The following is a 70398-nucleotide window of genomic DNA, read 5'->3' on the forward strand; positions in this document are numbered from 1 at the left end:
CAGGAGGAAGCAACAGCACAAAGCAGGGAAGTGACTTGGCAAAGGTCACCTGGAGCTGGGATGGAGCCCAGGAATAGCACCGGCTCTCCTGCCACCCCCCTGAACTGTCCCTTCCTCCCGGAGTGCTGAGTGGTGGCACAAACCCGGCCGGGCTGGTGGCACTGGGGGGGGTTTGGTTTTGCTGCTCGTTGGGGTGTTAAAATTTACCATAATAAAGAAAAATGATGAAAGCAGGGATGCAGGTGATGGGGAACCTCAGCTGGGAAAATCAGAGCAGTGAGGGGAGCTGGGAGGGATGGGAACAGGATGGTGATACGGGGGGTGCCTATTAAGGCTGGAAAAGCAGAAGGAGAGGGCAAGGTGGGCACAGGGCACCAATGGCAGACACAGGGTTGCTGGGGGCTGCCTGGAAGATGTGGGGGCCACAAAGATGATGTGGCTGTTGGGACTCCAATCACAGCATGAGGATGCTCTGCAGTCTATAACAGCCAAGGGAAATTCCACATGACCTTCCCTGTCCCAAATGCCCTCAACCACCTTGAGGCCAAAGTAAACCCAGCTTGGGGTACTGAGGCTCTGTAGCCCCTGATTAGCAGGAATACATGGAACAAGTTTAGGTTGTGCACAGCTGGCCAGATGTGGTGGTATGGGTGGAACAGCTGTGCAGCCTCGCACTGGCTGCTCCAAGCGGGGCTGGGGGTAAGGGGCTGAAATAAGGCCAAGAAGGGATTTGGTGGTATAGGATCAGTGCTGGGTGAGGAGTGACACTGGGGAAATCAGTGCTGAGCCAGGCTGGGATGGAGCATGTGCCAAGACAGGACTGGCCAGGACAGATGGCTCAGGGGGTGGGAGAGGCCTGACAGGACACAACTCGTGACCGCCAGTGCCTCCCTCCTTCCCTTGTGCCCTCCTGCCTGTGTTTGTTGTGGCCACGCTCCCAGTGATTCATCAGCTCGTTTTGGTGTGTCCAGCTGAAACTGCAGCTGTGACAGCACCAAAAGCTGTGTGCTGGGAAAGGTGATGTGGGCCTTCAAAGGGCAGAGCAAGGAGCAGGGATTGCACTCTGGATTCGGACAAAATGAGACCAAATCTGAGTCAGAGATGTAACAGTGTGGGGACCAAGGCTTTGGGGCAATGCAGGAGCTTTCTCCATCACAGCTGGTCCTTGCAGACCTCTTCCCAAAGCATGAGAGGTTTGTGGGAGGTCAGGGACTGTCTGCAGGAATCACCTCCAGTGACGTGCATGCTGCAGGTGGCAGCAGGCAGGTGATGGTCCCCGTGGGTTGGAAGTGGAGGGCACCTCCACACCCCTCTCCCAGCTGGGCCATGTGCTACCCCACGAGCCCCCAGCCCGCCCCACCATTTACCAGCCCGGTCCTCCCTTTTCCTGTAGGTGTGGTTTCCATAGGAAGGACGGCTGGTCCAGCTCCCGGCTCTCAGCCAGCCGGACGCTGTGCTGGTGGCAGTTCCTCTGCTCCGGGCTGAGCGTTCCAGCCTGGGGAGCACCTTGTTCCCCCTCTGCCCGCCGGTGATGGCAGGGAGGGGGAAAACCACCAGACTGGCTTGTGATTTCTCCTCCTTTCCAACCACTGAGCGGTGCCTGTGGGACCTGGGGATGGGAGAGGATGCCGAGGACTCGCGGTCGCCGTGAGGACTCTGTGGCCATGCGGCGGCGGGCGGGCAGGCCCCTGGCAGTGTCCCGGGGCAGGGGGACACTGGGCTTTGCCAGTAGTATCCTCCTGCTGGGCCGCTCCGCCCTGCAGCTGCCGGCGCTCTGGTGGTACCTGTTCCTGTGCGCCGACGCCCAGGAGGTCGCCACGTTCACGGTGCAGTACCGGGTGCTGGAGGAGGTGCCACCAGGGACGGTCATTGGGACACTGGCTGAGCACTTCGAGGGGGGCGAGAGCGGCGACACAGCAGAGACCTTCCAGCTGATGGAGACTCCCGGGAGGTTCCCGCTGCGCGTGGGGAGCAGGGATGGGGCGCTCAGCACGGCTGGGCGGGTCGACAGGGAGCAGCTGTGCCGGCACAGTGATCCCTGCTGGGTCTCGTTCGACGTGCTGGCTGCCCAGAACCTGGCGCTGATCCACGTGGAGGTTGAAGTGCTGGATGTCAATGACAACGCGCCGCGGTTCCCCATGCCCGAGCTGGAGCTGGAGATGTCAGAGAGCGCGTCCCTGCGGACGCGGATCCCGCTGGATCGAGCCCTGGATGCTGATGCTGGCCCCAATGCCCGCTGCTCCTATGCCCTCTCCCCCAACGAGCACTTTGTTCTGGAGGTCATCTTCAGCTCCGATGGGACGAGCCATGCGGAGCTCGTCGTGGTTAAAGAAGTGGACCGGGAGCTGCACTCCTCCTTCGACCTCGTGCTGACGGCCACTGACCACGGGGAGCCACCAAAATCAGGTACTGCTTTAATTAAAGTCATTGTCCTTGACTCCAACGACAACAGCCCTGTCTTTGCAGAGAGCTCCTTGACAGTGGAGGTTCGGGAGGATGCCCTGCCTGGGACCCTCCTTGTGACGGTCACGGCCACTGACCCCGACCAGGGCCCCAACGGGGAGATCGAGTACAGCCTGAGCAAACACGCGCCCCCCGAGGTGCTGAGCACCTTCAGCATCGACGCCCGCACGGGCAGCATCATCCTGAAGCACCCTCTGGACTACGAGGAAACCCACACCTACGAGCTGGATGTGCAGGCCCGGGACCTGGGTGCCAACCCCATCCCAGCACACTGCAAGGTCCTGGTCAAAGTCCTGGACGTCAACGACAACGCTCCCGATGTCCACGTCACCTGGGCCACGCGGGTGCCCGTGCTCTCCGAAGCCCTTCCCAAGGACAGCTTCGTGGCTCTGGTGACAGCCAGCGACCCTGACTCAGGAAACAATGGGCAGGTGCTTTGCTCCCTCAGCCAAGGGGACGAGCACTTCAGGCTGAAGAGGACCAACAGCCACAGCTACGCTCTGATGACCAACGCCGCGCTGGACAGGGAGCTGCGCGCCGAGTACAACCTGACGCTGGTGGTGTGGGACCTGGGGGACCTGTCCCTGGCTGTGCTCAAACACCTCACCATCTGCATCAGCGACATCAATGACAATGCCCCCGCCTTCGAGAGGGCCACCTACGAGGCTGCCGTTGCTGAGAACAGTGAAGCACCTGCTTTCCTGCTCACCGTCCGTGCCACTGACCCCGACTTGGGCTTCAACGGGAAAGTCACCTACAGCATCCTGGACTCCTCTGCTTTGGGTTTGTTCTCAGTTGACTCCACCACTGGGGATGTTTTTGCCCTCCAGGCTTTTGATTACGAGCAGGTGAGGAGCCTGGAGTTCCTGGTGACTGCGGAGGATGGAGGTCACCCCAAGCTGGCATCCAACATCTCCGTCAGGCTGACTGTGCTCGACCGCAACGACAACGCGCCCATCATCACCATGCCAGCGCTGGTGGGAGGTGCAGCCACGCTGTCTGTCCTGGTCAGTGTGGAGACAGGGTGCTTCTGGGTGGTCCCTGGGAACAGGAGCACCCCAGGAGCTGCAGCACTGACCAACGCAACACTCGCGTCGTGTGCTGGCACTCCCTTCCTCTTCTCCATCGTGGCCAGGGATGTGGACTCTGGCAGCAACGGGGCTCTCCGGTATGATCTGGTGGGGGGGGACGATGCTGGGTTCTTCATCCTGGACCCTCTCTCAGGGCAGGTCTTCCTCAATGCCAGCAATGCCAGCAGCCTGGCTGGCAGCGAGCGGGAGCTGCTGGTCCGGGTGAGCGACGAGGGGGACACCCCCCTGCACACCCTGGCCCGGCTCCGCTTGGTTTTCCGGCATCACGGGGCCTTCTCCAAAATCTCAGCCCAGGACCCCGGGTGGCTGAGCCTGTCCTGGGTGGTGGTTATCTGCCTGGCTGCTCTCCTGGGCGGGTGCCTTCTCCTCCTGGCTCTGACCCTGTCTCTGCGGAAGAAGGAGAAGAAGGATGGCATGGCCTACAACTGCAGGGAGGCAGAGGATGCCCACAGGCAGCAGCAGCTCAAGAAGCCGCACAGGCAGATCCAGAAGACTGACATCCACCTCATCCCGCTGCTCCGGGGCCGCCCCCGGGAGGTTGAGCCCCCCCAGCCCTGCCAGGAGGATCCACCTGGCACAGCCCCCCCTGCGTCAGGGAGCTGCCCACAGCCTCCCATCCACCTCACCCCCACTCTCTATAGGACCCTGAGAAATCAGAGGACCCAAAAAGACTCCGAGGAGCAGCAGGGGACCTTCGAGCTGCCCATCCTGCAGCGCCGTCCCTGCCAGCCCCACAGACCCAAACATTTGGGGAAGGAGGCCGCAAGCCCCCCGGATGCACCAACGCACAGCAGGAGCCTGGTGAAGCCACCCATGGGACAGCCCCAACTGCCACCTGAGCAGCCCGTGGGTGCTGGAGGGCCTGGGCAGCCCCAGCCCCACCAGCAGATCCTCAGGAGCCTGGTCCGGCTGTCGCTGGTGGCTCTGGCAGAGCAGAGTCCCACGGGGGAGTTTGCAATGGAGTCACCCCCAGTGCAGGTAAGAGCTGCCCTGTGCATTCCCAGAGCTGGGGACCCCTCCAGTCCTTCCTTTCGTGAGTCTTGCCCACCCTGGGGTGGTGGGAATGTGCAACCTGATGGTCGTTGGTTGGTCTCCTTCCCCAGCCCTGGGCAGAGGTGCTGGGTGGGATGAACATCCCCCCCACCACGGGCAGGGTCTCCCCACGGTCACCAGAACACCGTGGGAGCTGGGAGGGAGGGTGGCTGTCACAGGGAGAAGGGAACAGTGCTGTGCTCCCTTTCCCAGGGGAGCGTGTGGGCAGGGAAAGGCAGGCAGATGGCGCAGGGGGGCCAGGTGGGCTCCCGGCCGCTTGTTTTTCCCCCTGCCCGGGACTGCCGAAACATCTGCAGGAGGAGGAAACGCTATAAAAAGGCCGGGGGGTCCGAGGGGACGTCCTGGCAGGAAGCAGCTTGAGCGGCGACCGCCGGGGCTCAACAGGCTTTTCCTGCCTTACAGCAAATCTCGCAGCTGCTCTCCCTGCTGCACCAGGGCCAGTTCCAGCCCAAAACAAACTACAGGGGAAACAAGTACACGGCCAAGAACGGCAGCAGGTAAGGCTGGATGCCGGCCCTGCCCTGTCCCACACCCCTTCCCTCGTGTGTCTGCTGCCTCTGCTTCAGCCTCACCAGCCCCAGCAGCCTCTGAGGGCAGCACCGGGGCAGCAAAGCCTCACGCCCTGAGATTGGGCTGGCAGCTCCTCCCTTCGGGGGATGGTTCTGCTCCTGTTGGTGTTCCACTGCTCTTTGCCTCCTTCCTGGGCCACCTTTGGCAGTTCCTTCCCTTCTCACCCGAGCTCCTCCACGGCCATGAACCATCATCCCATCCTTGCCAGGGGAATACCAGTGGGTGCCTGGCACTCAGGAGCACAGAGGGTCCCAACTCTGGAGGCAGCAGCACAAGGATGAGTTTTCCCACAGCTCTGGGCACATTCTTAGAGATGCTGTTGACTGTTGACATGAATTTGGGGCACCTCTCCCTGTGCCAGGAGGCAAGAGAGGGAGACAATGCCAGAGGGTTTAGAAGGACTGAGATATCCCAGCTGTGTGCCAAGGATGTTCCCAGAGCCAAACTTCATGGTGTTCCCATTAAGTTATGCTGTTGCTATCCCTGGGTGAACACTCCTGAAGATGCCAGATGTCCTCCCATCCACACCTGCCCAAGCCGTGGGCAGACACAACTTTCTCCACCTTTCTCATCTGCATCTTCTGAGGATGGAGAGAGAGGGACAGTGGTTCTGGGCTTGCTGGGCTGTGATGTTCCTCACCTGGTCCTGCAGGTGGGAAGCTCCTCTGAATTTACAGGGAGGAGCCAGCTCCCCGTTTGCTAAGGATATGCCCTGGAAGTGTCCATGGCCAGGTTAGACAGGGCTTGGAGCAACGTGGTGTAGTGGAAAGTGTCCCTGCCCACCACAGAAGGTGGAGCACGATGAGCTATAAGGTCGCTTCCAACCCAAACCATTCTGTGATTCTATGATGTACTTGAAGAAGGACAAAACCCCTCTGGGGCAAGAAATGTATAGCAGCCCCTTGTGTAACCCAAACAACCCCCAAACAACCCCAAATGAATGTGTTAGTGGGGACTGAAATCACTGTGCCTTCGGTTCTGAGAGCGATGCACTGGGAAGGTGCCCACACCCCCTCCGTGGGTCATTTCATGGGGGATGGACACAAACACCTTCAAAGGGCTGTGGTGGGAACTGAAGTGACCTGGGTGCTGTGTCCCCTGGCAGGGCTGCAGGGCTGGACACCGACTGCCAGAGCACGAAGGACAGCGGGCACGGCGAGAGCGAGGCCGAGGACCGTGACTCCGACAGCAGCTTTGAGCTCTCGGTGCCGCAGCTGGTGGGAGAGGAGCTGGAGACCCTCCTGGAGCCGCAGGCAGGTGAGGTGGCCTCACCCCTGGGAGCATGCTGGGGCTGGGGGGGATACAGCAGTGGGGTCTCCTCAAATAACCCCATTCAGGAGGTAAAAATGGCTGGCCTGGGGACATCTCATCTCCTGGAGTGGCTCTGACAGTGGCAGATGCTTGGGACAGCATGGCTGGGCCATCCCAGGCTTTCAGGACCAGGCAGTGCACAGCAAAAAGGCACTTGCTGAGCTTCACACTGGATTTGTTCCTGTGTTTATGGAAGATCTTCTTTCCCATGGATGTATCTGCTGTTGTTTAGCTGATGTGGGAGGTTGAGCTGTTGTTGTGCAGGGCTGAAGTCCAGTTTAACATTGCACCTGGTGATCTCCTTCCCACCACTCTGACCCAAGCCTATCCTTTTCATGGTCTCCTATTCATGCAGAGTGAGAAAGATGGAGAGTTGTCCTTGTCAAGCCCCATCAGACTCCTCTTTCCTATCAGGCTGAACTAATCCAGTCTCATCTCTGGTGACCAACCTGCTGCTAATTTCAGTGTATCTTCACTGAGATGTGGTGACCAGAATTGTGTCCAGTGTTCAGGAGACACTGGGGGCATAAGGAGGTTTTCTGGTTTGTTCTTCATTCTTGTACTGTCCAAGCTCCACACTGAGCTCTGTCACCAGACTGTCTGGGGTGACTCCAAACCCCTCCTCTGCATGGTGGCAGAGTCATCAGTACATGACATGTTGTTCCCTGGGACAATTGTCCAAGAGTTGGTGACACAGAAATCCACCAGCCACATGTTACTCTTGGTTCTCAGCATTCTTAGGTCCTTCACAAGTCTCTGCTTTTGTGTGTTTCAGTAGAGTCAACACCAACACCGTCCCCTTCACCACGTCATTTATCACTGTGATGAGCAGATACTCTGGGACTCTGCTAATGACCTCCCTTGGTGGGGAAGATTAATTATTCTTACCCTCACTTCCCAGCTTTTAACACACATTAGTCCCTGGCTGTTGATGCAGGGACAGCTCAGGTCCCTGAGAGCTTGGCTGGTGCTTTTCCACCAGCTCAGGTGTCCTCTGTCATCATAGAATTGAATCCTGGAATGGTTTGGGTTGGAAAGGACCTTAAAGATCATCTCATTCTACCCCTTGCCATGGGCAGGGACACCTTCCACCAGCCCAGGTTGCTCCAAGCCTGTCCAACCTGGCCTTGGACACTTCCAGGGATCCAGGGACAGCCACAGCTTCTCTGGGCAACCTGTGCCAGGGCCTGCCCACCCTCACAGGGAGCAATTCCTTCCCAATATCCCATCTAACCCTGCCCTCTGGCAGTTTGAAGGCAAGTTTGCAAAACACAATTCCCCACCTTGACGGTATCTCGTTGGTTCCCTTTGGAACACCACCTCCTTGTCCCTGTGCTGAGCCAGGCACAGAAGGATTTCTGTGAATCTGCCTGCACCAGATTCACCTTCACACACTTAAAAACTCCTGTCACTATTTCTCCTTCCCCTCCTCTGATCCCTGTTCATTTGAAGCAGTAGTTAACCAACAGCAGCTAATAAACCAGGCAATTTCATATCTGAGTTCCTCTGGCTCTCTGGAGTGAATACCATCTGGGCCTGACATTTTCTACATGTTCCTTTTATTGATTTGTTCTAAAAATCTCCTCTACTGGCATTTCAATTTGAAAGAGTTGGGCTGACTCATGTCCTGTAGCAGAAATTTCATTGTGGAGCCTCCACAGAAGAGGAACTCATTGAGGTTTGCTGCTGGGGTGGTTTTAATTCCAGAGCTGGGCATTTTTTGGTGCTCTTCCTTAGGGAGAGAACCTGCTGCTTCTCCCCATTTGCCTTCCTGTTCTTTTATTCTGGTAAGGAGCAAATGAAGGAAAGGCTGAGTGAAGTGAGAGCTGAAAGGCTTTTGGATTTAAAGGTCCTGCAGCCAAGGGCAGGGAGTGAACAGGAGCCCAGGTGCATCTCATGGTGCACTGACAGGCACCAATCCCAGTAAAGGGATCTCTGTCTGGATCCAGTCCTGCCCACAGGGAGCATCCTAGAAAACCCATGCTCTGGTGGGGCAGATCCATGAAATGCCATCTCACATCATTCTTGGATCTGGTAGGAAAAAACCCTTTTGCCAAAGTACTGGAACTTCACAGAATCATTAAGGTTGGCAAAGCCCTGTCAGACCACGGAGTCCAACCATCACCCCAGCACTGCCAGGTCCACCTCTAACCCGTGTCCCCAGGTGCCACATCCATGTTTTTTGAACACTTCCAGGGATGACGATTCCACCACTTGCCTGGGCAGTGCCCCACCACCCTCACAGGGAAGAATTTCTTCCCAGTATCCCATCTAACACTGCTCTCTGTCAGTGTGTTCTCCCTTGTTCCATCACTCCATGCCCTTGTCCAAATTTATCCAGGACTCTTCATCCAGCCCTTCCCAAGACCCTGACAAATTCGCAGAGCACGAATCCCCACCTGGACAATGTCAAGTTGGTTCTTTTCGGAAGGAACTGGGTTCCATTTCTCAGTGAATGCCAGCAGGGAATGCTGAGGCTGTGCCCATGTGGCTTCCTGCTGGCCATTCCCAAGGAGGCTGCTCTGTTCCAGCGGTGAGAAACCCTCACTATGAGCCCAGAGCTTCCCGAGAAGGCAACGGGGTGCAGACGCCGGAGCTGCCGGGCTCCTTCCTCCTCTCCCAAACACAAACAGAGAAGTGGACTTGCATCCTGAGAGGGAGGAAGGAAACTTTGCTTGTGCTCAGGAGTATCTTAACAGCTGGCTGAGGCTGTCTGGGCCTTTGTGCTGTTCCCAGCAGGAGGAACTGTGGGATTAATCAGTCCCAGGCAGCTCTGGGGTTGTTTATGCTGTGGGATGAACTCAGCACCCTCTGTTAACACTGACCCCCACCAGCCAAGCACAGCCTCTCCCAGCAGCAGATGAGAGATAGAACTTTATTGATGATAAAAACAACCCCTGCTCTCAAAGCACCATTAAAACAAGGCAGTAAAGAGTTATTGGTCAAATTAAACAAACCTAATCAAAATGTTTCATGGCCACAGGACCATCAGCCCGCTGAGTCGTGGCTCTCCCTGCAGGGAGCAGACTGGTTGTGTCCTGCTCCAGAGCTGAGGCAGCCAAACATTCAAGGAATGCAGTGGCTTCTTGCAGACTGGGAGGAGAAAACTGGGTGTTTTAGAGCCAAACCATGGGGCTGCAGCACTCCTGGGTGATGTGTGAAGGAACAGTCACTGCGACTGAAAGAATACTGAGATTGCACAAAGAAATCCTGGAAGTGAAGCAACGCAAAAGAATTTTGGGGCTTCATCTGAAACAAAAACCTAAGTGATGTACTTGCCCTTCTCTCATTACCAGGCTTAAGTCCCAGCTCTCACCCCATTCCACCCAAGGAAAGCCATTTTTCAGAGAAAAAGGACTAGTTGGCTGAGGAAGGAGCCTTGTCCCAGTCACTGCGTGGGGACCCTGTGTCCCAGGCTGTGAGAGGATGCTGATTATCCTCTGGAAGCAGCAGGATAACTGCATCAGAATGGGGACCCTCCTTCCAGAGGTCACTGTGCAAGTCAGAGCCACACAATTATTAGTGACACCAGCTCTGGCCACCCTGGGAGTGCTGTGTTTTGTTACCAGACACCCGTGAGTTGTTTACTGCTCTCAGAGTGTTTCACAAACCAGGTGGTCGCTTCCAACCCCCCAGGGGTTCTGGGATGTGCTTTGGGAAGGAACAATGTGGGGCTGGAAGCAGCTCTGTGCCCCTCAGCACGGACTCTTGTTTACCAACTCCCTCAAAAAACAAGAATCCCCGTTTCCTCTCCTGCTGTCTGACGGGGAAGCTATTCCAGGCCCTCCCTGCTATGGGGTCCTTCCTTTCTTTTCCAGGAGATGTTTATTCGTGGACAGTTGTAATCACTTCTTCTTTTGCCAGCACTATTTTAAGCCTAAAGGTTTCCTTTGCTGGTGCTTCTGTCCTCAAAATAACGGCAGGTTGCAGCAGGTCCCCGGGGAGCTTGTGCTTCCTTAGGAGCAGTAACCTCCACTCCTGGGGTGTCTGTCATGTCGTCCTGGATCACTCCTGCTTTCATTCCCAGTTTTCCCTGCACTGGTGTCATTTCAGCTCCTTTCCCCTCTGGATGGATGATCAGATTTGTGTGCAATTCTCCTAATCAGGTCTCGCCAGACCCAGTAACAACACCATCAGTACGCCTTCATAGCTTGACCAACACGCTGGATGATTCCATTTTGGGACAAAACCACATTACTGGTGCACTAAGGAGCCTGCCCCAACCCCCAGCCCAGGCTCCCACTGCTCCTCAGCTGTTTCCAATTGAGGAACAACCACTTTATAGCTCAATTGTTTGTTACTAGTGCTCAACCACCCAGCTGTGCATTTTATAATCTAGAATTTCATTCTGCTATTATTGTTTTCACAATAACCCATTTCTTCTCAGTCTCAATCTGCCTGCTTAGCAGCAAATTCTCCCCCTGGAGTGACCCTGAAGGGAAGTCCACTATCTTTGTGTCCAGTACTTCCCCCTTGCAGGCTTTCCATTGTCAGCTCCCCTTTAGCCAGTCCTAAACCCTCCCTCTCTCCAGCTTTGCTAACAATTTAGTGAAGTGCCACTCCAGGCTGCAACAAATGAGAAAGCAAAGTGATTCTAATGGTTATTACAATAAAATAAAACAAAAACCCCCAGTAGTTTTAAACCAGTTGTATTTTGCTTGGCTTTTCTAAGCTGCTGGGTTGTATGATTTGGTAGTTTCTCTCTAGACCTGTTTACAATGACTCCTCTCAGTGATTTCAGGAGACCCTCTCATTAATCAATCATTTTATTTACTTGTTTTTTCCCCTCTCTTCTCTCCTGTGGTCTCCCCTGCTCCCTGTCTCGCTCAGAGCTGGCCCTCAAGAGGCTCACGGCCGCAGACCCCGCGTGGATGGCCCGGCTCTCCTTCCCCCTCACCAGCAGCTACAAGGACAACGTCTTCTCCCCCGACAACCCCCACTCCTCTCAGGAGGAGGAAGCTGCAAGGCAGGAGAAACCAAGGACCTTTGAGACCTTTGGCAAAGGTGCTGGGGCTGCCTCCGACGCTGCTGGGGCGAGGCTAACCAGCACCTTCCTGTCAGAGATGAGCACCCTCTTCGAAATGATTCTGTCCCAGAAGGCCCAAGAGCACAACGAGACGGGCTCGGGGCTGCTGCGGCAGCTGTCGGCACGTGGGAAGGGCCTGGGGCTGGAGGACAGACCTGCTGCTCTGTAGGTTCTGCTGGTGGCTGTGAGGAGTCAGACAGAGCTTTGGGTGCACACGTGGGCTCCAGCAGGGTCACTGCACTGCCCCTGTGTAGACAATCACAGCAGGCACGTTCTTACTTTGCCTCACCCCATCAACTTTCTCCATCACTGATTTCACCTTGTTTAGTTCCCCTCTATCTGCCTGTCCTTGCCTTCCTCCCCTTCCAGCCCCCCATCAGAGTCAGGTCACCCCTTCCTCCCAGGACAGGCCATGAGGGGATGGGGGTTGTTGGAACGACCACAGCAAGAAACATCCACAGGATCAGACTGTGCACCACGGACATTAAAATACCTGTCATGGACTCTGACACGAGCTGCAGAGTTGGGCCCCAGGATTTCAGTTATTTAAATAAACCTCTTGTTTTCTAACATTACCCTCTCTGGAACAAGGTGCAGTGTAGCTGACAAACGTGCAGGAAGCCTGGAACGGCAGCTGGGAAAGCAGAGGACGTGCCTGTTGTCTCCCACTGATCCTTCCAGCTTTTGTGGTTCTACCACCGTGAATCTGCATTTCGTTAAACACCCCAAAATCAGCACTGGCATCTCTCCTATGGCTGCACCAGGTGCCTACAAATTCCTTCTCCGTAACAAATGGATGTGGCACTCACTGCTCTGCTCTGGTTGACAAGGTGGTGACAGAGATTGGACTCAATCTTGGAGGTCTTTTCCAACCTTAATGATTCTGTTCTATTTGATTCTCTTTGGAGGCCACTGGATTTTGGAGCATAGTCCTTACCCAGAAGCAGACAACAGATGGCTGGAGTCTGCCAAAGGTAACCTGGGAAAAGGGAAGCGTGAAAACACTGTTTTGAAATATTCAGTCTCCAGCTTCACCCTTATTACAGGTTTTCACTTTGATCTGTCTGTGTGTGAGCTGTAAGACAGTTTTGGGATAATTGCATGGGTGGGAAAACTAAGATATTGGTAACAAAGGAGGGAGCACACAGGTGTTTGTGCTTCCCCAGGGTGGATCTGCACTCACAGAGAATGGGAAGGCAGCTGCAGTGCATCCACAGGCTCACAGCACTGTGTGGATGGCAGGGAAGGGATTTTGGATCCTGCACACACGGGGGACTCCTCTCTGCACCAGAGTTTGGGCCTTCCAGCTATGGTATAAAACACCAGAAAAGATCTGGGGCATGCTGGAGAAGGGGCTGTGTAGGTGAGGGGGGGGGGTCAAAGATGGGAATGAGGGCGAGCATCACCTCCCTGCCAGCACTGCAGTGAGGTTGTGACTGCCACCCTCCCCTCTGACACAGGGCACTGCTCCCACCACTCTGCCTGCTTCCCTTCATATCTTTATAGCAAAAACAATGACTTCTCCACGGACACCCCAGCTCACAACACATTCAGGGCCAAAGCAAATTTGCTCATTTGCTGTCACATCAGGGGTCTTTGGGTGATATTTTTGGCTTTCATTTTGCTGTTAAGTTGAAAAAGAACAGGCACCACAGTCCTGGCTCATCTCACCAGTGTCCTATCCCTGCTCTTTTCCCTGCACCTGGAGGTGACAGTTCCCAGCTTTAGGTGTGTACCAACACCAGACAATCATACAGATCATTTAAAGCAGAGTAAATGGGAAAGTTATCCCTTTCTCTTGCTCTTGGAACCAAACGACAAGACCAATAGAGTAAGATTTCCCCAGGTGGACTGTTTAATATCCAAAATACCCACTGTTGTGTTTGGAGCCTCCAAAACGCTTGCACAGATGAGCCCATCCCTGGCATCCATACATGGATGGCTTTGTCCTGGGTTTGCTAACAGGAATCTCTTGCTGGTTTGTTTCACAAACAAAACAGGTTCTTGCACCAAAACAATGACAGAGAGCCAAATTCCAACTGAGCTGCAGCTGTGCAAACCACGAGGGAAGCATTCTGCGACTGAGGAGATGCAGCCCTGTGGGAGCATCTCAGGAGCACACGCAGAGGACAAACCTCACACCTTCCTCTGCAAAGTTGCTTTGATGTGCCTGTTAAAGGACAATCTTTACACAAAAATACCTTATAATAAGCATATTAAAAAGGAGACGAATTCCTCTCTTGGTTCAATTTCCTGATCCTGCAAACTGCTTTGGACCCCCAGCCCCTGCCCCGAGCTGAGCAGTGCGTAAGCACGCTGTGGATTATCACAGAAAAGGAAATCCACCCGAGGAATTTCCTGCTAATTGTATCCTGCCTGATAAAGGAAATGGTCTAAGCAAGCTTGGTCTGAGCAGAAAGAGAGACCAGACTAGAAGAACAATCAGATGTGTTGAGGGCTGGCTGTGCCCCTCCCTTGCTGAATGGAGACCACAGCAAGTTCAGGATGGGGCCATTGCCTTTGTTTTCCAGAGCCTCATCTACACAAAGCACTAGAGCACCGTGGCCACAGGAAGCTTGGCAGTTTGTACAGATGCCCTTGAACCAGTTTAAACTGGTGTGGACAAATGCCTTTTTCCGGACCCAGCTGCCCCAGTGGCAGGAATTCTCCCAGCAGCTGCCTGCTGCTGCCTGCCAGCGGTGCCTCCCCGCTGGGAGCATCCCTTATCCACTGACTGGAAATGAGCTGGCGTGCTCAGCAAACATGTCCAATATAAATTTTGAAGCAAACCTTGCTCACTGTGACTCAGAGGGTGGTACCCATGGGAGCAGCTCACTGCCAGGGCTGAAGGAATAACAACTGGGGACTGAAGGACACGGTGCAGGATGGCTGAGGGCAGCTGGCACTCTCACTGGTGCAGGTTATATGCCAAGAAACCTGTGTCCTAATAATGAGAATCCACTCTCTTGCTTGCACAGGTTTGGAAGCAGAGCCACTGTGGGAATTTGCCTTCAGGAGACAGCAAATTGCCTCAGAGAATATGGGCCAGACCCATCACAGGGTTAGTAGCCAACATCACCGTATGGCAGCTTGTAAACCTCACTGGGGGACTGTGCAGGACATGGAGGGCTACTGGAATTATAACCCCAGATCACATCACAGTGAATGGTCACTGGCAGAGAATGGTTTGGGCTGGAGGAGATCTTAAAACTCATCCAGTTCCACCCCCTGCCATGGGCAGGGACACCTTCCACTAGCCCAGGTTGCTCCAAGCCCCGTCCACCTGGCCTTGGACACTTCCAGGGATGGGGCAGCCACAGCTTCTCTGGGCAATCCATGCCATGAACCTTTACACTGCTCTATACAGAAATGTAGGTGCATAAAGTAACATCCTTGTATGGGAAGGCAAGAGGAGCAGATGATGTGGTGGTGTAGTGATATCACAAAGTTTATTCTCAAACCCCTGGGACTTAAAAATGGCTCCTGTTCATGAACAGAAAGCTTTCCCTTTCCACTCCCTGCCAGTCTGTTCCAGCCCCACACAGACCAAGGGTTGCCTTCTCCTGTGCTGGTGTCACTGCCTGCTCTAGGAACAGCAGCTGTGGGGCTCCCAGAACTGCCTTTCCAGCGGCACTGTCCTGTGTCCAAAGGCACGGCTCCACCCTGCACTGCTCAGCAGCATCACATGGAGTCTGTCTGTGCTCCAGGAGTGGGGCAGGCTGAGGGCACACCCTGGCTGGGTGCTGGGGAGACCTGCAGCCACAGGCTCCAGAGCCCAGAAACTGGGGCTTGAGGAAGAGGCTCGTATTCCTGCAGGGAACGGCTGCTTTGTCCGCACATCTGAAAGGACAGAAAGACAAGATATTAATAACAGAATGGGGTGGGTTGGAAGGGTTCTTGGAGGTCATCTCATTCCAACCCCACTACCATGGGCAGGGACACCTTCCACTGCCCCAGGTTGCTCAGGGCCCCATCCAACCTCGCTGACACTGTGAAAAGTTGGACTCAATGATTTTAGAGGCCTTTTCCAGCCTAAATGATTGTGACACATCAGACTATGGGAATGGCTTCTCCACTTCAGCTGGACTGGAAGGAGCTGGTCAGAAGTGGAAATAACTGAAAAGGAAAAGTAGCCCCTTCCCTTCAGTCACAAGAACTCCCTAGTGCCACAGCCCTTTGTGGCCCTTCCTCTGGCAATACAGGCCCCACTATTATGGGGTCAGTCCCCCTGCAGACCCACATCCCCCACCACCCCGTGGTACCTTCCAGCTCCTCTTCCCAGAGCCTCAGTCTCTCCTGGGCATGCCTGTTCCCAGCAGCAGCTGCCTCCCTGTAGTGTCTCAGTGCCTCTGCCAGGTTCTGCTGCACCCCAAGGCCCTGCTCGTAGCAAACACCCACGTGGTACCTGCTTTGGGCATCCTGGCACAGGAAAGGAGAACACAGAGTCTTTAACACCTTTAAAGTTTACTGCTCTATCTTTGGTCACCTTCTTAAGTTTATCCCTCTATCCCTCAGTAATTTAGTATTTTAGTCCTTCCTCTGAGCACACAGCAAAGCAGAATTTCTCCCTAGCTATCTCTGGCTCTGCTCCTTCCTATCCCTTTCCAATTAATTTCACTGATTTCCCTTCAACACCCAGGTCTGTGTCAGGGGAACAAAGGAACAGCTGGGTCTGCAGAGCATCCTGATTGTCTCAGGGGTCAGAGCTGAGAGGATCTGAGCAGCCCTGGCTGCATCCATATCCTGATCCCACCCAAACTCCGAGCACACCCTGGGACTGCCCAGCAACACTTCACACTGAAGTCTTGTAAAAACTAACAGATGTCCCAGAGGTACTTGCTGCCAAGAGCTGAAAGATTCCCCTTGACAGCCCTTATGCACTGTCCGGCTCAGCCTCACCTGATGCTATTGCAGAAGAAATCTCAAGCAGCAGAAATGAAATAAGTACGTAAACACTGAGAGAGAAAGCACCTGAACCACTCAGACGTGTAAGTGCTGAGAATGAACTACAAAGTAAAGGGTGTCACTGCAGATGGGTCAGTGAAGCCAAATCCAAACCTGTGCCATGTTTATGTGTTAACTGTGCACTTTTATCTTTGAGATCTATTGGGAAGAAAAGAGTCTCAGGTGGCAGGAAATCAAGACAAGAGTCCTGATGACATTAAAAAGACTGCATGGGCTAGTGGTCACACAGACCTCTGCAGCTGCACAACCTGAACAGTATGGCTGCCAGAAACATGATATAAAAAACCAGGAAAGACAAGGAAAGAAGAGAAAAAAATCAAGTAGCAAGTTTTCTAATAAAGCCACGAGAAAAGAACATATTGCAAGTGTTGCTGTCTGGGATGTAGCTGGTAGAGGCAAGTGAGGAACTCAGTGAGTGGGTGCTTTGCAAAATGTTGCAAGTCTCAGTTTATGACAGCAATAAACTCCTTTAGAGATGAGATAAACTTGTTGAAGGATTGGCACTTCAGCTGTGACAAGAGACAGGGTTCAATCAGAAGTGCTGCACCAACCACCTCTCCCAGGATGAGCACCTCAGACACAAGGCTGTGAGGAGAGGAGATCCCCAAATTAGCACGGCAAAAGTGACTGAGATATCCTTGGAAATGGGGAGGTCAGGCTGAGTTCTCCCCAGCACTCTTTAACATGGGTTTGATATTCTATGGCTGCTGGTATGAAATAAGGGAGGGTAAAAAGTGGGAACCAAAGCAGAATAGAGCTCTCTGCAGAGGAGTGTTTGGAAGGACACTTGTCAGAGTTCCCTGCTCGGCTCCAGCACCCAGGAACAAGCAGGCAAACACTGAATCCAGGACTTCCTGTGCCTTTTTTTGGAGCTGTACTAAATGGGGCCATCCTTGTTTCACCCATACCCAGCATCCTTTGAACCAACTAAACACCAATTCATACTCCAGGGTAGTGGGAAGGGAACACACCCATGGACCCTTCTCGCAGGAGAACAAGGGGGGTCCATCCCAGGGAACCCCTGCCCTCAAAGCTGAGGCTCTGCTACATCCACAGCCAGCATCCACTGGGAACCAGAGATGGGGAAGGGTGGATGGGCTCTGAGAACTGCTGTGACTAAAACACGCCAAACACCGATCTCCTGGGGGGTATCTGACAGATTTTGTGTTGTTACGGCCTTACCAGTAAATGACAACCATCTGTTTATCAATTCAGTGTGATATTGTGCAGCACACACATCTGACTCCAGGCTGGAACAAACGGGCCAGTGATGCAGCTTCTGAGAGATCTTTAGGAGATTTAGAACTAAATACTGTGCACCAGGATGTCTGGGCTGCTGTGGCTGGTCAGGCCTAGTCCCACCAGAGACCTGACAGTGTCTGCACTCTAAAGGGAGGGTGAAAACCCAACTGGCAAAGTTTGCAAGGTGATGTAATGTTGTTCAGAGTGGTCAAACTTACTACACAGAATTAACTAGAGAAGCTCTCACAAGACTAAGAGTGGGCACCACAGTCACAAAAGAAACAGTATTGCCAAATGCACAGTAGTGCTGATAGAAAGAAATCTGTGATATCACACTGTGATAGTTCCCCGAGACCATCTAATCACTGCTCAGTGTCAGGCAAAAGGGCAAACAGTATCAGGAATTATTGGAAGGGAATACAGAACAAAGCTGAGGATCTCATTATGTGAGATCCATGGCATACCTCCATCCTGAGTCCAATTTTAGTCCAAGCATCTTAAAATGGTCAAAGGAGAATTAGAAAAATAGAGAGAAGGCTGACAAGCAAAGTAAAATAGCATAACTGCACAGGGAGACAAACTAAACCAGAGCTGTGCAGCCTGCAAAAGAAATGACTCAGAGAGGACACACTAAAGGGCACCACAACCAGAACTATTAGCCAGCAGAACAGGGAATGGCTATTCATTATTTTCCATTGCACAAAAGCTGTGGGAAGTGAAGTTAAAATGAGCAAGTTCTTCAGAAAAAAACTTGCTCTCACAATGCAGCTGAAAACAAGGGGACGGTGGCAGTGCTGTAAGGAAACACAACTGTGGGATGCAGAAACCTGGCTGCAAGACGTGGGATGTCACACCTGTGCTCCTCCGACTGCTGCTGAGGGTTCAGCAGCAGTATTGTGCCCTGTGGCACTGCCCTTCAAAGAAAACAAGCCTGGGTCACTGGGAGAAAGTGGAAGCAAGAAAATTGTTGGAGATTCAGACGTGACCTGTGAGGAGAAACTGCAACAATGGGAGAAGAGTGAAAGGAGATTCAAGTATTTAAGTATGTTAAAGGTCCCCAAAGAAAAAAATGAATCCAGAAATAGTCCTTTCATCCTCTCGACAGAAGGCAAGAAACAATGGGCCAATTTTGAAGAACAGATTTGAGACAGACACAACAAAGTTCTAAAAATGATGGTAGTGAAAGATTTTGACTGAAGAGGGTGTAGATGCTCCATAATGGGAAACATGTCAAATTCTGCTGGATGGATACAAGCAATGGTGCTTTAAGAACTCCAGCTGTTTTTACCTCCATGTTTTGTAGGGTCTGTGCCTGGGGCCTGTTTCCTCTCCAAGATGCACCAAGACTCCACTCTCTCCTTCCACACTGTGCAGTAAAATCCTGACACTCGGGCCCTTTTCCAAGAAGCCCTGTAATCTGCCACCATAACCTGAAACAACCCCAAACTGAGGACAATCAGAGCTTGAACAGGGATTACTTACACCACTGTTTGCTGCCAGCAGCAGGTACTTCAGACCCCTCTTTTCCTGGGGCTGCAGTCCCCTCATGTAGAACACTCCAAGATAAGCCTGTGCCTGCAACAAAACCACACAGGGTACAGATCAGCCAGCGTGTCCCCACTTAATTACTCCAGTTCTGTTGCTGATTTTGCAAGAAATTGCTCAAATGCTGTGGCAAGACAAGTGTCCCAAGGACCCTGCTTGCTGCAGAGCCTGTTGGGAGAAGGGGGGCTGTACTAGGAAAAATCAGCCTGACATGGTAAGCACACAAAAAAATCCCATTAATCTATCAACTCCACCATACATGCAGTTCTCATCACCATCCCAATCCTGTAAAAGCCAGAATATCCTTTCAAACTGCACTGTGGGAGGCAGAGCCAGGGAATGGCTTTGACTGATGAGCTGTCCATGAGATCCAGCAGATGCACTTCCTGGAACAGGGTGGCACAGGAGGCACAGGCACTGCCAGCATGACTGGCACTCACAGCAGAAGACGGCACATGGGCCTAAACGCATCTCCTGGAGGGAGGGAAAGGAGGGCAGGGTACACAGATCCACAGGGATGAGTCATCTCCGAAGTCACAGCTACAAAATGAGGATCTGTTCTTCAAGCATTTCATGGAAGTTCCTCCAGCAAAGCAACACTTGGAATTGAGAGGAGATGGAACACTGAGCTATGTTTTCAACTGTAGGTCAGTTCTCTTAAGCAAATGCTCTGATCTAAGAGCCACATTAAAAACAGATACTCATTGTGCTGATACAGCTGGTACCCAGCTCCCATGTGCAGGCAGGGTTGTCTCCCAAACACTGCCAGGAATATAAATCAGAGAACCACAGAGTGGTTTGGGTTAGATGGGACCTTAAAGATCACCTAGTTCCAGCCCCCCTGCTGTGAGCAGGGATAAGTACGTTGAAAGAATTTTGCTTCTCGTCCCACAAACAATACTTTCTAGGATGTCCTGTGGCTCAAGCCCTTCAGTCAGGGTTCTCTGCTTGCTCTGTCCTGTGACCCCCCAGGCTGCAGACACTGACCTCTGTGATCCCAGCCGTTGCTGCTCGCTCCAGGAATGTCAGGGCCCTCTGGAGCCTGTCCCACCGCTGGCCAGGGCTGTGCTGCAGGAGGTACCTCCCATAGCGGTACTGGGCCATGGCGTGGCAGCTGCTGGCAGCGTGGCAGTAATACAGAGCTGCCTGCAAAGAGAGAAACGCACCTGTGTGAGCCAGGTAATATATGCCCTGGAACATGATGTGACCCCTCTCTGGGCTGGTGAAGCTTAACCCCTGTTTAGATCCATCACAAGCTGCACATGGTTCCCCCCTCAGCTCTTCCACCCCTCCCTGCTGAGGAACAGCTTTGTTAAACCAGATAGTGGGCTGTGGCTACCCCAGAGCCCTGGAACCACCCTGCCTGCTCTACTCAAACATCCCCAACTTGAACGGGGTGGCACCGGGTCAACAGTTACTCAAAAGAAGCTGCTTTTGCAGCTCTTCCCAGCTCCAGCAGCTGCTGGCTGCAGCCAGCCTGCACTAGGTGGCAGGCTGTAGTTACCATTCCCAAACTGGAGATTTAGGAAGCCCTCGGATGTGCAGTGGTGCCTTAAGTACAGTAACATGACAGGTTTCTCCTTGGTCCCCTCCCGGGTGCTGGTGGCACAGCCTGTGCACCTGGAGAAGCCCTCAGAAGCTGTGGGAAAGGGAATCTCGGAGCACATCTCTGAGGGGATCGATGGCACTGAAGTAAGCTCTGCAAACCTGCAATTTATATTATTTCCTGCAGTTTCTACTAAGTCTCCAGAGCCTGGGCACTGGAACAGGCTCCCCAGAGCAGTGGTCATGGCCCCAGGGCTGAGAGAGCTCAAGGAGCGTTTGGGCAACGCTCTCAGGGACAGGGTGGGATTGTTGGGGTGTCCTGTGCAGGCCCAGGGGTTGGACTTGATCCTTGTGGGTTCCTTCCAGCTCAGGATATTCCATGACACACCCATACAAAGGAAAAAGCTCCCGAGCACCCAACAGAGACCACTCTCCTGGTCTGTGCTGCACACACACAATCCTACAAGCCATGGGTACCTTTTCCAGGTCCTTCTCTGTGCCTCTGCCATGCTCGTAGCACAGGCCCACGTTGAACTGGGCTTTGCTGTAGCCTCGATCGGCAGCCAGTTTGAAGCAGGTGAAGCCTGTCCTGCAGTGCCCTGCCCTCATGCTCTCGACCCCTGAGGAGAACACAGCGTCAGAACAGGGCAAACGCAATGGCCGAACTCGGCCCTGAAGGCAGTGACCTTCCCCTCCGCCACCAAGCCTTCCTTGGCTCATGCCAAGTGCTCTGGGCCGCTTCCAGCTGGCTCAAGAACCCTCACTCCACAGCTTCCACAAGGAAAACAGCAATGCTGCATTGTAGGGATTGTTCCAGCCTCGCTACAAAGAGGGATCACGGCTAACACAGTGTACGGCTCACACTGCTCTTCAGGGCTGCAACCGGTGGTGTATGTAGGGCAGGGACTTTTCTTAGATCACTCCATCTCCCCTCAGCCTTTCTTAGACTTGCAATTCTGCAATTGCTTTCTCAGCTTGCCAGAAAGACCATGAGCTCAGACAATAAAAAAGGATACAAGGATGTGACATCTTGTGTTGCAAAAAACGACAGAGATGGCTTAATTTCCAACTACAGATGTCAGGACAAGAATGCAGGCTTCAACCAAGCCTGGACTGAAACATGCTGATATAAATCTGGTGGCAGGATGGGACAAAGGACAATAAATCTCTCAGAGCACAGTTAAAATTGCTGAAAGGAGGCTTCAGCTTGGGTATATGCCATCTCTGCCTTCACACAAGACCTGCAACGCTTTGGAGGTCCTCCAGAATGAGAAACCTGTGGTTTAAGGGCAAAACAAACCCAAGTCCACATTACCGAGGATATTCAAGGCAATGGAAATATCAATCCGGAAAATCTGCTGCAATTGGAAAGCGGCTTCCTCTAAATGCCCTCGCTGAGCTGGGTCACCCTGAGGAGTTAAAGAAGAGAGCTGTTAAGGCAGCAAAATCATATCAACCCTATAGGAGAGTCCTGCTTAGAAAAGGAGCAGTGAGACCCGTTTGTGCGGTATTACAGTTACCAGGGGGGTGACGTCATCTGGTGTCAGGTGTCCATGAAAGACATCTCCCTGTCCTACACAGCCATCTACCTAGGGAAGCTGTATGGACACTGCTCACCTCCCCTCTGGCCAGGAAGCTTGGTGCAGCCTCCTGGACATCATCAGATCTTTCAGAATTCAGCAAATACCTGATACTACTCATTGCAGTCTGCAGCTTCCTCCTGAGGGGCAGCTCCAATCTCTGCTCTGGGTGAGAAGGGACAGCCCCCAGGGAATGGCTGGAGCTGTGCCAGGGCAGGCTCAGGTTGGATCTCAGGACAAGGTTCTTCTCCCAGAGGGTGGTTGGCACTGAACAGGCTCCCCAGGGCAGTGGGCACAGCCCCAAGGCTGCCAGAGCTCCAGGAGGCTTTGGACAATGCTCTCAGGGACAGGGGAGGATTGTTGGGGTGTCCTGTGCAGGGCCAGGTTTTGGACTGGATGATCCTTGTGGGTCCCTTCCAACTCAGGACACTTATTCTGTGATTCTACGATAACTTCCTCCTCCAAAATTAACCTTACCCCTTGTTCCCTCTCCCACATCGTGCCCATAGCACAGTCCCTGCCAACGCACGCTCACATATCCGTATGTGCTTTCCCCAGTTCCAGCCAAGCCCTCCCTCAGCACTGCAGGGTGATGAATCGCTGCCCGGCAGAGACAATGAGCAGCGTGTTTCCCTCCAGCACGGCCCCGGGAGGTGGGAGGAGGCTCAGCCGGGCCCGCAGCTCGCATGCCCCGAGTGCCATCGAGTGGCAGCAGCGCTCACTGCACAAGGACTCACCAAACTGCCCCACCATGGCCAGCACTCGGGGCTCCCCTCCCACACCTGCTCCAGGCTCTTCCTACAGCCCTGCCCACTGGCACCTCCCAGCATGGGCAGATCACACTCACCCCCTCAGCAGATCAAGGTGCCTTTTTGGTGCCTTTTTCAGGAACCTACTCTGCTAAATGCTGACTTTACCTCTGCTCTGCTCCCAGTGTCCTTGAGCAATTGTTCAGCTGACTGATTAAAACAGGGAATTATCTGCATCTAAGACTGTGAATTGCAAGGAATTAGCAGGTTTAATCACTAGAACAATAATATAATCTATGGCCTTGTGATCTCAGGATGATGCACTCTCTTCAAGCCCCTCTACACCAGACAAGAGCCAGCCCTGATGTGCAGTGTTTGCAATGACACCACCTTCTCCAGTCATGGGTTGTTTGGTAAAAACCAAAATAGCAACAGCATAGGAACACCTAGCGAAAGATTGCATCAAAATGCAAATACACAGGCACAGACTGGTGCTGCTGGATTAGAGATTTGGGGGTGGTTTTTTGTTTGTTTGTTTCTTTGTTTTGGTGGTTTTCTCCATTTTCCTTCAGTGGTTTACCACCAGCAGCCCTGTTACACAGACACTTGAAAGGATGGGGATGCCAGTGTGCAGTTCCTGGAACTTTGCTCTGGCTAAAGCAGAGGGCAGCACATCACATCTCCCTTTCTTGTTCCAGAGAACAGTCATGTTTGTGAGTGTATTGCTCAGGCTGTGCTTGGGGGGCCCTGGGATTCTTTCCTGCAGGGAGGGTGCAGACAGAGGGTGTGAACAGTGAAACAATACCTTTGCACTGTGGAGAAGTGGCCCCACACTGGAGCTTGCAGGGATTTGGAACTCTCCTACATAAAAAAACCAAAAAAACAGAACAAAAAAAGCAAGGTTAAGCAGTGCTGCATCTTTGCCTCTTCCCATCCTCTCTGTTCCATAGCTCTTGCCTGAAGAACTCATCTCCCAACAGTCAGGGACATTAAAAAAGAGAGAACACCAACCAATCTGACCTTTGGAGCAAAGCAACCACGTACCACAGGAATCCAGCCCTGTGGCTGCTGCTGGTTACAGAGCTCCTCCAGAAAGGCCCCTGGCTTTGGTTTGAAGACACCAAAAGGTTGAGGATCTCCCCTTTCTTCTAAAAGTGTGTTCCACTAACTTGTAATTGCTGCTTCAGACCTCTGTGCTTCCTTTCAAATTAAAATACAACTGGTTTCTGCTCCCAGGCACTGCTCTTCTAGGTTTTTTTTCTCTTCTTTACTAAAAAGCCAATTCCTCCTTTTGAAAGCCCTGACACGACTCATCAACCCCTCTTGATTCCTGTCTGTGATTCTAAACAGTCTGTGCAGTTCATGTCTTTTAACTGCAGTACTTTTCTGCCAGAGTTGATTAATTTTATGACTTTCTGCCACTATTCCTGAATTTTGAGCATTGTCACTGAAGTACAGACCCTCTCACTAGTGTCACAGGGGGACATGCAAATTCCTAGCTGCCTGGTTTGCATGTGCTCCAGTTCCCACTGGAACTCTATTGTGATGCCCAGGGCATCTCAGCTGAGGCTCCTGCCTCCCTAGCTCCTTTCCCAGGTAATTTCTTCCCAGGGGATGCAAGGGGATGATCAGACACCTTATCTGGCTGCATCAGATACAGGCTCTGGTTATTCCCCCAGTATCCCCCTCAGCTCATGGCTGTATCAGTGCAGATACACCTGTACAACCCCATGTCCAGCCACTGTCTGCCCAGTTTCAATCAGAATTATCTAGCAGAGGCATCTCCAGCACAGGCTAAGCCACCTTGCTGGGCACACATTTGTGCTGGCAGTGATTACACAGGCATTTACTCCAGCTCCTCTAAGAGGACAGTGACCTCCACACAGAGGACGGGCAAGGCAAGTATTTTTAATCTGAAACCCCACCCTCCCCTGGATCCCACTGGACATTTGACACCAGGTGCTGCACCCTGGATCACTCTGAGCCAGAGCTGCTCACACGAGCTGTGCCCTCCCCACGTCTTCCTGTCCCCTCTCAAGCTGTGCAGCTGCAGAGCAGGGAGCCAACACAAGCAAAAAAAATGTCCTTTTAGGGCCTGATTCCTTAATTCCTGGTACTATTTGGCTACTCAAGCACTTGTGCCAGCACAGCAGCAGGAATGAGGGGTGCAACAGGCAGGATTGCTCCCTGCAGTGCCTGGACCATGTCACAATGTGCAGGAAGCCGTGGCCTCTGTGCCAGCTGCAGCCTCATTATTCTCAGACAAACAACTCCCCTCTGGCTGTATTAAAATGTATTTTATCTGAACAAGTCCCACTCACCCAACAGGCAACATCGCTCTGGCAAACACGATTTCTATGCATCATTCCACCAAAAGTAGCATAATCTGTGAATTTATTAGTTGTGCTTTCCATTTACTTTCAGATCAGGCACCAAATTATCTGATCTTTCTCACTGCAAGGCTCTATCTCTTGTTCAGGTATCTCCCCCGTGATGTAATTTGGGTTTTTGCCATACACACAACTGCAAATCCCATGAAAAAAAATCTGTCTGTATTAAGAATTCTCCCAGTACTTGTTTAAACAACATCAGTACCTCAATGCTTTTAGGAAACCTTACATTTTGCACAGACATCTACTCCTAAATCAGAGGAAAGCATGCAGTAATTTGGACAAACTGTTAAACCACGAAAAATAAACAGCCACTAACTCTGAATTCTGTCAGGCTGCAGAAACACCTTGTTCCCCTCTCCCACTGGAAACCCTTCCTCACTCAAACCCCAGTGATCTCCCAGAGAGCATCTGGAAGAAAACACAGGAACCAACTGATCCTGACACCCAGCCCCATCTCCTGAAGGACCCCACACTGCTTTGGGTTGGGAGGGACCTTAAAGCTCATCTCGTTCCACCCCTGCCAGGGACACCTTCCACCAGCTCAGGTTGCTCCAAGCCCTGTCCAAGCTGGCCTTGGACACTTCCAGGGATCCAGGGGCAGCCACAGCTTCTCTAGGCAACCTGTGCCAGGGCCTGAATTCCCTCGGAGCTCACCTCTGAGCTGGGCAAGCCTCAAGTCAGAACTCTTCAAGAACACTCCCAGCAGCAAAGAATCCCTTCAGCAGAATGAGAAAAGCAGCTTAAACTAAACTTCAACCAGACATTAGTTAATACAAGTTCCCCCAACTGCTCCTTATTTCTCAAGCTTCCAGCAGAACTTCCCAGCCTTTGCACAAACCAATTGCTACAGTGCACACACAGAACCACATTAAATTATTCTTCAGGTTGTAGGTGCAAAAGCTGGGAATTCCACAGCTGGAATTTTCTGTGCAATTTGGTTTCTACTTCTTCAAACATATGCTGTAATGTAACATGAGTAGACATCCTTTTATAAGTGTTCTGGATGCCCAGCACGCACATATTCAGCAGTTAATAAATATTTTTGTCTTTCCCCACTGTTCATCCTGGACTAATGAAATGTTGCTCATATCTAGCTCCAAATGAGGAATTTATAATCTTCTCAGAGACAGTTCTAGATTGCTCATCCCAAAACATCCAAAGGCTTCACGAGAATGAAGTCACAACAAGAGCTGGACAAATTCCAGCATTTGTGCCTCATGGAAAATTTCAGTGTTTCCAATTGGTTTCATTGTGCTTTGAAATGAAAACACACTTTTGCAATGTCTGTAATCTCGGAATTGAAATAACGAATTTTACAGTTCTGCCAGGGGTAAAATACAACTCCCCAGGGCAGCATTCAGCTGCTGTAACACTGAGACTGGCTGTAATCACCTGCTTGCTCACTATGTGCCTTTAACTTCCAGCAAAAAGGCTTCAAGTGAGGCAGGAATTGCATGAAAAAAAAAAAGGATGTAAACATACAGCTGAGGACCTGCTGATAGCAATGGCCAGGGTACTATTTAAAGCAACTTTTAAGTTAATTTCCCAAAGTTTTCTTTTAAAACACACTGAAGCAATAAATTCTATGGTATTTTGCTACATTAAAACTGGAATAGCTCATCTGCAACGCTGGAATGTTGGGATCCATCCCTCAGATCTTTGCTCCTGGAGGTAGTAACAGCAACAGCAGATTGTCACTGCACATGGAGAGCAGCACCAGCAGGTCTGGAAATGAACTGAAACCCTGAGAGAAAGGGGAAGGACATGGAATTCTCTCCAGAAGATCTTTTGCCATCACTGGCAACAGCAAACTGGGGCAGGGAAGGTACATTCTGCTCCACTGAGAGTTCTGAGGTCTGTTCTCTCATGGCAAGGCTTCGCCACCAGATTCCTCTGCGTCACCCACCAGGCGTCTGTCCTTCCCTTCCTTCTGCTCTCCCCAGCTTCCTGCCACACTCTGGCTCTGCCAGCCTCATCCTCTGTCAGGAGCTAAACACCAGGGAAAAAAAAGCCTCTACCTTAGGTAGGCTCTCCTGTAGAAAGCAAAACATATTCTGAGAGAAAGGGATCACTGAGCTTCACTTTGCACGGAGAGATTCACAGGACTTCTCACATGACACAACTATGCAATTTTTCAGGCTCTTCACCCTGACTTCTCTCAATAAATTCCCACAAAATGGGTGCACAGCATAATGTGCAATGGAACCTGAGGACTTATGTCTTGAGCAAAATCAAATTATTTCTGACATATATTATCTCTGACAACTGACAGTTGGAGATGCTTGGGCAGAAAGGGTAAGGAACAGGGATTATAAAGTCACGCTCTCCCTGGCAGAACTTTCCAGCAATCAGCTGTTCTGTGATCTGAGCAAGAGGTTTGGCTGGACCAATTAAGTCTAATTTGAAGGTGCAATTTTACCTAATCACTTCTTGGAACCCACTTGTATTTTGGCCTGTAGCAATGACTTCCACAATTTACCTGTGCACTGGCCAAGCATTTACGGCCTTTTGCTTTTTTCCAGACTTGCTACCTGTGCACTTTTGTGCTGCTATTAATGAGTGGATTATGAAAAATATTGTCCCTATTCACTTTCTCTCAACACTTCTACTTTCACAGAGCACCAGCAAACACACCCTTTGCCACTTCCTTTTTTTAAGCTGAAGAGTCAGTCTCTATTTGGATGTAATTGTCTCCTCGTCACTCTTTTCTCTGCCAATTTTGTCCCTGTTTTTCAATGCCTTTCAAGTGTTCAAGACGTGTCTGCATCCCAGACTCACACAAACCCACCACACTGCCTTGTCCTCAGCTCCTTCCTTTACCATAATTAACATTTAATTGGCCTCACTGCTGCCGAGCACTGACTTAACCTTATCAAAAGCACATCCACAGTGGCTTTAAATGTTCCCTCTGCAACACAATTATTAATTTGACACTCCTCATTCTGCACCTGTATTTACAGGCACACTCCCCTGTGTACACTCAGTTAACCCCCCTTGAGATTACCCTGGGTTTAGTTCTAGTGCAGTCTTTTGCTGTGACTTTCACATTTGACTGTGCTGAATAATTCTGTACCAGTTGCTGCTTCCGTCGCCTCACTTGTCACCTCCTTTTTCCAAATCACTGCTGACTGTGCTGAACAGAACAGGTTTCAACAAAGGACTGTGGGCAATCCACCAGGAAAAGCTCTGCATGGTGAAAACTACTCCTTGTGCTTTTAGGAGTTACAAGCTCAAGAGCAGCCCCTCCGTGTTCCCTCACATCAGCTTTGATTCTCCAGGTAGTTTTGGTTTAGGTCCTGTCTGAAAGATTTTTGAAAGCTAAAGGCTGGATAATCTTGCTCCACATGCCTGTTGACTTCTCCAAAGAACTCTTAATAGATTTACAACTCTCTTAAGTCTCTGCAGAGGAGCAAGTTGGCCTGAGAAATGGCTTCCTAAATCCTTCCAAGACCTGTGATTCAGCACATCATAGACATCTATCTCATCCTGGTATCTGACACCTCTACTCCCTACCAGATTTTCCATCAAATTAGAATTACCTTTCCTGCAGTTCTGTGGCTCAGACAAACACACCCCCACCCCTTTTTAAAAGCCTGAGTCCAATCTGTCAGTGCTCATTCCTCTGGTCACGGAGCAGATTTGAGCACAGGATTACAGATCATCATTGGAGGCTCAGCCATTTCACAGCTTCTGAAGAACATCTGAACAAAGACCACGTGGCCTTAGTGACTTGTCACTGTTCAATTTATCAGTTTGCCTAAAAGCTCTTCCTATTGACTCTCAGCAGGAAACTGTTTGTCAGACACACATTCACTCTGGAATGTTCAGCTATGCCAAGTGAAGGCATTGCTGTCTCCACTTCTTCCCACCACTCATCCCAGAGCTCCGTGTCCAGTCACCTGGCAGTGTTTGAGTGCTTCTTAATCTGCTCCAGGCAAAAGCAGATGGGTTAAACAGCCTAATTGGCAGTTTAGGTAAATTAACCTGGCTGGTTTCCTGGAGTTAATTAGGAGACATGGAAACAAAATGCTCCATTTGCCAACTGATGGGAATGGTAACCTCTGGCAGGTGAAGGATTCAATAAGCAGAGATGGGCAGTAGCTTAAATGAGCACAGAAGAAAGCCAAACTTCTGAAAGAAACAAAAAATGGGGAACACCTCTGACCTTTTCTGCAGCACCTTCATTATTTAAATTCCTCCCTGTGAGGGTGGGCAGGCCCTGGCACAGGTTGCCCAGAGAAGCTGCGGCTGCCCCTGGATCCCTGGAAGTGTCCAAGGCCAGGTTGGACGGGGCTTGGAGCAACCTGGGCTGGTGGAAGGTGTCCCTGCCCATGGCAAGGGGTGGAACAAGATGATCTTTCAGTTCCCTTCCAACCCAAACCCTTCTGTGATTCTATGATTTAGCCAACGTTCCTGGCTGGTTTTCTTATGTGCCTCTTCTACACCATGCTCATATGCTGTCCCCTTTTTTACCTGCTCCAGCAGGCTTCCTGCTTCTAACAACTTTCCCGAGGCCATCATTAGTATTTATGTATCTAGTGAGTAGCCCTGCTGTAGGTCTCATCTGATCTCCCTTGGTGTGACTTTGAATTTCCTATGTAGGACACACTTCAATTTTGTTGGAGTATATCTTTCTATTTTTATAAAACTCATTTTAATAATGTCTTTGATACCTCCTTCCACTGTCTTATCTACAGCATAAGCGCTCAGAGATACATCCTCATCTTGCAAGAAGGAAATAATTCCTTTAGTTTCACACCATGTACATAAGTCTCCCAGATCAGTGGTGCAGTATCCTCCTGAATCCTTCTGGCTGCAGACATCTGTTCACAATAAAAGGACAGAACTGGAGCTATAATCAAGTCAGTAAAGCAGAGCACTGTTGGTAAAGCTGTTGTCACCTGCAGCTACAGCACAGGCTTGTCACTGCCTTCAGGAGATCTTTTTCCTCCTGTCTCTGGACTCCTGATTCAGCTCTCTGAAGTTCTGTGTTCCCACTCTCACCTACCTCCTCAAGGGTCAGTAAGTGGCTACACACTCCTTGGCTTCGAGCTTTGCCTTGGGGAAACTCCAAAGTCCTTCTGCCACAAGTACCCTGCCCTGCAGCACATTGCACATACCTACTTCTGCCCAAGGCTGGCTCTCTCCTTGCCCTGAGGGGATGCCTGAGGATGAATTCTCTGCTGTGGCCTCTGGACTTGCTCTCTGCAGGAACTGGGACCCCAACTGCTCACTGGGACAGCTGGTTGAGGCTTCAGTCACCACTGTAACGGAGCACAAAAACTGTCTGCTTTAGGCGACGACACCGGATCTACTGAGTGTCCTCCTCACAGCCAAGCAGGAGGAGAGTTCACAGAGAGGAATCCAGGGCAGAAATCAAAGGTAAGGGATTAACAGAAGGTTAAGCAAAGTGGGATTGCATCATATCGTTAAGAAGCAGAGGTTCCCCCGACAGACACCAGCCCTCACTCTTCCCAGAGAGCCTGAAATCTGTCAGCCTCTCCCAGCTCCCTCTCAGCCTTAGTTATCACAGCATGAGGCACAAACTCCACCCGGCTGCCTCCCACTGCCCCGCCCCGGCCGGAGCTGACCTGTGTGCTGGGGGGGCAGCGGGGAAAGCCAGGGCCACCTCCGCTCCCTCCGGGCGTCCGGCAGCGACCTCAGCCACGCCACCTGCCTGACGAGCTGCAGGAGCAGCGCGCCCAGCGCTCCCTGCACAGAACCACACACGAGTCACGGAAAACAGCCCCGATCCCTCTTCCCTTCCACCCAGCCCCTCGTCCCCGGCTTTGTTTTGGGGCTCCCACCCCCGAGGTGTCCCCAGGGCGCGCTCCTCACCCAGGTGACAGCCTCCAGCACGGAGTAGCGGGGCACCAGGCGGGGCAGCGGCTGCCGCCTCTCTCCTCGCTCCGGGCCATCCTCACACGCGGGCGCCCTGCAACAAGCACAGACACGGGCCCCGTGAGGCCGGGCCGCGGCGCGGGGCCCCCCCCGCGGGCAGGGCGCACTCACCGCTCGGGGCTGTGCCCGCGGCCCTGGCTCAGCCCGGGAGCGCAGGCGGGCCGGGCGGGGGTCGGCCCGCAGCGGCCCCAGCTTCGACCCAGCAGCAGCCGCCACATGGCGCCCGCCGCCCCGCCGAGGGCATAGAGACCGGGGAGCGGCCGGGGGGACGGCCCGGGGGTCTACGGGGACCGCGGGGGCTGCGCGGGGCCGGCGCCGAGCGGCGGGCGAGGCCGGCGGGGCCGCGGCGGGGCCATCGGCAGCGGGCGGGCACAGCGGGGCAGAGCGGCCCCGCCGCCATGGCGGGCACACAGCGCCCCCCGCCCCCGGGAGGGCCGCGCACCGGCCCTGAGGGCACGGCCGAGGGCCCGTGTCGTGCTCGTGCAAAATGTGGAATAGTAAAAAAAATTCGTAAGAAATTATATTCTTTCGTGTTTGGTCTTTGTTTACTTTCAAGCCTGCTCAGCGAGAAGGAAGATCTAACCCGTGAAACGGCAGCCAACAAGCTCTAAGAGATGCCCAGGTGTTCGGAAAACAAATTACTTATTGGTGGAGTTGCCTTGTGAATGGTGCTGGCATCTCAAAAGTCAGAAAGAGTTAACAATTTGCCCAGTGTTACGGGGGCGAGAAGGGAGTTTATGAAACAGGGTCTTGCCCTATTGTTGCAAAATGTGGAATACGTAAAAATTTTCTGAAGAAAGGCTGGGCTGTTCTTTGGTGTTTGATCTTGGTGTACTTTCAAGCCTTATCAAGAAGGGAGGTTTAATCCGTGAAACACAGAGCAGCTCAGAGGCTCTAGGTGATGTCCAAGTGTTAGAAACACAAATTACTTGATGGTAGAATTGCCCTGTTGATGTTTAGGGTTTGACACATTTCAGTGGTCTCAGACCTAGGGGAGGTTGACAAAGCTTGGAAAGACGGATGTAGCACTGAGAGTGGACACAAAGGATGCAGAATTTGCAGTCTACAAGGACATCTGGCAGAACCTCCAAGATAAGGAGGAAATTATAAAGACAACTCAGTGATTGTGCTGAATCAGCTCTGACTGGATTAGAGGTAATTCTGGCAGGGGGAGATTGCAAGCACCATATCATGGCCACCAACACCAAGAAACCACTCAAACGAAGAGGAAGAGTGAGCATGTGGACTAATTACAGTGAGAAGTGAGAGAATCATTAACCAATAAAAGAACACTTAATTAATAATGCAAATAAACATGAATGCCCATATTTGCTAAAATACATAAATAGTGAAAAGTTTTGGTGGTGGTCCTGCTGGCTTTGTGGATTTGCCACTCAGTCCCTCCTTCTTTGAAGATCTGTAAATAAATAAAATATCTCCACTCCATGTGTGGATCAGCCTCTTCCACATCGAGGGAAAGAGGCCGTTTTGGGACAACAGCAGGGAAGGTCCTTGGGCATCTGCTGTAGCTCAGGGTGGGGGCATAACCCCCATGGAAAGCACAAGCAGGGACACACCCCCCTTCCAGCCAGCTGGACCCAGGCTGTACCTGCAGCTTTGGTACCTGAGCCCAGAGATGAGCGCTGGCTTAAACGTAGGGATCACATTAGTAGTGTGGAGTGCTGAAGGATTCCTGAACCTGTGATTATAATAATAATATAATAATAATAATAATGGCCAGTCTTCGCGAGCGAAGATCCGGGGAAGGTCTTTACACCTTCCAGCCTGCGCATTGGATTTTTTTAGGTGAGACACAGTGTGCGCGGAACTGAGCCCACCCTTTAATCCTAAGGTTCATCTGCCGGGGCCAAGCGAGCTTGGACAGTGGCAGCGAGGTCCTTAGGACGTAGGTGGGTTGCCTTTAAGGCTAACGAGCTCCACCTGCCCGGGAGTGGCCCTGACCGGGAATCGTGATTATAAACCAAATAAACTGTGCCTTTTCCTACAAAGTTGAGCAAGGGACTGGAGCATCTCTGGGAGCAGCAAAGGCTGAGGGAGCTGGGGCTGTTGAGCCTGCAGAGCACCCCCTGAGAGGGGCCCTCCCCAGGGTGTGTCAGGGGCTGCAGGGAGGGGGCAGAGGATGGCCCAGGCTCTGCTCGGGGGGGCCCAGCAATGGCCCCAGAGCCACGGGCAGGAACTGATGCCCAGCAAGTTCCACTGGACAGGAGGAAGAACTTGTTGGCTGGGCAGTGAGCCAGCCCTGAGCAGAGAGCAGAGAGGGTGTGGAGTCTCCTCCCTGGAGACATTCCCGAGCTGTGTGGACACACTCCTGTGCCGTGTGCTCTGGGCTGGCCCTGCTGGAGCAGGGAGGTGGCACCAGATGAGCCACTGTGGGCCCTTCCAGCCTCACCCATTCTGTCATTCCTCACCAGACTGGCCTGCAGCTGCAGGGCAGGGGGGTGTTTGGGTGCTGCACCTGAGCTGGACAAGGGGAGACTGCAACATAAGAAAATAATTTCAGGTATGATCAGAAACTCCATCAGTTCCTCATCCTGTAATCAGTGATGTGATAATTCTATTTGGGACATGTGAAACAGTTGTGAATGGAAAAGTGCAATAAGTGCATTAAGGCACAGATATGGTTTGGGCTGTGTGTGAATGTCCCCCCCACACACACTTCTGGTCCCATTCAGCCTGGGTTTGTGGCTGGTGGTGCTTGTGGTGCTCACAGGGGCTCCCTTGGTTTATATGTGCTGTGTTTGTTCCAGCAGTGTTGCAACAGGAGATGGCAGAGTTCCCAACGGAGACTGTGCCATGCCAGCGGGAGGAAAAATCAGCTTTATGTCCTCCTTCCCTGGTGGTTTCCTTCAGCAGTAGGAATATTGCTGTACTCATTCCAGCTGAACACTCCACTTTCTTGTTTATTTCTTTGTTCCAGAGGCACAGAAATTCTTGCTCTTTCTCTTTTCAGTATGTCTGTGCTGAACTCAGGGTTCTTGTTCAGTTTTATCCGTGGTTTATGCTTCAATGGCTGCAAGTTTAGCTTCATGTGTGGCTTTCCCAGAGATCCATAATCACTCCCCTTCATCAGCCTAAACACCTGCTTTAAACTACCAATTTTTTCTAGGTTTTCCACAGCTTTTATTTTTTTTTTGTAGTGTCATATGGGACACAAATCCTTTATCCTTTTCACCCCAGATTTGGCTTAATAGTGTAATTACAAACTAATTTAGTTGCCTGTTTTACTAAATGTGTCTGTAATTGTCTCATGTTAGTAGACCGATGTTTGCTAAGCTACTACAGTTTGTTTGGGGATGAAAATTACATGCAAAATAGAAATATCAGCATCTCCACTCTATAATCTTGCCTTAATTTTCTCGCTCATCAGGTTGATACCATTAATTAATGCTCCAAAATCTGAACCTGCATTTGTTGGTATTGGTTCTTCCAAGGTCCTCTCAGCTAATCACTGTATTTTTAAGCTGTTAGTCCTAGTTTCCTTTCAAGTCCCCAGCCAGTTGATGAGTGATGCTCTCTGTCTTTTCTGCAACTGGCGAGGCAATAACAGAGCTGATCTGTTTGGATTCACATTGTGAGGATTCCCCAGGAGCTGCACAGTGTCCGTGGTGCAGTTGTGTGTTTGTGTCTGACACTGGAGAAGGAAAATCTTCAGATGAAGATGAGATGGGGACGCTGAGGGATGAGGAAGCAGCTCTGCAGAGGACTTGTGGGTCCTGGGGGACAACCAGCTGTCCCTGCCCAGCCGTGTGTGCTGGGGCCAAGGAGGCCAATGGGATCCTGGGGGCATCGGGAAGAGCATTGGAGCAGGGCAGGGAGGGGATCCTGCCCCTCTGGCCAGCCCTGGGCAGGCACATCTGCAGGGCTGGCCCAGCTCTGGCTCCTCAGCACAGCAGGGCCAAAGAGCTCCTGGAGCGGCTCCAGCGCCGGCTGCGGAGATGCCCAAGGGCTGGAGCATCTCTGGGAGCAGCAAAGGCTGAGGGAGCTGGGGCTGTTGAGCCTGCAGAGCACCCCCTGAGAGGGGCCCTCCCCAGGGTGTGTCAGGGGCTGCAGGGAGGGGGCAGAGGATGGCCCAGGCTCTGCTCGGGGGGGCCCAGCAATGGCCCCAGAGCCACGGGCAGGAACTGATGCCCAGCAAGTTCCACTGGACAGGAGGAAGAACTTGTTGGCTGGGCAGTGAGCCAGCCCTGAGCAGAGAGCAGAGAGGGTGTGGAGTCTCCTCCCTGGAGACATTCCCGAGCTGTGTGGACACACTCCTGTGCCGTGTGCTCTGGGCTGGCCCTGCTGGAGCAGGGAGGTGGCACCAGATGAGCCACTGTGGGCCCTTCCAGCCTCACCCATTCTAGAATCCTGTGATTCTGTGAAGGGAACTGTCACAGTACAACAAAGCCCAGAGGTATCAGCTGCTGTGGAGTAACATGGGTAAAGGAGTAAATGTTGAAGAGAGAGTGGCTCAAGCTAAAGCAGAAGGATGGTCAGCAAGGGCTGCTGTGGGCTCTGACCAGCTCAGCTGGTTTGTGTCCTTGCAGAGTGGGAAGGACACTGAGGAGGAAGAGGTGACAAGCCATGAGGAATTGCTGCAGGTGCAGAGTGTGTCACTGCAGCTTTTTTGGTTGCTGATGGTGGGATTTTGTTCCATGCACCCAAGGGTGCTGGGGGAAGTGGCCAATGCCACAATATTCGGGAGAGGATTCTGCTGACTGAAAGAGGGCAAACACCAGACACTTATTCAAGAATTCTTCCCTGGGAAGGGGGGGGGAGGCCCTGGCACAGATTGCTCAGGGAAGCTGTGACTGCCCCATTCCTGAAAGTGTCCAAGGCCAGGTTGGAGCAACCTGGGCTGGTGGAAGGTGTCCCTGCCCATGGCAGGGGGGTGGGATGACATGATCTTTAAGGTCCCATCCAACCCAAACCATCCTCTGATTCTGTAAGAAGGGTAAGAAGAAAGATTGGGCAACTCTATGCCATTTGATTTAGCCTGGCTCTCTGGAGGGTGATGGTGCATCTTCTCCTGGAAACTATTTTAAGCAAGAGGTGATTTGGAACAGCCACAATGGATTTGACAAGGACAATCTGCCTAAACAACCTGAGGATGAGACTGGCTCAGAGAACAGGGGAGACATGCGAGTTGTTTACCTTGAATCTACCCAGACCTTTGACATGGGCACTCGCAGTGTCATTTACCAACCCGGTGGGTGAGGTATGGATTGGGTAAATGGGCTATACATTGGATGGAAAATGGCCTGGATTGTTGGGCTCAGATGGTGGTGATCAGTGGCTGAGCACAGTGAGTGTACCAGAAGAGGCTGAGGAAACTGTTTCTTATCATGGTAATTTTAGGGAAATAAATGCTGTGCTCCTTAAGAAATATATTTATTTTGTTTGGAAGAGGAAACCAGGCAGGTTGTATAAAGCAAGTTAAAAATAGACATCAAAGTTCTAGAAGGTTACATACATCCTATGGTCTTTTAAAAACCTTGCAGTTGAAAGCACTCTTTCAGTCACTGGTTTAAACACTCATTAAGGCCCCTTCCCCCTTAAAGTTCAGTCAAAATGAACATATCTCCAAGTCCTTCATTGTTTGAGGCACATTTGCCACTGGAACTTTATTCTCTGGGTGCTGGTTCCTCTAGTTGTTTTTTTTTTATTATTATTTTTCTGCATCTTGAGCAAAGCAGTTTTGTGCAACATGTAACCTGCTATAAACAATAGTTGTTTTTTAATCTCAAACCAGAAATATGTGGCCAAAAGTCTCACCATACCCCTTTGACCAAGTATGCTTCAAACATTGTAATTACAGAGATCTTGTTTCACAGCTCACAGACAAAGCAAATGTGTTTGTTTTACTTTATTAGATTTCTTATAATATGTTCATACAAACCCAAATGTGCATATACACACTCTGTCAATATTACCAACTGCAATTTATTAAGTTTTATAAATTTTTTCCACTAGGTCACTGTATTGTTAAACAGAGAGTGAAGGCAGGATCAATGCTAAAGATGGGAAGGCTAAATTTCCAAGTAAACAATCTCAGCTTTCTCTTAATAAGTTTATAAGGGATGGTGTTGAGGAAGCTTAATTAATCATAAGCCTGAAACCTTTCTTAAAGCAGTTGTATTTTTCTAACAAGAGAATAAGAAAACAAAGGTATTTGGGCAAAAGCTGCAGCCTGTGCTGCTGTTTCGCTCTTCCCTACGTGCTGCAAAGCCCCTCAGTCAGTCACTGTAATCCAGAGCTGGAACTGGGAGTGCGTTTGGGGATAGATCTTGTTGCTTTGTGATGAACTCGGAGGCCCTGGGAGAATCTCGTGGTGTTGACAGCCCCTGACAGTAAATGTCACACGGATTGGGAGGGAGCTCAGAGCCTTCTGGTGACTGCGATGAGAAGAGACACGGTGACAGAAGCCCTGATTGATGAGCCGTGCCACGAGGAGAGGGAGCTGGGTGTGAGTGTCTGTAATTGAACGGGCCACGGAAGTTATTCCTGGCTTCCCTAGGATGGTGACACGCTCCAGAAGAGTTTTCACAGGGGAGGCCTGCAAACCCGAGCCCTGGTGCTCAGCAGCTCCCTGTTAATGCAGGTTAAAACTTACCAGGCTGGTTCAGGTTCGTGCCCAGAGTGATAATGAAGCAAAGGATGAGAGGAGATGGTCAGTCCTGCAATTACCTTTAGGAACGTTCCTTTCTCGGCTTTTGCCTCCTCATTTTAGTGCTCTCTCCCCGTGGCTCTGTGATCTGACACTGTGGAGACGTTGATTACCGAGGTTCCCTGGCTCTGACACTGCGCTGCTGTGACATGAGCTTGTCACAGCCATGTTGAGGACAGTGCTGATGCTCCTGGCATTAACCAGGGATGTGAGACCTCGTAGCCCACTCACCCAGCAAAGCATCTGCTCGCACTGACCAATTAAATTGGCTTCTCTCTCATTAAAACCCTTGTGCAGGCTCTGGTGTGTCACAGATCTTTAAAATCTCCATTATGAATTCCACTTTTTTTCTGGGTATTTTTAGCTTCTACTTGAAGAAATGATTATTGTCTCTTGCACTTAAACATATCAATTTCGGCTCCACAGACGTCTCCTCTGGGCCATATTCAAAGACCTGATCTGACTTGAACTACTGAATCCGTAGGGAGGATTTCAACACTGCTCCAAGCACTTGGACATTGGAGCTGTGCAGGGAGGAAGAGGGAGAGAAATTCAAGCCCTCCCCCATTTCCTTTGGTAAGTCAGGAGCACATCCCTTCCAGATTTACTTGGTTGTGCCAATTTAATGTGATTTCTTCTGAGGGCCTGGAACCACTCAAGGAAGGCTGACAGGTTTTATCAACAGAATGGAAACTGAAGTGATAAGGTGAGAGTTGTTGACCTGATAACTAACAAACAGAAAAACTTCAGTGTCCCTCCAGCTAAATATTGCACTCTGCAGGTAAGGAAACGATGGCAACAGCTGTGGTCTTGTCACTGAGCGAGAGTGTTTTAGTGCAGAGGAGCAGGAGGTGAACTGTGAAAACAAACACATTCAGTTTGCTACAGACTATTTCCCTCTATTACTTTTAATGAGAGCTAAACTCCAAAATGCACAATGGGACAATAATATTGTGGATAGAAGGAAGTCTGTGTACAGCTCCTAAATTCCAGACACCCGGTTGCAATTAAACTGATTGCTGTGTATTATTAATGGCTCGCCAGGAGTTTAAGGCTGTGATCAGGGCTGGGACCAATTGGTACAAGTCACTGCACAAGTGACTGAAAGGTAGAGCTGTCCCTGAAGGAGCTGAGTTAACAGCCTGAACTCCCCGTGCTCAAAGGAACTGGGAAAGAAGTGTAGAAAGGTGAGAGGAGGATGTTGAAATATATCACTGTAGAGACTGGCAAACAACAGCTGGGTCACTACAGGAGGATGTTAATAATGCTGCCTAATTGTGGGGTTTTAATTTTTTTTTTTAAATTTTAATTCGTAAAATGTGGTAGGAGGAGGGCAGATGGGAAAAGAAATAGAGACCTCTAATGAATGATGAATTAGAATTAACGGGCACAGAAAGTACTGCGAGTACAGCAGTCGTTTATTCCTCCTTTCCCCCCTTATATTCTTTCTCCTGAAAACATGCAGGGATTATGTATGAAGTGTAGCTGTCACAGCTCTCCCACAGCCCTTGAAATCGTTGTCTGGCAGAATAGAAGGCTTCAGCAGCTGAACAAAGAGGCACGAGACAGAGCTCTTGTACGGTGTCCGTCCCCCCTTCCTGGCACCTGGCCTGCTCGGCACAATTGGGAACGACAAATGCCAAGTGATCCCTTCCTATTCAACTTCTCATGCTAACTTTGTTTTTCACATGAAAGAGGTTTTGTACTTACCATGTTTGTCATCCTGCCATGTAGCTTTTCTTTTGCCTGTTACAGTTTGTCTCAGGTGAAGGTACCAGAAGTGCGCTTGGTTTTGGAGAAGCAGAGACACCATAAATCACACAGGGGTAGTTCGTGCTTTTCTCTCCAAACTGTGCTAAACTTTGGACATTTTTTTGCCTGCTATGGAGCAATGGGGTCATGTATTCATAGAACAAGCTGTTACAATGCTGAGATGCGTTTCCTAAATTGTGCAAACTAGCTCAGAGCCCATCACTCCCTGTGTAAAGTTAGTGTTGCTTTTTGTGGATAGCCAGATTATGGTTGTCAGGGCTGAAATTTATCTTCCACTTCATCATGAGGCTTGCTCAGTGTTGTAAGATCTTGAAGTTTTTTGTAGTGAATATTATCCTAATTAATTTAGTTTTTATCAGAAATCTTCTTCACTGTTCCACCAACTTCCCAAATCATTCCTGAACACATTGAGCACCATGGACCTTAATCCCCATGGGACTCCCCTGATGATCATCATCTACTGTCAAAACTCATCCTTTAGTATAATCTTCTTTTTCCCATACTAAATTCTTATTTAACTCTGTGAGGTGCTTACCTGCAGTCCCTGGCTGTTTAGTTTATTTAAGAGCCTTTGATGGGACCTTCTATGCATGAGGTTTCTGGAAGCTTGGGGTGAGCTGGAAATGCAGGGAAAATTTCCCAGCTGGAGCTCTGCTATTTACATGCTTTTGAGTCCTTCAAAGAATTCCAGCAGGTTTAGGAGGCTCAGATTCCTTTTACAAAATTCATGTTTACTTTTCCTTAACATGTCACTTTTATTCATGTGCTTGCTAATTCTGTTCTTTGCTGGAGCTTCAGCCAATATGACCCATTAGACTTAGTGACTGGGGTTTCTTGAATCGCCATCAGATTTATTTAAAAAGCCTGATTTCTTATTAGTTACCTTCCAGTCCTTTTAAAAACACTGCAATTTCCAGCAAAGGTTACATACTGAGCCTATTAGGTCAGATGATTCGTATTTAACATTCAATAAAAACCTTGCCTGGATTCATGCCCAGTGATACCTTGTTACTCGTTTTATCTGCTCTGTAATCTCCACTTAACACCCTGAAATTAAGACAAGCCTTCTCTGAGGGCCTTACAAACGAGACACTGGTTTTAGAGTTTTCAAGATTCTCCAGGTGAACAGAGATTTGGGGGGGGGGAAAAAAGAGCTTTGGATTTTTTGTGATGGAATCATCTTTTCTGATGGCATCATCTTTTCCTCACACTGACTCTTCCAAGCTTCTTGCTCTTGATGTGTTCAGGAAGGATTTATAGCATACTTTTCTATTTCTTTAGCAAACTGCTTCTAAACTCTTTCTTCAGTCTACGTTATTGTGCTTTTACATTTAGTCTGCCAGAATTTATGTTCTTTTTAGTTTTCTTTTTTCAGACACAACTTCAGCTTTTTGCAGGATACCTTTTAACTTCCAAGAGCCTCCCTGATCCTGCTGTTTTATGATGCCAGCTTTTTGTTTTCCTCGCAAGTCTTTTTTTTTGACAGGTTATATGCATTTGCTTTGAGCCTCCAATATAGAATCCTAAAATAGTCTACCTGCCATCTGAAAACATTTTACCTTTCTGGCTGCCACTCTGAGCGTTTTCTTTAACAAATTTCCTCATTTTCGAATTCCCTTTCTCTGGAATCGAGCACAATCACTGCATTCGCCAACATTTCTTCATTTCAGAGGATGTAGTCATGAATCAGCTAAAAGGATTAAGGGGTTTGGCCCAGCCCAGTCTCTGGGAAGCCTAGAAATATCAGCCATTAACATTTCACTAATGTTAATTTACCTGATTTCATTAACTGAGAAACGGGGAAGGAAGCAGTTTGCCAAGGCTGGTGATGGTGGGAATTCCTGCCTGGAACAGCAGCTTCTCTCTCCAGCCTACAATAGACAAAATGACAGGTAATTGGGGGGAAAAAAATCAATCTGAGCTGATTTATCACCATGTCACTGAAGTTTGATACTAACTAGCATGAGTGATTTAGGGCAGAGTGAGCAGCAGAGTCATGATGACAATGGCCAGTTCTCACACCAGCAAACACAGGAATGATCCAGCTGGGATGGACAGTGTGTGAGTGCCAGTGGTTCTGCAGTGTGTAACACTGGAGAGTCATGGAGTCACAGAATGGTTTGGGTTGGAAGGGACCTCAAAGCCCACCCAGTTCCACCCCCTGCCATGGGCAGGGACACCTTCCACCAGCCCAGGTTGCTCCAAGCCCCATCCAACCTGGCCTTGGACACTTCCAGGGATCCAGGGGCAGCCACAGCTTCTCTGCCCAACCTGTGCCAGGGCCTCCCCACCCTCACAGCCAAGAATTCCTTCCCAATATCCCGTCTAACCCTAACCCTGCCCTCTGGCACTTTGAAGCCATTCCCCCTTGTCCTGGCACTCCAGGCCCTTGTCAATAGTCTCTCTTCATCTTTCCTGTCGGCTCCTTCAGGCACTGGGAGGCCACAGTCAGGTCACCCCAAAGCTTCTCCTCTCCAGGCTGAACAATCCCAGCTGTCCAAGCCTTTCCTCCCAGCAGAGCTGCTCCATCCTCTGCCCATCTTGTTGTGGGGGACCACGTGAAAAGCTTTACACAAGTCCAGATAAAGCGAGAGCTTAGAAGGCTTCTTGACTTCAATTCACATCTAACAAACTCTTGGGTATGGTCTGACCAAAAAAGGGCCCAAGACTGAATTGGCAGAGGCTGGTTTAGGATCCAATTCTTTTTGTGTCTCTCCAATGACAAACTACTTGCAGTGAGCAGTAGCTGCTTCCAGGCAGCTCCAAAGCTGTTTGGGATAAAGAGTCTTTGCCAAGCAAAGATGACTAAAGCTTGCTCAGGTGAAAAACTACTCTGAGGGTGAAAGGCAGCTCCACTCAGGTACTACAAAGCACCTTTAATGCAGGGTGAGCCACCCCACCCCATTGCAGTGCCACTGCTGAGTGGCATTGACTGCTTAGCAACAGGGAGAGTGATGGGGATGCAGATGAATTGACTGTTTTCTGAGCAAGCTGGGTAGGAACAGAAGTAATTAGCTGCTAGCTGATGAAAAGGCATGCTTAATTATTAGTATAATTATAGATATAATAGACCAGGAATTATTCAGTAAAAGTAAGAAGACCAATATGTTACAAAGAAGGTAATGGGAATGGAGGAGAAAATGACAGCAGTGTGAATACTTTAGAGGAAATGTAAAGGATTAAGATGATAAATCAGGAATCTTTTGGGCTTCTGCTCTCTGACACATCAACTCAATTGAACAGGGTACACAGAGCTAACAAGGTCTGGGGCGTGCATGATTTCTTTTATATAAGAAACCTTATATGTGAAGTTTTATATGATGTTGATTTAAATGAATGTATGCCAGTGAAATCGAGCTGTGCTTCCATAAATCTCAGAACCTGCACAATTTCACAAGGATCTTTGCTGTCCTTCCAGCACTTTACAGCCATTGAGTTCGATGGATCCTGCAGGAAGCTGGGCTATAGCTGGTTCTGATCAATATTTGTCATTGATTATAATGATTTGATAAGGCAGCACAGCTTTCCCCTGGCACCCTGAGAAGTCTTGGTGACTAAGAAAGTGTCACGTTAATCAGCTGCCCTGCCTGGCCACTGCAGCCTAAACTGCTTTCCATGGGAAAGTGTCTGGAGGTAACAGGCTCAGCTGCACTAACAGGGCATCAGTTGTTAATATAGGATGTAGAATCACTGAAATGGGTAGTTTGGGAAGATTTCAGGTGGTTTCAGATTTTTTCTGGTGTCAGAATGGACATAGGTAGGGCTATACCTGCCTTTGTGCCAGAGATTGGACTGGATACTGATGACTCCAGCAGAGTCTTCTGTAAGAATCTGCAGCTGAGAGGCCCGAGATGTCTACATTTTCTTTTCTAAAATTGTAGTAGTTTCTAAAATTATGTCATTGGAAAGGGAGACTGGCACCAGCAGCTCTAATCTGGGTTCTGTGAGTCTGAGAAATGGTGCCAAAGGATTACAAACCCTTTTGCCCACTGTGCTGGGTGGGAAGGAAAATCAAGATACGGAGATTTTATTGAATTAGGATTTGAGGACTAATTATTAAAATGGTTTTTGATGAATGAGTTGTGAGTCAAGCTGGTTTGGCAAATAGCATTTTGATAAGGTATTTGTAAGACAGATAGTCTTAAGATGGTAGGGTGAACGTACAACACTAACCTTAATGAAGACGTTAATGCAAAAATGATGCAAATGTGCATGAGCAATTGCTGTGTGAAGGCACTGGGGTACATCAGGGCAAATTAGGTACAGACAAGCTCTAATTGTCTTCAGCTGGGCACAGAATCATTGAAAAGTGAAGCTGGAAGAAATCTCAGCTGATCACTTATTCCATCTCCTCCTTCCACGCAGAATCAGATCTGCTTATGACACTCTTGGCATTTGCAGAGCGGTTGTTTCTCTTCCATTTTGTAGCAGACTTTCATCTGCTACAGGACTGTAACTGCACTGATCCCACTCTGTCAGGACTGTTACTGCATCTTTCCATGGTGTTCTCTCTCTTGAGCACGTTCTGTTCTCGGTCTCTTGATTCAGGTCATGTTTTCCAGCCCTCCAACCCTTCGTGTTGCTGCTTATCCTGTCAGAGGAGCAGCACCCAAAGCTGGATGTGCCTCTGCACTGAGGTGTCACTGAGAACAACAAAAGGACCTGCAAGATGTCTTGTAGGTAATTCTTCTGCTAATATGCCTGAGTAGTGTTTTCTCTTTGCTCAGGACAATAACCCCTGTTCAGCTTGTTATCAGAACCTTTAAATTGTTTTTTTTCCAGACTGCTCTCTGCCCAGCTGATGCCTGTCCTGTATTTGTGCACTTTACTCCTGCCTAAGTGAAACCACAATGCTTTTTACCATTGAGATGGCTCCTGTATTTATAGAGTTGTCCAAGTTGTCAAAAGTTTCTAATACTGCTCTTCCCCATATATTTGCAGCCACTCTTTGCAGATTTAATCTTGGCAGATTTAATAAACACACAGTCCATTCCCTCATCCAGGCTATCAATAAAATATTGAATGGATCTTATGAACAGCTGAGTAACCATTCAATTTGTCCTTTGCATTCACAGAGAACCATTGGAAACCGCTTTCAGACTGCAGATTCCAACCAGATTTGTGTCATGACTTCAGCCAGGGCATTCTTCACCCACGTGGGACAATGTCAGGAGCCTCAGTGACACTGAATCTGCTGCTTCTTCCTTACCCACAAAGTCTCATGCATTGGAGAGCAAAATTAGATGGAATCAGCTTGTTTTGTTCCTGAGGGATTCATGTTGACAAGTGCTCATCTCCTTATTAGTTTCTATGTACTTAGAAATCATTCTGATCATTCTGGTGATTTTCTTTTCCTGGGTGTTAAATCTTTTGGTATCTTGTTTATTCTGTTTGACTTGTAGATGACTATGAGTGGTTCCAGTTGCTTCAAAGTGTCTAAGAACTTTTTAAAGTGTCTTGGTGGACAGTTGTGAAGGCAACAGATCCAAACCTTTCATCAGGAGAAACCCCGTGCCAAGTGTGAAACTCCCGTGATAAAGCACAGAGACACAAGTGGTTCTCAAGAGAGGGGTGGAAGGAATGTTTTGACAAAAAGAAATTATTTTATTTCAGTCTGAGAAATGATGATGCAAATCAGTGTGATTTAAAAAAGAGATTTCAGGGTAGCTTGGGAGCATTCTGAGCAGTTTAAACTACAAGTCTGAAGAGTCTTGTAGAAGTTGTCTTGTAGATTAGACATTAGGAAGAAATTGTTCCCTGGGAGGGTGGGGAGGCCCTGGCACGGATTGCACAGAGAAGCTGTGGCTGTCCCTGGATCCCTGGAAGTGTCCAAGGCCAGGTTGGACGGGGCTTGGAGCAACCTGGGCTGGTGGAAGGGGGATGGCAGGAGGGTGGAATCTTAAAGGTCCCTTCCAACCCAAACCCTTCTGTGATTCTATGATAAATATGGTCAGAGTCACGTAAAAGAAGTTGGGAAACCTAGTTTTGGGTTGCACTGACTTCTTTGCCTGTAATAGATTGGTAGTGAAGGTCTAAGAAAACAGAAGTAGAGATTAGACTATATTTCATAACCTTTTAACCCAGAGAGCCTGGATCTCCTCTGCAAAGTGTTTTCTGCACTCTCATAAACTCGCAGTGTTGACATGAGCTTATTCACAGCACAGGGTGACCTTTGCACAGCTCAGCCAGAAGTGGCTGTGTGCTGAGCTTTAGTATCTGCTCTCAATGCACACACGGGACTGCAGGGTTGATCTTCCTAAACCAGCATGTTGTGCTGGGTCCTCGAGCACTTCTGGGGTGTTTGAAGCTGTGTGGATGGGAAGTGGATGTATATTTATATGAGCACTCCAGTGTATGAGTCAAGGGAGAAAAAAATCACTATTGCAATGGGTATGAATGATTTGTTGTTATTCAGAAACATTAATTTTGCCTGAACTCAATATTTAGAAGGGTCCAAAAAATACCACCCAACAAACTCTTACCTGTGTTGGGCATTAACAAGGCTTTGGGTCAGTACCTTCCCTGCTGTGCGGTTATGTAGAATTATCGTCATGGCCATGCCTTGAGTTGTTTGCAAGAATCACGGAATGCTTTGGGTTGGAAGAGATTCCACCCCCTGCCATGGGCAGAGACACCTTCCACATGCCCAGGTTGCTCCAACCTGGCCTTGGACACTTTTCAAGAATGGGGCAGCCACAGCTTCTCTGGGCAAACTGGGGCCTCCCCACCCTCCCAGAAGGAAGGTGTCTTCCCAGGGAAGACAGAACTGCTGGCAGAGGAGGAACTCCAAAGTGTCATCAGACTCACAAAAGAGAGGCAGCTGCATTCCATGTTGGCTGCAGGAATATTGAAATGTGGGCAGGGACTCTGTTACGAGTCTTCCTTCTCTCCCTTCTTTATTCCTGATCTTTTGCAATACAGATCCTGCTTCCTGGTCCCTTTAGCTTAAGGAGCTGTAGAAGTATTTCAGATGTCGTTTGTGTGGGGAAAGATTCCTTGCTCACTGGCATCCTTTGCTTTTTTCACGTGCCCTCCACAGGCAGGGTCGGGAATGTTCTTGGTGATAAGCAGACACAGGAGAATGGTCTGAGGAGAGGGGTTCAAGGCAGTGCAGATTTACAACACTGAGGTGAGTCAGTTCTTAACAGTGAGGGCTTTGGAGTATTAACTCCCAGTGACTTCCACTACAAGGCAGCTGTTAACATATTACTGTGAATTGGCTTGGAAAAAGAAAAAAAGATTAAAATTGCATAAGTAGATAAATTTTAAAGAGACAGAAATAATAATGACATGAAAATTGGCTGAAAGGACTGAGTGACAGTAACAATGGAACACTTTAAAAATAAATGGGTAGCCAGGAAAGGGTGCGGGGAGACAATGCTGCCTGGAGATCACAGAGCCACCTAAGCCTGACAGTTTCTATGACTGCAGGAAACAGAGAGACACAGCCAAGCCCCTGCTCTCTCCCAGCACATTATCCTGCACAGCAATCAGGTTCAGTAACAGGCTGCTGAGGAAAAGCCTCCCACTATTTAGTATTCATTAGAGATGGCATTTTTCAGATTGCAGCACAGGGTGTAAACAAGCCACGCTGGAGGAAGAGGGGAGAACAGCGTTTCTCTGAGCTCTGATTTATTTCTTATTGACAGTCACTAACTCCACAAACCTATGGCAGCACCAGTTTTAAGCAGGGAAAGTAACTCTCGAGCCAGCACCGTTTTCCAGCATTCTTGCAGGAAGCAACACAACAAGAGGCAAACCACAATTCCTGCAGTAGGATGAGTGTGCAGCTCCCTTGTGGGGCTGGAACATCTGGCAGATTTGTTTCTGTGAGTCATCGTGGCTCTGCAGCCTGCCTGGGATGTGCCAGCTGCCTGCTTGATATTCCATTTCCATTGCATTTTGTAAAGCTTGTCTGTGGGAGGAGGGAGCCTGTCCCCATGGGCAGGGTCCTGCTGGGCTGGGACACCTGCAGGGGGGAGCAAAAACTGCCTGGACACACCAGTAATCCCAAGTACTCCAAATATGACCAACTGCTGCCACATAAGAGTCAGCAGTGCCCTGGCATCCAGGAGGGCCAACCCTGCCCTGGGGGCATCAGGGAGGGGATTGTCTTGCTCTGCTCTGCGGCCTCACCTCAACATTGGGGCAGTTTGGGGGGACACAATGGAAAGGAGAGATTGAGCCATTGGAGAGTGTCCAAAGGAGGCCACGAGGATGGGGAAGAGCCTTGATTTGAAGCCATGTGAGGACACTGAGGGCACTTGGTGTGTTCAGCTGGAGAAGAGGAGACTGAGGGGAGACCTCCCTGCAGTTCCAACTGCCTGGGCAGGGGCAGAGGAGGGGTAGGACTGAGCTCTGCTCTGGGGGGACCAGGGACAGCCCCCAGGGAATGGCTGGAGCTGTGTCAGGGCAGGCTCAGGTGGATCTCAGGGAAAGGTTCTTCCCCCAGAGGGTGGTTGGCACTGAACAGGCTCCCCAGGGCAGTGGGCACAGCCCCAAGGCTGCCAGAGCTCCAGGAGGGTTTGGCTGATCCTCTGGGGCACAGGGGGTGACTCTTGGGGCTGGGCCTGTGCAGGGCCAGGGGTTGGACTGGATGATCCTGGTGGGTCCCTCCTAGCTCAGCACATTCTGTGCCCCACGTGTGAGATGACACCAGCCAGTGGCACAGCTTGGAGAGCTGTCCTGCCCTGCAGAAGAGGTGCATGGCCCTCCCTGCATCCCATTCATGGCCCCATTTTTTTGGTGGGAGATTGTTTTTTCCAGGGAGCTGGATGCCAACCACCCCAAAAAGATACCTGGGTGCTTCTCCATGCTCCCTGAGCCCCTGATTCCCATAAACCAATGGGAATGTGGGGAAATGCTCCTAGGCTGTCACCCCAAGCTCCCCACGGCCTCCCCAGAGCCTGCCTACAAAAGCCAGCCCTGGAATGCTGAGGAAAGGCCTCATGTGACAGCTCTGCTCCAGACAGGCTGCCTGGGTGAGAGCAGGGAGCCTGCAATTACAGAAAGTCTTTCCAGCTCTCCCCTCTGAATGAGCAAGTTCCCATCATTCTGCTGACACAGGTGCATTCCTGCCTTTGAATATGGTTTTCCCTTTGGGATTCCTGCATTCCCTCCCTGTCTTTTCCCTGGCCCTAGACAGCCTCCTGGCAGGTCCTTTTGTAGCTTGGTGCTAGAGGTTCCTCTGCCCACCTCTCCCAGTATCCAAGTCCCTGCTCCCTGCAGAGCTCTCCCCATCCTTCCTCTTCCAGCTGGAGGTGCTGCACATCCACAGCTTCCCTGCTTCGGACAAACCTAGATGGATACCTCTCATTTTTCCCAGAAGGATTCATGACAGTATCTTAGGAGTATTTGATTTCCCCCTCAACCACCTCACAGTAATACTTCACTTAAAAACGGGACCTATTCAAAAGCAGAGGAGCTTCTTAAAAGGAAATTAAAAGCAGCTGCTCTAAGGATGGAGAAGATGAGAAACTAGATAAAACCACCCTATCTGAAGCTCAGAGCAATATATCACTAAGTGAAATAATTCTACAAGGGACCAAAAGGCAATATTCTAACAGCAGAGTGGAGGAGAATGTTCAGAATCAGGGATTTCTGAGCAAATAAAGAAACTATTGGAAAAAATTAAAAAATGCATTAACTGTGAAGCTAAACTTGTAGGGCAGGCAAGGGGAAATTTTAAGGTACAAACTCACTGACGGAACAATAAAAATACTAGTAAAAACATCTTCAAAATTGCCAGAATCCTATATTTGCAGAGGTTTGGTAAACAGATGACCAGTTTCTAAAAGAATTTAAAGTTCGAGAGGAAACTGGTGCTTTAAAGTAAACTCAGCTTTCTGTTGGTGCTCACTGTAGTTGAGTCAGGTTTTTCTCCCATGAGAGCCAAACTTACGGGGACAAGTGTAAGGAACCGTCTCAAATTAAATGACAATAAAATTCATTTTAGGACTAATTGATAAGATGAAGAGTCAGAAATTACCAAGACCATCTGGTAATCACTCAACAGCTCAGGAGGAAAACAAATATGCAATTATGGAGCTACAATAGTGTGTAACCTGTCACTTAAATCAGTGTCCCTGCAGGAGGGATGGGAGATGGGAAATGTGACAACAATCCCTGAGAAGGTCCCCAGGAATGAAGTGGAGAACTGCAGACAGTCACACTGGAGTCTGTGCTGAGCAATGAGGAGAAATTATAAGGAAAAAAAAGAAGAAATGGATAAACCCAACATTCTAGGGAAAGCTTTTCTAGTGAGAAACCACAATGCAAAAATGTGTTAGAGCTCATGAAAGGGTCCTGAGGGGGCACTAGGATAACTTAGTGATAAACACATAAGAAATGATCTGGTGGGTCAGACCATGGTCTCTCTGTCTGCAGTGCTCAACTTTCCAGGCTGTGACCATAAAAATCACAGAATTACAGAATAATTAAAGCTGGAGAAGCCCTCCAGGATCACGGAGTCCACCCCGTGCCTGATCCCCACCTTGTCCCCCAGCACAGAGCACTGAGTGCTCCCTTGGACACCTCCAGGGCTGGGGATTCCAAACCTCTCTAGGCAGCCCCTGCCCCTGCCTGACCACCCTTTCCAGGCAGAAATTCCTCCTGATGTCCCACCTGCCCCTCCCCTGGCACAGCTGGAGGCCGTTCCCTCTCCTCCTGTCCCTGTTCCCTGGGAGCAGAGCCCGACCCCCCCCCAGCTCCACCCTCCTGTCAGGGATTGCAGAGCCAGAAGGTCCCCCCTGAGCCTCCTTTTCTCCAGGCTGAGCCCCCCCAGCTCCCTCAGCCCCTCCTGCTGCTCCAGCCCCTTCCCAGCTCCGTTCCCTTCCCTGCCCACGCTCCAGCCCCTCCCTGTGTCTCTTCCAGGAGGGCCCAGCACTGGACACAGGACATCAGGTGCAACCTCACCATGGCCTCACCATAATTTTGTAAGTCTCACTCATCCCTCTTGCTACCTTCTCTCCAAACTGAGAAGCCCCTTTAGTGTCTCCTCCAGAGCAACAACCAGAAATCAGTATAATGTGGTTGATGGTTCTTGACAAAACTTGTAATTGAGCTGTAAAATCCCTTGCCGTGGGATATTATGGATGCTCCAAGTTTCCTTGTGCTCCGGGGGTAACAGAAGAAGTTAATGGAGAGGAGTTAAAGCATAACCTGTTAAACAGTAAAACCAGGGATTGTGACTCAAGAAGTCCCAAGACACATATTGTTGGAAAACAGAGTAACATTCCAAGAAAGCACCGCTGCAGGTCTGGGGTGTTCCTAAACTCCTTCCCCGGGCATCTGGATTGAAAACCAGCTGCTGGAGCAGAGGAACCTTCACTCTGACCCAGCACAGCCTTTGTTATGTTCTGTCAGAAGAAAATGAAACCCATCTGTGAACGTAAACACTTGTGATGGTAGCGGTGAGCACCGAGCAGGGAAGGCTGAACTCCTCTCCCCACTCCATCAGCAAACGATGCATTTTGATTTGAATGCTAATGAAGATCTCACCACGATGCTGCAGAGTCTGATCCAGCAATATAAAGGGAAAAGCTGCATGGTAGAAATAAAGAGAGGGGCTTTGGAAAGGGATGAGCATGTGCTGTAAAGATGGATGTCGTTAACCACTCCTGGGTCAAAATACGCTTGAAGCTACTAATGTAATTTGAAGTGGGTAAACAAGTCTTAGGAAGAAAGTTTTCTTACAATTGCTGCATCTGTTATGATCTGAAAAGGAGAAGTTTGTATTTCTTGCATCCCTTTAACTCCAAATGATCTGGGCTTTGTAGTCAAAAAGCAGCTCCTTCCACAGGCATCTAATCGAGATCTCTTTTGGTTTTTGGATCAGAGCTGAGACAAGCTTCTTTTACAAATTTGTGCTGCAGTCTACTAAAAGAGCTGTTCCTTGCCAGGAGAATATTACATACAGTTCTGAGAGAAATGAACAGAGTCAGCTTGTTTGAGAGCTAACTGATGCTTACTCACAACTCTGATAAGCCTGACATTTACTGAGAAGTGCCACAATTCTCAGTCCAATAAAAATTCCCAAGAGGATTTTTTTTTTTTTTTGCAGTGATGCTTCACATTCTATTGATTCAGGATAAGCTGGAGACTTCTAAAGTATTTTTTAGTCAAAAAATAAAGCAATGTGGAGCCCAGCTCCTCCGCCTGCCTTCCATACAGATGTACCAGCCTGCCTTGGCACATTTGTTAATGCTTGTGGTATGTTTAATGATGCTCTACAAGTTGTCAGCACCTTCTGTGTCATATTTCATTCCTGTAGTGTATTAAAAGCACTTCTGCAGGAGTTCTTTGGGCCTTGATTGAAATTACAAAAATTAGACTTGGAATAATGCCCCTGAGCGCCTCCCCAGAACTGCCCACGCTTGCAGTGAAATACCTGTTTGGGACGCTTGGCAGGGGGCTGGGCTGTGCTTTGGCTTTCTGGGGCATCCACAATATCCATGCAGGATTCTTCTGGAATAGGCTCTGCCTGAAAAATACTATCAGGAGGCTCTTGAGTGTTCAAGTAGATTATGTCAAGCAGTTCCCTTTTGATCATTATTATAAAGATATGTTCAAATAATTCTGAAATATTAGTGATGCAAAATTTCCATTACAGACACTGTGATAATTAACTCCTACCATATCATACTCCTTATCTAGGAATTCCATTATTCTGCTTCTATTATCATTTTGACCAACTTTCAATGTACAAAGCTCTTTCTGTGTCTCATCTTTTATCTTTTTTAAGTAGACAAGAAACCCGAATAATGGCTAGGAATTTTCTGACAAAATTGTTTTTCAGGGGAGAAAAAATTCTTATTTATCAAAACTTGAACTTTTCACAGGAACATATGTTCCAGATGTCAAGAGTTGCAAAATCCATCACTTCAGGTGGTAGTTTGTTCCCAAATTTAATCATCACTGCTGTTAAAAAATGTGTGTTTCATTTCTGGTTTGAATCACTTTCATTTTTCAGCCCTTAGTCTTTCTTCTGTCTCTGTGAGATTAAAAAGCGTTGGTTGATATTTCCCCCTTGTGAAGGTGTTTATCGAGTGGCCCCTCAATTGAGCTGTTTAAGTTTCCCAGTTACATGTTCTTCTCTCCTCATATACTTTTTATGGCTCTTTTCTGCCCTCAGTCCAATCTTGCCACAGCATTAAACGGGAATGGCAGAAGCAGATCCATTGGTGCTTTCAGAGCTGCTGCACTGGGGGAGTGGGTTCCTCATTTCTGAGTGCTCCTCCCGTCTCATCCCGCTTTCCCTGAGCGTCTGTGGGGAGCTCTGTGCCCACTGTGGCCTCTCAGGTCATAACCACTGCACTCCCAGATGGACTTTTGTGTTCCATATTCTCTGCTGGTTCCCTGACTGCCTCTTCCTGAGCTCCCTGCTCTTGCACCTTGCATGAGATTCAGCAGAGCAGCCTCTCCGAGAGCTCTGCAGAGCAGCCAGCCCCTGTTTCTGTAAATTGGTTCTCTAACCTTTTTTTTCCCTTTGTGCCATTATATCGATTTATTTTATGAATAATAGAGGTGCCCATGTTTAGTATTTCACCTCTCAGCATTAAGCACTCAGTCTTCTTTCTCTGGTGACTGATGGGATAACTCGCCTCATATATTTGCATTCTTACTGCCAGACACTTTCAGTGTATGGTCTTTTCCAGTAAGAATTTTAGCCTGACTAGATTCCTTAAAACATTCTCTTTGATATATAAAAAAGAACCTTTCTCTTTTATGACTTATACTCTCTTTTCTGTAGTTTATGGCCATATACTGTAGTATATTGTTAGTTTTGTCACTGGGATTTACTATTTGCTGCTGATTTTATTACCTGTGTTTTACTTCGTTTGGTTTTGTGGTTGTGTTTTTTTTTTTTTTTTAATTTAACTCCCCCCACCTCACTTTTTTAGATTTATAGTTCTTAATTTGGGGGGCAGCTTTGATTAGCTTCTTAGTCCATTCTGATACAATAAATTCCACCTAGGAGCTCTTCCACCCCTGTACTAAGCTCTTTCTCTTGAACTACATGGATACACGGAGTATTTGTGTTGTACCAACCCTTAGCAATCTGTTTACCCTTAACTCATGACAGATTTCCCCCAGCTCCCACTTAATTAAACTCATCATGCATGTTTTGCTTGAGAAAAGCCTGATTTCACTTTGGAGTTTTGACGGAGCCCATCACCCCCGGTAGCGGCTCCTTCCTCGGTGCCTAATTGGAGTTGCGTGTTTAAGTGGAAGGATTTCAGAGGAACTGTCAACAGCACCCTGGGGCTAAATCTTCCAGCCAGCAGCCTGACTTTGCCTTCCAGGATCCTTCACTTGCATTTCCCTTGCAAATTTGTGACATGCAGTGGGACCTCGTGCTCCTCCCCAGCACTTCCCAGGTGTCTGGTGAGAGACCCCGGCGTAGTCTCCCTGTAAGTCAGCAAATCTGTCATCACATGTGCAGCTGCCACTGTGCTCCTGCTATTTAAACCCCCAGCAGCACAGGGGAGCAAAAATTCTCAGCTGAATATGTGTTTTCAGATAGAGCCTTCCTGGAGTTGGCAGCTTGTTTTTTTCAGCTGGAAGGCACCTTCCTGCTGTGTTAATACATTGTCCTGATGTGCTGCCCCATCCCTGGAACGGCTCCAGGCCGGGTTGGATGGGGCTTGGAGCAACCAGGTGTAGTGGAAGGTATCCCTGCCCATGGTAGAGATGATCTTTAAGCTCCCTCCCAACCCAACCCATTCCATGGTTCTGCACTAAACCATCAATTGTGAGAGGAGAGCAAACACTCTGAGCTGGGTCTTATCCCTCACGTCCTTTTACACTGGTTTTGTGCTTTATATTTGTTCTCTCCTTGTCTCTCCAGATTAGCAGCTCTGGCCTCAAACAGCTCTGGGAATGTGCTGTGAGAGCCATGTGGGCAGTGCAGGCAGGAACTGAAGCAATTACTGGAGCATTAGTGACTGCCCTGCCTCGTGGAAGGCAGGTGAGATCACTGAGCACTGTCGAGAGGTAAACACAGTGTACTCTCTTAAAAAAGAGAAACCAGGGAATGAGAGACCACTCTTCCCAGAAATAAGTCTGAAAAAATATTACATGATCAATTTAAAGCAAATAGAAGATAAAAGGGGGAAAAGAAGGACATAGATTTACCAAGAATTAATCGTGCGATCTTACTGTAATTTCCTTCTTTGAGAAAATAATGTCTAGTAGATGAAGAGGAGGCAGCAGATGGGACATATTTTGCTTTAGGAAAGCTTTTGAAACTGTTCCACATGATTCTCTCAGAAACAGACTAAAGAAATATGGTCTGTATCAGTGTGCCCAGTATTTCTGGCTGGGCGAGACACTTACCTTGTTTCTGGAGAAGGGAGAGCCCATCTGTTGCAGCCCTTCCTCTAATGGATGGTTGCATTGTGCAAGCAGAGAAAAGCCAGAGTGTCCTGGGGCAAGGAGATTTATTGCAGATGTGTGGGCAGATTCACAGTGCCATGATCAGAGGCACTGAGTGAGCTCCCAGCAGCAGTGGTCTGCACTGTGCTCAAAATAGCCCGTCCAGCGGGCAGCCCCCCTGCTGGACTCTGGATCCAGGAATGAGGGAGAAACCACAGCCAAATTTCTTGTCCTGGCTGTCCCTGTGCAGCTCAGAGCTTGCACTCCATCATTTAGAAGGTGTGTGATTTTACCAGAATCCCAGAACATGCTAGCTAGGAGGGACCCACCAGGATCATCCAGTCCAACCCCTGGCCCTGCACAGGCCCAGCCCCAAGAGTCACCCCCTGTGCCCCAGAGGATCAGCCAAAGCCTCCTGGAGCTCTGGCAGCCTTGGGGCTGTGCCCACTGCCCTGGGGAGCCTGTTCAGTGCCAACCACCCTCTGGGGGAAGAACCTTTTGCTGAGATCCAACCTGAGCCTGCCCTGACACAGCTCCAGCCATTCCCTGGGGGCTGTCCCTGGTCCCCCCAGAGCAGAGCTCAGTCCTGCCCCTCCTCTGCCCCTGCCCAGGCAGTTGGAACTGCAGGGAGGTCTCCCCTCAGTCTCCTCTTCTCCAGCTGAACACACCAAGTGCCCTCAGTGTCCTCACACAGCTTCAAATCCAGGCCCTTCCCCATCCTCGTGGCCTCCTTTGGACACTCTCCAATGGCTCAATCTCTCCCTTCCATTGTGTCCCCCCAAACTGCCCCAGTGTTGAGGTGAGGCCGCCCCAGGGCAGAGCAGAGCGGGACAATCCCCTCCCTGGTGCCCCCAGGACAGGGATGTCCCTCCTGGCTGCCAGGGCACTGCTGACTCAGGGCCAACTGGAACCCATCAGGACCCCCAGGGCCCTTTGCTGACACTGCTCTCCAGCCTCTCATTCCCAGTCTGTACAAACATCCAGGATTGCCCCATCCCAGGGGCAGAATCCAGCCCTTCCCCTTTTTGAACCTCCCGTGGTTGGTGATAATGTGGGTGACAACGTTGCCCTGTGACTGGGAGGCTGTTTTACTGCAGCCCTGCTGGTGTGTGTCCTGTCCCCAGTTCTATGCATTTTTTAATTAATGACCTGTATGTTTTAACTCATAAAATTTTTGGATAAAAAATTTCTTCAAGGGTGCACCTTGAAGACCAAGATGAGATTTCTAATGAGCTTGAGAAACCCGAGAAAGCAAAGCAGAAATCAACAAATAAATAGAAACAAGGGCTTTGTGCCACACTTATGAAAGAGGAAACATATACCAAAATACATAAGCAAAAGGTACAACTGTCTGCCAGGAACAGATATGGGAATTAGAGAAAACAAAAAATTAAACATGAGTGAGCAATCACAGAAGTCTCATCCTGGAAGGTGTTAATGGAATGTATTATAAAACATGGGAGAAAAATCTCATTTTCTGCAGTGCTGTTGAGGGCTCTACTGGACTTGGTGCTAGAGGGAGCTGGTGGTGTGAGTGATGTGGGTACTGAGGACAGGAGTGGATAGGAAAGACACTTCAAAGTGGAATCACTGTTATAAATTTTCACAGCACCAGACGAGCAAATTCTCAGTCGTTGGTGAGGTGGTTTTTACAAGAGAGATAAGCTATATAAATCACCGTGGACTAGATTGCAAACTAGGCTTTAACATTCAAAAGAAATTTGAATGTTATTTTTATAGTTGACAGTTGTGGAAACTCACCAAATAAACAACTGCACATGGCTCAAGATCCAACTGCTCTTCAAGAGGAAGGAGGAAATTCATGCAATGTAGAAAAACGGAAGGAACTGAAATCAATAGCATGGAGGAAGGAAATAGCAAAGAATGGTCTCAGCAATTAAAGCCCCAGCCAAGCAGGTCCCATGAAAAATGGGCAATTGGATCAATAAAAAATGTAAAAGTATATCTATACAAGGGTGGTAACTCTGAAGCCCAGAAGAGGTGAACTAGACTGATTTCAAAGGAAATTATTGACATAATAAATGCCTCAGGAACTTGGCAGAAGGGTAGGAAACTGTAATAATAGGGAACAAATTACAGAGGAAGGCTGGAAAGGGGTACATTAGTGGTGAAGCCGTGGAGAGCATGAGGAATTGTCCCTAAATGAAGTTCTAGCAGAGGACATTCTGGAACAAATCAATAAAATGAGCAGTCAGAAAGCACCAAGATAAGATGATACTCAATCAAGAGTTCTGAAAGACCTCAAAGACTAGATTAAGAGAAAGCTAAATGTAGCATGAAAAGTGTCATTTAAGTTGACCACACTGCAAGAAGGATGGAAAGTGGCAAATGTGTCTTCAGCCTTGAGAAAAAGGTCTCCAGGACAAGCGTGGAAGAGCAGAGATCAGTAAATCTCACTTCCAAACTGAGTAACTGGGTAAAAACTACAATAATAAAGAAGAGAACCAGTAGGCAATTTCATAAGTGTGATTTATTTGGAAAAAGTCATTACAGTTCTTGCAGAAGGAGCCTGTGTCTCATAAATCTATTTGAACTCTTTGAAGATGTCAACAAGCTTGTAGGTAAGGTTGATCTCGTTGATAAAGTGCTCATGGACTTCCAAACAAATGTCAATAAGTCTTTCCTCAAAGACTCTTAAAGTAGTTAAGCTGGGATAATAAGGTGTCCTCTTGTAAGTAAATAAGATGGAGACAAAAAGGGACAAAAAGTGGGAGAAAAGATCAGTTTTCCTGGTGAAGGGGACTCTACAGCTTAGTCATGCAACTCTTTGATTCAGGGTTTGGAAAGGGTGGGGGTGTGAATATTGCAGTGATAAAGTTTGTGAATAACAAGAAATTAGCTGAGATTGCCCAGGCTGACCCTGGGAAGGGAAGCAGATGGTTCTCGTGGCAGGGAGGGACCATGGCAGGAGTGGATGTGAAAGTCAATGCTAATTAATGCAAAATAATTTGTCTGGGAATACACACATTCAATTCTATATCATATTCCCTCAATATTGGATGGAACAGAATGTTGTCATCACCCAGAAATGGAGCTGCTGTAGGAAAACTCCATGAAAACATTGATACAAAGGCCACAACAATAAAACATTCCAGCTGAATGAGAGACATTTTTAGAAAAGGGAAAAAAGAACAGGAAAACACCATTATGTGATTATGTCATGGTATAAATGTTTGGCAAACCCACCTATTGATTAATATCTGCAGTTCTCTTCATCCTGTCTTCATAAAGAATAAAATAGAACTAAAAAGGGTGGGTGGGAGTTATTTAGCTCAGAGATTTAGACACCTAAATTTAGGTTTCTGCCTGTAGGTGTCAATCTATCAGGTAAGATACCTAAACTCCAACACTAAATCAAATCTTTTTAATCTGAATTCCACCCACAGAAAGTGGATGAGGACAGAATGGCTTTTGTATCAGGACAGAAAACAGTCAGCCATGGGACAGAGACCTTGAGTTAGGAAACAGTGAGGGGGTGGCTATTTTTTTTCAAGAATAGGAGAAGTTAAGGATAACCCATGAAATTATGGGGCATCGGGTTTAAATCAGAAAGTCATATGTTCTCATATAACTGATTATGAAATTGTAGAACTTATTGCCTGAGGCTGTTGTGGAGGTCAAAAGTATAAATGAATTAAGAGTTGCTGGGAGGCTGCTGGGAAGTCACTGTCCTGCCAAACGGAATTAGGGAGGCTCCTTCAACTGTCAAGAGCCAGGTGGAGGTACATGGGAAGGACTTCCAGGCAGGTAAGGAGGACAATAAAGGCAATTTCTAGGCCAGAACAGAGACTGTGAGCCTGAAACTGGTGTGCACCCAACCACTATCTCTCCTTGTGTCAGTGGGGCACCAGAAGGAGAGAACAACGACGGGGATCTCAGGAGCAGGAAGTGTGGGATGCTCCAACATAGACTTTGAAGAAGGAGAAGGAAAGGGAGGGAGAGAAATCCTGTGCAGAAATTTTAGAAAATGAAGGAAGACTGGTGATAGCCATAAACTAATGTTCCCTAGCACAGATTATGTCCAGAACATGGAACAGAGGACCAGTTTTTGCAGCTCATGATCTTCAGCACCTCAGAGCTCAATGAAGGAAAGAAATCCTGGAGGCCACGAGCAGTCCAGGTGCTCCCAGAGCTCCTGGCTGGATACACTCCTGCCTGGGCTTGAAATGCAGGCACTGGAATTCAGTGCTAACTGCAGACTTTGCCAGAGCAATGCTCTGGTGGTTTTTGAAGGCTGAAGTTGCCACAACCCGTGTTCAGGTTGGCTGAGCTCCCCCTGTCCCAACTCCCTGGGTTTGTCTGATGAGTGGTGTTTCAGTCGTAGAACCCCAGAATCATTAAGGTCAGAAAAGACCTCCAAGGCCATCAAGTCCAATCTTTGATTGAACAGCCCCAGAATTGCCACCCCATGCCCACCAAACCATATCACAAAGAACCACATCTACTCGGTTTTTGAACACTCGGGGGATGGTGACTCCACCACTGCCCTTGGGAGCCTGTTCCAAAGTTCCTGGTACTGAGGAGATCCTGAATGCCATCAGTAGTGACATGAACTGGCTCACAGGAGTAGCTGACAAGATATGCAGTGCTGTGGAGAGGAAGGCTGGAGGAAGGCTCCAGCTATTTGACGTGGGGGAGAAGTGAGTTATGAATGTGGCTGCCCCTGTAGCTCAGTTTAGTTTAGTATAAAACCGTGTGTAGTGGTCCCAGACTTTCCTCTTTCAATCCTGCTTTCACTTTCCAGTTTGTTCAGATATTTCTTCCTCATTCATTTCATGCTTTAGAGAAACACTTGTTTCTGTTTTGAGTTACTCTGCTGACTCTCCCCAGGGTATTTCCACCTGGCTCTTAAATGCTTGCAGGTATTTTCTGCGCTTAGGCAGCCATGAATTTGGCTCACAGTGCTCAGGACATGGAGTGCTCTGGAAAGCAGCATTGCTCATCTGCAGGGTGCAAACTCAGGGAATGATGATTTAATTAGATCGGGAGCACAACTTAAAAGCAAAATTGGAACCTAACGCATCTGTCTTCAAAATACACTTCAGCATTACATAAGAAGCCCATAATAACATCAGAAGTGGAAACCTTTAAATGAGGGAAAATTTGATGGCAACTTTTATATCCTTTATTGTAAAGTAGGTCGAGTTGCAACACTGTAAAATCATAGAATCATGGAATATCCTCATTTGGGAGGGACCCACAAGGATCATCCAGTCCAACCCCTGACCCTGCACAGGCCCAGCCCCAAGAGTCACCCCCTGTGCCCCAGAGGATCAGCCAAAGCCTCCTGGAGCTCTGGCAGCCTTGGGGCTGTGCCCACTGCCCTGGGGAGCCTGTTCAGTGCCAGCCACCCTCTGGGGGAAGAACCTTTTGCTGAGATCGCACTTGAGCCTGCCCTGACACAGCTCCAGCCATTCCCTGGGGGCTGTCCCTGCTCACAGAGAGCACTACAACTTCCCTCTCCTACAGGAAATTCCTGCTTTATGAAGCACCTCAACCAAAGACCACGATTACAGGTCCGTTTCTTGCACTGCCTGGGTGGGACTCCAGCAATTTTCATCCTTTTCTGTCCCCAGTCCCTTTTGATCGTGATCATGCCCAGGAACCTGGGACAGGGTTTGCTGCCTGACAACCACTCTTCCCAAAACATATTCTTACCTGGGATCCACTCTGATCTACTTCTGTCTGTAGCCCCAACACAGTTGTACTGTCACAGGAGCTTCTTAGACAGGCACAGCCTCTGAAAGGGAAAGATTTGTAATTACAGGCGAAAAAGAGAGTGCTGGGAGTAATCTGGGAGCTTTTCTATGCATATGGATGTGCTTCAGTCTCTGGGTAGGGATGATCTGCTTTACATGAGTACTTGTCACAAAGCAGGACTCTGAGCTTACTGCCTGATGCTCAGTGTGAATTCTGGGACTGCAGGACTGTTCCTGCCATTTCTTGCCTTTTTCTGACCTAGAAAATATTTGCTTTTTTTTTTTTTTTTTTTTTTTTTTAATATAAATCTGAACTGCTGTCCCTAGAAAAATTTAATAAGGTATTTTGGTGCCTGTCAGGGAGTTACCAATGGAAATCAGGGTCAAAACGGTAGCGTGACTCTGGACTTAATTAGATAGGCTGCTTTTTTGGGTAGAAGTTATTTTAAAGAGTTGGGCACCGGGGAATTTTCTGCATCAAGTTATGAAGAAAACAGCTTTAAAATGTGTTTCTCCATTTCCTAGAAAATGAGTTTTCTACACGGTTTTGGATTGTTCAGCCAAATGTCTCTGTTTTTCATGATATGTTTCACAACATATTTGTTATGTCCAGACATAGAATGTTGGAATTAATCAAAACTGAAATATTTATGGAGAAAGCCATTTCACGTCCATCTCTGTCATGAGACTGGCTGCTCTGATAGGGATTAGAGGTTGTTACACTAATGACTTAGACTTTTGTCTCATTGCCAGAGCAGTTTCCCAATTTAGAACCTTTTCTTCTGATTAATATTTGTATTCCTCCCACAATTCCTCTTCTTATAGGAACTCATACTGGGAATTATTCCAGACCTACATAATGTCTCTGAAATCTTTTTATCCCTCTGTTTGCTGATCAGTGGAAAGGATTTTAATGCCAGGTTAGGTAATCGAGATAAATCCGAACTTGATCTAACTTTATCCCTCGACCATGTCTTGGATATTCCAGAAACATTTTTTGTGATCCATAAATAAATTCACGTAGGATTTTGATTAATCTTTTTTTTTTTTTCCCCCCTCTCTTCTGTTTCCAGCGAGGCCTCATTACATTAATGGGAGATCCAACAGGGAGTATTACAACTTCCACTATGAGCAAGCCTGTTTAGTGCAACACTCTTTGGGAGGGGTTGAAAACATCAGTGTGTTCCAAAGACAAAGTTTGGTGCTTTTGTGATGCCTTTGGTGCTCCCCTGGAGCAGGAAGGGAAGCTGGTACCAATAGGGCTTCCTAGCCCCACTCAGGTCTGTGAGTAACTTCCACAGTGGTGTAAAGTATACACTGATTTAATTCACTCCACTTCTAACTCTGGCTTACTAGAAAGAAGAGGGAGTTAAGCTTGTTTAATGTAAAACTCCTGCTGGCACTTGAAGCCAGCAGAGGTTTGGATACCTATGTGTTTGGGAGAGGAAGTGCTCCCGGCTTGGAGAGCCACATCTCAGCACTCCTGGGTTTCTGTGTGTCCTTTTGGGACATTTAATGGCCACAGCCCAGCTCTCCTCGTGCACAGTCACACCTCAGAAAAGCTTCTCAAAAACAACATCCTGATCAGAAAACTGGCATGTGGGCAGAAATGGAGCAGGGCTTGAGCCAAGATGCTTTTCTGTTTGACTCTTTTGCCTCCAGAAAGGTTTCAATCCAGCCCAGAAGTCAAAGTTTTCTTTTGGAGAAGAAAAATTTGGTCTGAGTGAGTCCCGAGTGACATCTCTATGCCTCAGAGCTGTCAGGTTAAACAAACCTGGGAGGGATGGTGGCTCCAGTTTGTTAGGAAATATCCCAGACCCATCTGAACACAGTCCTGTGCCACGTGCTCTGGGCTGGCCCTGCTGGAGTAGGGAGGTGGCACCAGTGACACACTGTGGTCCCTTCAGCCTGATCCAGGCTGGGATTCTGTGTGACTCCAAGTTACACTAATGACAGATAGGGTGAAAAAAAATCCCCTCCCTTACTTTGACCCAGAGCTGCTCTTTCCTCTGACGGTTCATTGATTCCCTTCTGGTTTAATAGATTTTGATAAGTTGGGCATTTACAGATCTGCTGCGATTAACATTCAACATCAGCAGCCCCAGAGCTCCTCTGCCAGCAGTGCTGGGGCTCCTGAGCCTGCTGATTTAAAAATGTTCACTGCTGATGGATTCCAACATCTCTCTTGGTTACTAATAGACTGGAAAGTATTTCATCATCTTCAAGCAATGAAAGCAAATCATCCTTCTTTCCAAATACCGACTAAAAGTCTGTTTGAACACTTCTGCGTTTTCTGCATAATCCTCCCCAATTCTCCTGCCTGCACCGAGCAGTGACCCCGTACTGTTGCTAGGATTTCTTCAGCAAACAGAACTTTCTAGTGCTAAGCTCTGTCAGCCATGGATTTTAGGCTGAGGTTCCTTTGTTTCCTGCTCCTGTTCATGTAGGTCAGGAGTTTTCCTGGCGATTGATTTACAACCAGTTCTGCGTCGTTCTGGTGTTTGACATTTTGGGCTTTGTTTTCCTTTGCTGATGTCACTACAAAACTTCGACTGCACCAGTCAATTTTTTAAGGTTTCATGTTGAGTGTTTCACTCTGTGATATTTTTCATATTTTTTTAGAGTGTCAGGTAAAATGGCAAGAGGAGTAGGAAAAAGATACCATTTTTTCAATGTTTTAAATACATCTATATCTCTTTGTATTATAAGTTATTATATGTCATTCATCAGGAACTGTAGTTATGGGGCAAGGAGTAATGGGTTCAAACTGGAAGAAGGGACATTTAGGTCAGATATGCAGGAGAAATTCTTCCCTCTGAGGCCCTGGCACAGGTTGCCCAGAGAAGTTGAGGCTGCCCCTGGATCCCTGGAAGTGTCCAAGGCCAGGCTGGATGGGACTTGGAGCAACCTGGGCTAGTGGAAGGTGTCCCTGCCGATGGCAGGGGGTGGCACTGGATGATCCTTCAGGTCCCTTCCAACCCAAACCAGTCTGTGATTCTATGTTTAATATTGAATATGTATAAAAATAAACCCCCCAACAGTAGTGCCATATAATCCACTTTTGACAAATCAGTCTTACTATTTGAATTAAGGGCTTGAAATTTAAGAAGGGAATAACTCCAGTGAAAAAATGTGCATTTCTTTCTTTTCCTTTGAAATCTGCCATGCCCTGAGTCTCTCACTGTGTCAGTCTGTGTTTGTTCAGCTCTGTACCCACAGAGACCCTGTCCAACAACAGGCACCACTCCTGGGGCAGGTTTTACCTGCAGTGCTGAGCAGAGGAGCCAGACTTGGTGCTGCCAGAGCTCAGAACTAAGGCAGGTGGGAGAACTTGGAAGGCAAACAGATGCAAGGTAGGAAGAGAAGCAGAAATAGCTGAACAGGCACAGGTGGGACCAGGGAAAATAGAGCTGGAGAGATTGGTGCTTGTTCAAGGGCAATGTCTTTTAAGAGGGTGGAATGGAGCCCAGCACCACCCAGGGCTGGCAGCAAATACATGAGACCACCAGCACAGCCTGTGTGTTCAGACTGAGTGTATGTAAGGTCTTTATAAAGGATGAAAATGTCATACTCTTACCAAAATCCTCATTATTTGCAGATCCCAGGCCACAGAAGGGGACGAGGATACTGGAATGCTGTTCTCTTCCCCAGCAGCATGTGGGGAAAGCTCTGTCCAGACAGGGCTGCCTGTGCTCCCCCACCTGCAGAGACATCTTGGTACAGCACCACAGGCCTGGACAAAGGCAGGAGAGGGGATGTGATCACTGAAGTTCAGGTGGCCCATCTGCTCTCCCTTTCCAAAGCCATTCATGCTCCACAGGCCCTCCCATGCCTGGTGCCTCCTCACCACATGTCAGAGGGCTCATTCCTTTTTCAGACCTGTGCCCTCTTGTTCCCAGCAGCCTCCTGACACCACTGTCAGACAGTCAGAGAACCACAGAATGGTTGGGGTTGGAAGGACCTTAAAGCTCCTCTTGTTCCACTGGCCCAGGTTGCTCCAAGCCCTGTCCAGCCTGGCCTTGGGCACTTCCAGGGATATGTATTTCTCCTCTGCTTTAAGGTTTTCCCATAGCACCCACTACAGGCCTCGAGTGTGAGCAGAGAGAGAGCAAGGCCCTTTGGTTTGTCTGAGTAGGATGATTTTTGCGTTCTTTATACCTCAAAGCCCCATGGCTTTCTTTTAACTACAGCTGCTGCACTTCCAAGCTGCAGGGCGTTTCCTTAGTGAACCTTCCCCTTGTTCTCACACCACTGTATCTCTTCATTTTCATTATTAGCAGATGGAATGTGAGCCCCAGTTCCTTCCTTTCATCCCTTCTGCCAGGAGGTCTCTGGTTCCCAGACGTATTTTGTGGATACCTAATCTTGCACTGCTTTCCTTCCATTAAAATTGATTAATTTTATTCAGGTACATAAAATTATTTTTGTGAGTGACACTTGCTATTAAAAAAAAAAATAATTGTGGGGAGTTTGGTGTGCTAACCTGATCCCAGGGAGAACATTTCATGCCTCCTTCTCTTCAAATTTCAACTTCATTATTATTTTTCTGTAATCCACTTTTAATTGTGAGTACCCAGCACTCTGCTGGTAGCAGCTGACACGAGGTTGCTCTGGAGTGCTCCAGTGAGTGTCTGCTGAGATTCCATGGAAACATGAGAACCATTATGTGAAACAGCCTCTTCAGGCAAACCATATGTGGTGACACATTCGGTGCTGCTCCGATGGTCTGGCTGCAGCGGCGTTCCCTGGGAAGTGAGGAGCAGCTCCCCTCGGCTGGGCTGTGCAGCATTAATGAGCCATTGCAGCAGCCAGCAGCTTCCCACTGTATTTGCTGCATATTCATGGTGCTCCCTTCCCCTTGTTTCAAAATTCTTTCCAGTAGATTAAATAGAGAATCTCAGTTATCCTGTGGAGGGCTGTGGTGCCGGAGGGATGGACCATCCTGGCCTTTCCAGCCTTGGCTGAAGAGTGTTTGGAAAAGAGTTGGTGTACCAGGAATGCTGCCTTGGCTGGGCCTTCCTCTTGAGCCCTTCTCCTGTGTATCCAGGCTGAGACAGCTGGGGGGTTCACCTGGAGAAGAGAAGGCTCCAGGGAGACCTGAGAGCCCCTTGCAGGGCCTAAAGGGGCTCCAGGAGAGCTGGAGAGGGACTGGGGACAAGGCATGGATGGAATAGTCTTAAGCTGAAGGAGGACAGGATTAAATGGAATACTGGGAGAAATTGCTCCCTGTGAGGGTGGGCAGGCCCTGGCACAGGTTGCCCAGAGAAGCTGTGGCTGCCCCTGGATCCCTGGAAGGCCAAGTTGGATGGGGTTTGGAGCAACCTGGGCTAGTGGAAGGTGTCCCTGCCCATGGCAGAAGATGGACTGGGATGAGCTTTCAAGTCCCTTCCAACCCAAACAATTCCCTGATTCTGTGACATTGGGATTCTTTCCTGTCTCATTTTGCTCATCACTCAGATTATGCTGCCTTATGATCTTCCTAAAGGCTTCCAGCTCGGTGCCTGTTTGCTAAGACAGCCCTTTAATTAATGGTTTTAAGGTCCCTTCCAACCCAAACCATTCCAGGATTCTCTGATACCTTGATTTTCCATGGGCATAAAAATATTCATACACATATTCAAACCCCTAATGGACACAGAAGCCTTGAAGGGGTGGAGATTGAGAGCCAGACAGAGGGCTCTGGTTTGTGCTCAAAGCCTCATGGAAGGCTTGGGGGGCACCAAAAGTCACTTGAAATCAAGAAAATGCTTGAATTCCTCCCTTTTCTCTTTGTAAACATTCAAAACCAAAGTCCTTCCTTAATCTCAGTGCCCAGCTCTGACCACTCCATGGAGCTTAACCTGGGCAGCAGCTTAAAAGAATTATAAACAGATTGGAGTAAAGTTACTTACAGACCTTGGTATGGAAAGACACACACAAATCCTGAACTAAGCACTTCCAGGGGAAGGGAACTCACATCTTGGAACAGAATCACAAGGGTAATTGAAGGAGAGAAGGTTGCCAGCACCAGACCTGTCTGTGGTGCCAGTGGATGTGGAGAGAGAAAAAGAGGGAGTTTCGTTGCAGCTCTTTTTTTTAGTGCTACATCAGTTTTACTGAAAGAGAGTAGGAGGTGAACATGTGATTTTTGCAGCAGGATGGAGCCAGAGTTGCTGTGGTTGAGGAGAGGCCAAGGGCAGCATTGAGGGCTGGAGGCAGCAGCCACATCCTCCAGTGGGGTTTGTTGCTCTGGTTGTGTAGAGCTGCTGGTGGGAGAGCTGGAGGTGAGGGGGGTTTTCCTTCTTTTCTGGAAACAATTTCTGAAGGGAAAGAGCCCAGATGTTTGTAAGTCTGTTCGGTGCCCTTTCGAGTCCTTGTATTTCTCTTTATATGATGTTGGAAGCAAGTTTTCTTTTATTGCCTTTCCCTCCTCTGTGAAAAATTAAGCAATTAATTGTCTCACCTCCAAGGCCTTGCTGGCTGGCTCCTTTCTCCCCTCAGTCCGTGCCCTCTCTGAGTTCCCACTGCCTTTCTGGAGCAGCTACAGCATCAGGTGTCTGTGCTTGTCCTTTTCTTGCTGTCTCTGGAAAATGCAATCATTTTAATCATCTCACCTTGGAGCTGGAGCAGCTTCTCCATTCCCAGGGACATCCCTCTGGCTTGGCACAGGCTCTTCCCATTTTTCACCCAGTGCTGTGGTTTGAGGCTCTCCCTCCCTGCCTGAGGCTCTTTAACCTCCAGGTTTTTTTCTGGTGCTGTGAAGGTGCCTGGACAACACAATTCAAACGTGCTGGGACAGAGCGTGGGGGATGTAGGGCCAGGGTTTGGGGGGCTGCAAAGAGATTGCTGGTGTATCCCTGTTCCCAGCTTGTCCTGGGACATGGGGAGTTGAAATCCTCTGCGTGTGATGCTTGGTCCTCTCTTAGGGCACTTTTGGGTTGCAGGGATATGGGGCAGAGAGGAGGGTGGATAAGCCCAGGGGTGACTGCACCAGGAGCATCATCTTCTTCTCCAAAAGGGCTGTTGCTCTTGTTCCTGAGATGGGAATGGAACTGCCATGGGCAGCTTTGCACTGGAGTGGGAGAGCTCCTTCCATCTGGGGAAGCTGATGGGATTTTAGGCTCTTCCTCACCAGCAGTCTTGTTCCCAAAAAGCATTTTTTAGGTTGGAGTTTGCAGGGCAGGAGATTGACCTGGGCCTTGGGGTGTGGGAGAGACCTGTGTTGCTCTGATGTGCCCTTGTTTACTGATGAAGAGCTTTTCTTCCAGCAGAAATGATGCTTTTTGCTGCCATGAAGCTTCAGAAAGCCCTGGTGGGAGCAGAGCTCTGCCAATATGGGTAGGAAGGGAGGATCTGGGCAGGGAATGTCAGATAAGTGTCCTGAAGTGGTGAGTGACCAAAACTAAATGCCAGCAAGGGTTTGGGGGCCTCTGTACCCCATTCCTGGGGGGTCAGTTGTGCCCAGAAGGTCCAGAGAAAGGGATCCCTTGCTGGTACCAGAGGCAGGGGGATCCCAAGTGCCTCTGCAGGGCCCCCCACGACTGAGGTGGTGGCAGTGGGGCTGTTTCCAGGTCTCTGCAGTGAAATCAGAGTCCTGCCCTGAAGGTGTGGGGGCTAGACCGTGCTGTCCCCATGGGAAAAGCTGGTATGGGTTAAACAAGCAGGAGCAGAGTTAAATCTGAGTTGAAGAATTCCTTTCCCAGTCTTTGTTTCAGGGGAACACCCTGGTGGGGCTGCTGAACTGGGGCTGTTTGGAGCTGCCTTCTGGACTGGGATCATCTCCTGGACTAGGATCACCTCCTGACCTGAGGGTGCCTGTGGGAATGGCCTGGGCTGGCTAGGACTAAAGGTGGCAGTGGCTCAGCCTCCCTTGTCGGATGCTCCTCCTTGTAGGTAAAAGCTTTTCCTGACCATTTCAGTTTCCAAGCTGACAGGGGGTTTGTAAATGGCTCTATAAATGGCTCTATAAATGGCTCTATAAATGGCCAAGGCTGCCACTGTGGGTCAGGTTACTTTGGGAAGTCTCTCTCATGCGTGTGCTGCCCCAGGAGTGGGTCGGCAAACCATCCTCCTTTCCCATCCTCTGTGCTGGCAAGAACAGTCACTCTGTGCTTGAACTGCAGCCCGTTCAATGTGCTGGAGCAAGGGAGTACAAATCCAGTGGGCACATCTGCTCCTGCTTGGGTGAAAACAGGGGTTTGAGTCCCATGGTTTGTAGGGGAAAAGTGGCTGGAGTTTGTCTCCTGCTATTTCTCTGCTTTCCTAAGTGTTTATTCCTAAGAATAGCTGCTATTTCACCTCGTGCCCGCCCTCCACCAGTTGCTTGGGGCAGCATTTCAGACTTCAGCTTGAGCTGCACAGAGTGAGTGACCTTGTTTTCCAGAGACCTTGTCTGAAGGGGCAGGAACTGGGTTTTGCCTTCGTTTACCCCTTAAGGGGCTGCCACAGGAGGAAAGGTCTGTGAAACGAGTTCCCTGCAGCCTTTGCTGGGGAGTCACACCACAGGAAGAGCTGAGCAGGAATCAAGTGTGCTGGCATCGCACTAGGATGGTTTTCCTCTTGGAAATCAAAGGTGGAGCAAGCCACAGCTAAGGCAAGATGACTTTTAGTTTATTCAGTGTATTGTTTACTTGATCTCTGGGGAAGACTTGCCCTGCTCCTCATCCTTGGCTTGTCCCACAGCTCCTGCATCAGTTTGGCTGCTAAAAACCAGGTAGAACAAAGAAGTGAAAAGCTGTGGTGGAGATTTGGGAGAACCTTTCCCTTTTCCTTTGCTCTCACACACAAACAGGAGCTGCTTTGGGTCCTGCCCTTCCCTCACTGCTGTGGGATGAGACCGATAGTCCCGAGGGCCCACGAGCCACATGGAAGCTCCTGAGAACACCAAAGCACAGATTTCCAGGGGTGGGGTGGGGGGGTACCAAAATCAGACTGAAAGCTCTGAGAGCCCCTGAAAGTCACATCAAAGAAAAAGAACTGGAACAGAAACAGAGGGGCTCCAGGGGTACCCAAACCCACCCCGAGGGGCATTGCTGGAGCTGGACAAACAGAGCAGTACTGGTTTCCCTCTTGCCTCTCCAGCTCACCTGGGGACACAAAAGCAAACCAAGGGCTTGACGGAACCATAGGGAAGACAGAGGGATTTAGAGCACTGAAAAGCAGATGGAAGGATTTGAGGGGCTCTGATGTCACCACATTCCATATGGAGGGAGGTGGGGGCTCACCATAAAAGAACAGAAGCCTCTGGGGGCACAGGAGGGGAACCAAAACCAAATTAATTGCACATGGAAGAGACCTGGTGGTTTTTTTTTTTCCAGCAGGATTCCTGTATCTGTTCTTTCACCTCCATGTGCTGGCAGCCAGGTTTCAGCTGGATTTCATGGTGCATAAACATCCCGGGAGAATTTCCTTCTTGTTCGCGCTACGCAAGAGAAACGTTCCCGTTTCCAC

General features: G+C 49.3%; 2 protein-coding genes across 2 annotated transcripts; one reads left to right on the top strand and one right to left on the bottom strand.

Moving 5' to 3' along the window:
- The first annotated feature begins 1655 nt into the window (after nucleotides 1–1655).
- PCDH12 (protocadherin 12) lies at nucleotides 1656–12745 on the top strand. Its single transcript, XM_050312317.1, has 4 exons — nucleotides 1656–4532; nucleotides 5010–5104; nucleotides 6283–6434; nucleotides 11319–12745. Exons 1-4 carry the CDS (start codon nucleotides 1665–1667, stop codon nucleotides 11681–11683), a joined length of 3480 nt encoding a protein of 1159 aa, XP_050168274.1. The 5' UTR covers nucleotides 1656–1664; the 3' UTR covers nucleotides 11684–12745.
- A 2191-nt stretch (nucleotides 12746–14936) lies between these two features.
- On the bottom strand, nucleotides 14937–31706 carry DELE1 (DAP3 binding cell death enhancer 1). The gene is made up of 11 exons (XM_050312342.1): nucleotides 31546–31706; nucleotides 31372–31468; nucleotides 31125–31245; nucleotides 30654–30797; nucleotides 23946–24001; nucleotides 22127–22220; nucleotides 21289–21431; nucleotides 20254–20412; nucleotides 19204–19296; nucleotides 15777–15933; nucleotides 14937–15354 (listed from the first exon to the last, which is right to left on the bottom strand). Exons 1-11 carry the CDS (start codon nucleotides 31650–31652, stop codon nucleotides 15101–15103), a joined length of 1425 nt encoding a protein of 474 aa, XP_050168299.1. The 5' UTR covers nucleotides 31653–31706; the 3' UTR covers nucleotides 14937–15100.
- Nucleotides 31707–70398: the final 38692 nt, after the last annotated feature.

The sequence above is a fragment of the Myiozetetes cayanensis genome, unplaced genomic scaffold, assembly GCF_022539395.1.
Source record: "Myiozetetes cayanensis isolate MyiCay16 unplaced genomic scaffold, myiCay2020 scf17, whole genome shotgun sequence".
In the NCBI taxonomy this organism is placed as follows: domain Eukaryota; kingdom Metazoa; phylum Chordata; class Aves; order Passeriformes; family Tyrannidae; genus Myiozetetes; species Myiozetetes cayanensis.

Bases quoted from the DNA above. Each gene is read 5' to 3' on its own strand.
- PCDH12 (XM_050312317.1), top strand. From the start codon at position 1,665: ATGCGGCGGCGGGCGGGCAGGCCCCTGGCAGTGTCCCGGGGCAGGGGG. The intron at 4,533-5,009 runs GTAAGAGCTGCC...CCTGCCTTACAG, and splicing joins TGGAGTCACCCCCAGTGCAG to CAAATCTCGCAGCTGCTCTC. The intron at 6,435-11,318 runs GTGAGGTGGCCT...TGTCTCGCTCAG, and splicing joins CCTCCTGGAGCCGCAGGCAG to AGCTGGCCCTCAAGAGGCTC.
- DELE1 (XM_050312342.1), bottom strand. From the start codon at position 31,652: ATGTGGCGGCTGCTGCTGGGTCGAAGCTGGGGCCGCTGCGGGCCGACC. The intron at 21,432-22,126 runs GTAATGTGGACT...TGTTCTCCTCAG, and splicing joins CATTGCCTTGAATATCCTCG to GGGTCGAGAGCATGAGGGCA. The intron at 19,297-20,253 runs GTCAGTGTCTGC...GTTTTGTTGCAG, and splicing joins CAACGGCTGGGATCACAGAG to GCACAGGCTTATCTTGGAGT.